We start from the raw sequence: 72,089 nt of genomic DNA, 5'->3' as shown, positions 1-72,089 counted from the left end.
AGAAGTCAAGAACTTAAAATTTCATGTGAGATTTAAAGAAGGGGAGCGGAGAAGCAGTAGGAGACTAACATCGGACAGTATTCAATGAAGGTAAAAATATTTTATTGGAATGTTATGGGGTAAATAGTATTAGTAAGAGGGAATGGTTAGAAGAAAAATTCATTAATTGGGGCGGATATCTATGTATTATTTAGAGAATAAATTGACAGAAAATGAAGTATTGTTCTTTAGTCAACTATGGCAAAATAGATTGAGAGGAGAACTTCATTTAAATCAAATTGGTAGAAGATGGAAAATAGTAATGATATGGGATAATAGGTACTAGAGAGGTAAAATGGTAGCAGAAACCAACAAAAGTTTGACATTGAAGTTTGAAGGCATCAACTAGGATATCACCTGGTTCCTGAGTGCAATATATGTTTCTTATTTGTGATACTATAGTCAAGAGAGAATTATGGCAAGAATTAAGCAATATCAGGGAGTTATGCAACGGACCTTGCATAGACTATGGTTATTTTAATGAGAGGTCAGAAGGGCATGGATAATAGGAGCCATGTATGAACTCACAGACTCGATAAATGAGATGGAGTTCATTGACCCCCACTATTAAGGGAAAATTTTAAATAGAGAAAAGGAGAAAACCACAGATCTACTTCCAGAATTAATAGATTCTTATACTACTATCAATCGAATGAAGCTTTCATACGTATCAGACAGAACCTTTTGCCCAAAATAGGTTTGGATCATAATATGAACTCACAAACTAGATAAACCAGATAGAGTTCATTGACCCCCCACTACATTTATCAGCAAACTAGTCAATAAACATCAAACGACATTTATCCAAGGAAGATAGATAATGGATGTTTCTGGATAGCTAGTCAATGTATGGATTCAAAGCTCAAAGGTGAAGCTCCATGAATCATGTGTATGCTTGATATTGAAAAAGCTTATGACCATGTGAACTGACATTTCCATATTAATATTCTGCAATAATGGGATTTGAAGATAAATGGGTGAAATGGATAAGTTTTTGTATCTAAACTGTCAGGTTCTCTTTCTTTATAGAGGAACTGTTAGTTATTTTCCTTCTGAAAGAGGGTTAAGGCAAGGTGACCCTCCTTCCCCTTTCCTTTTTATCCTACCTATGAAGGGGCTTAATAGTATGGTGAGGGTGGCTATTCAGAGAAGTTGGCTAAAAGGTTTCAAGATGGGCAGTCATGCAGGTGAAGAGTCGCAAATTGCCAAGTCCTTCATGAAAATGATACTTTGTTGTTCTGTGAGGCTAAGGCAGAACAAGTAGGCTTTATCAGGTTAATTTTAGCGGTATTCCAAGTAGTATCAGTACTTTGTGACTCTGTGATAACTGGAGATAAACAACATGTTTTAAGTAAATGAAATAGCTAACATTCAATATGTAGCTAATATATTGAGTTGCAAGATAGAAAATCTCCCAATTACCTATTTAGGAATGCCCTTGGCATATAACTACAAGGAGGTTGAGATATGGGATGGAATTGTGGAGAATACTGTGAAGAAACTAGCCACATAGAAGACTCGGTACCTATCTTTTGGAGGTAGAACAACTCTGATCAACTCTATTTTAGATGCCTTGCCTACTTATGTCATGTCTCTCTTCCCTTTACCGGATAATATGGAAGAAAGATTGGATAAATTTGGGAGGGATTTCTTATGGTTGGGCAACAAGGAAGGTTAAGGTATTCATTTAGTGAAGTGGCAAATTACTCAACTCAGTAAGCAATCAGGTGGACTTGGTATTAAGAATTTGAGGCCACAAAACACATGCTTACTTTCAAAATAGCTATGGAGGTTTTCTAAAGAAGACCATGTTCTCTGGAAGAAAGTTATAATAAGTAAATATGGGTAAACTTATCAATGGACCATCACCTATGGGGTCTCAGTTTGGAGGACTATCAGGAATTTACGATCCAAATTGATTGAGAATATATGCTACAGGGTGGGAGAGGATACTAGGATACAGCTCTGGAAAGATAAATGGATTGGCCAGGAGTCTCTCATGGAAGATTTTCCAGATATATTCTTTTTTTTGTGGTAATCCAGGAGCATCTATTGCTGAAACCTGTCGCTTTAAGGATGGAACATCACTTTTAGGAGGCTTCTAAATGACTGGGAGGTGGACATAGTGGTTGAATTACTGTAAGATTGATTTAGTCCCCCATCTTGAATGCTGAACCTGATACTATAAAATGGAGGCATGAAAGGGATGCGAGGTTTACTGTAGGTACACTCTACAAAAGAAATCTTATGGTAAAACCTGGGAGAATTTTTGGTCCTTAGAAATAAGTCTGGAAGTGTAATATCCCAACCAAGGTGAAGTGTTTCACATGGTTGGTATGTAAAAGAGCCTGCCTAACTCAAGAGAAGCTTAAAAGGAGGGGATTCCAGATTGTCTCTAGGTGCTTCTTCTGCAAGGATAAGGAGGAAACAAACAACCATTTATTTCTTCATTGTAAAGTCACTGTCTAGTTATGGCATATATTTCTCAACCTTGTCCAAGGAGCATGGGTGATGCCAGAATATACTGTAGATCTTTTAAGCTGTTGGATGATGAGAGAAGGTAGCAAGACACAGAAAAAATACTGAAGTATAATCCTTTCATGCATATGGTGGTCCATTTGGAAGGAAAAAAACAACAGTTGCATAGAGAATATTACTAATCCAATGCAGAAAGTTAAAGAAAATTGTATTAATACTCTATATTTTGGTGTAAAGAAAAGGGTATAGGTGAAGTAGAATTGTTGGTAGACATTTTAGGATCTCTGTAATTATGATTACTTACCTTTGTAATTTTTTGGAGGTTGCCAGCACGCCCTTGTTGTTGCCCTTAGTACTGAAGAATACCGCTTAACCTTTCTAAAAAAAGAATATTAAAGCAAAGAAGATTCTTATTTGTGGTATTGGGCCAGATGAATGTAGCAGAATCTTTTGTTGTAAAACTGCATGAGATACCTTACAAATAACACATGAAGGGAAAAATTAGGTCAAGTAGTCAAAAGTTGCCTTGTCTAATAGGCAATATGAGTTGTTCATGATCAATGAAGGAGAATCCCTTCAACTGAAGTTCAATAGATTCACTATCATTACTAATGAATTGAACTCTTTTGGAGAAGTTACTCCTTCTAGCAGAAGGATCGAGAAAATTGATGACATCTTGCCTTATCCTCATGAAAGGAAGGTGAATGCAATTATGAGGCAAAAGATCAGAACAAAATGGGTATAGATTAATTCATGGAAAACATAAAGGACCTATGAAATGAGGAATCAGAAGAATACTCCCTAAGAAGAAAAGTGAGCCTAGTCCTTTAAGATACCCAAAATATAGATATTGGTAAAGAATATATTGGCTTTGTTGACTCAAAAGTTCCAAAGAATAATCAGGAAAGGAGGGTTCCTAAATAAGGGTGGCACCTAAAGACCAAGAGTACCCGATCAAAGCAATTCATATGGGTGTGGAAGTCTTGATCATTTTATCAGATAATTCCCAAAAGGAGAGGCAGAATTGAGAAGGAATGATCATAACAAAGGAAGAAAGGACCAGGTCCTCAAAAACAGGATGACTTCAAGAACATTAAGCGGTCTGCTTTGAAGAGAATTATATCTTATCACTATTTAATACTCCTATAGATTGGTGATTGAGAGGCAACCAAATCATACTTCAAATTTGAAAATTGATGGTTGAACACATTGGGGTTTAATGACCGAGCTAAGGGCTACTGGGAGTCTTTTGACCTCTATGGCAAACCCGACTTCATAGTGGTGGCAAAACTAAGAGCTTTGAAAGGTAAACTAAAAGAGATCAGCAACATCATTCATCATTATTTGAAGCAACAAAAACAATTAGCACTCAGTCAGTTAGCTGAGCTAGAAAGGACCCAAGGGCAGAGAACTTTGGAGGAGAGGGAGATAGGCTCCAGTGTGTATTAACTGTAGAATTTGAGAAGATAGCTAAGCATAAAGAAATGGTCTGGAGATAGATATCAAGGAAAATATGGCATAAAGAAGGGGATTAGAACACATGCTTTTTTTATAAGACAACAAATACCCATAGGAGATCAAACACTACTGACAAACTAAAAGGCCAATGATGTATTAATGACTAAATGAGAAGATGTAAAGAGGGTGATCATAAAATCCTATGAGAAACTTTTCTCTGAAACTGAAGACTGAAGGCCTGAGCTTGAAATGAGAGTTTCCTACGAATAGGATCAATGATGAGGACATCAACTAGTCCTTTTTCTATTTATCCTAGCAATGAAAGGAAAGGAGTGAGCAAACTTATCTAGACAGCAAAAGAAAAAGAATGGGTCAGAGGATTCCAAATAGTGGACACAGTAAAAAATATCTTTGAGATAACACATCTACAGCATGCAGATGACTCTATAGTATTTTCTTAGGCACAAAAGGATCATATATTGATTCTGAGTCATTTTCAACCTTTTTGAAGTTGTGTCAGGACTACACATTAACTGGGGTAAGAGTTTCATTTATCCAATTAACACAGTAACAAATATTGAGGAGTTAGTTGTCAAGTCGGGGAGGAGGGGAGGGGAGAAGAGTGGGTGAATAACCTACAACCCTATATAGGACGGCCACAGAGGGCAAAAGGCAAATCAAAAGACATTTGGAGTGGTGTTATAGAGAAGTGTCAAAGAAAAATGACAAATTGGAAGAGCCAATACCTATCTTCAGGAGGCAGATGGACTTTGGTCAATAGTGTATTGGATGATCTACCTTCCTATATGATGTCAGTGTTCCCTGCTCCAGTAAGTGTGACCATAAGAATAAATGCATTCAAGAGAAAATTCCTATGGCAGGGTAATGAAGACAAGAAGAAGTACCACTTGGTTAAGTGGGAGGAGCAGTTAGTAAACAAGAAAGGAGGAGGTTTAACATCAGGGACCTGGGTTATCAAAACAAGAATTTAATGATGGAATGTCCATGGAAATTTGCCTCCCTAAAAGAACCACCATTAAGGAAGTAATCACAGCAAAATATGGCATGAAGGATAAGTGGATGAGAGAGATGGTGACCAGCCCATACAACAGTATTTGGAGATCCATCAGGAACCTAAGGCATCTGGTCATTAGTAAATCAAGCTGCAAAGTGGGAAATAGTGAAAAAGTGGCCTTTTGGAATGACATTTGGTGTGGGAAAATGTCACTGAAACATGCTTTCCCTGAGCAATACCCTCTGCGTAAATTCCAGGAAGCAACAATGGCAACAGTGGCAAAGCTATGGACAGGGAAAGGATAGATTCATCTCAGGAGAAACCTTAATGACTGGGAAATGACTATTATAGTAGCTTTCCATGAAACAGCTGCACAAGTTACAAACCTAATAGGGAGAAGGATAAATTGGTATGAAAGGTAGACAGCATAGGAGTGTTCACTGCCAGGTCAGCTTATAGATACCTGATTTCAACAGAAAAACAGGAGACGGGATCCACCAACTAAAGTTATAGGAATATGATCAAAACTTATTCTCTGAGGTGGAATCTTCTTTAGGTTTCAGAATCTACCATCCCATTCCTTTGAAATTAAAATCATGTCAATCCTTGATGCTACTTTATGTTGATCTCCTTTGAACCAAGTATACGATGCATCCTCTAATTCCAAATCAACTAACTTCATATCTTCAATAAAATTTGAGAATTCCAACATACCTTTGGTTATACTACTGTAATTCTTCTTCTCAGTAATGTACCTTGCTACATTTAAATCCAAACAAATAGCCCACGATCCTTCCATCATCCCCCTTAAGAATCCCAACTCTTCCCACACCATTTTTCTTTCTTTATAACAATTAGGAGCATAAACTCTGGTAATATGATACATGTAATCTTGAAGCTGACATTCAATTTACAAATGACAAAAGAAGTTCCTATTTCCAGAATTTACCCTTTACATGCCCTCTCATCCCATATTCATAAAATTCCCACTCTTGTCCCACTAGATTCTAAATATGCTTGCTTAACCCATCTGCCTGCCCACACCTGTTTGACCAATTATGTGATATTACCCTCCAATTTTGTTTCTTTAAGGCATACGAAGTCTGTGTTCCATCCCCATATCATGATATTCACCAATCTCCTTTTATCCCTGTCATTTAGTCCCCTAACATTCCAAGACACTAACTTGAACTTCATAAAGAACTAGTTCTTGTGTTTCTCCCTCTACTTCTATTCCTATTATTTTTAAATGTAAATTCAAAACACACAAAACTCATTAATTCTTGCACTCCCTTAGTCTTAGCCTTCTTGACCTCATTGCTCTATTCCAGTCTTCTTGCATATCTTGCATGTCTAGAACTATCCTTGAAAATCAACCCCAAATATTTTTCCCAATTTGATTAAATTTTGCTGCACCCAATTGGAATTTTCTTCCTCCTTTCTTTGAGTGATCAATTGTTAGGTCATTAATGGCACTGCTTCGTCAACCTCCTAGTTAACTATTTTTGTATTAAAAGATTGCTCTATCATATCATTATTATCCTACTCAGCACCACTGATGTCATAATTTATTTCCATTTGTTACTCTTTCTTTTTGCCTATTATTAGCAACCCCAACTCTTCCCTTAATTGTGTTGTCTTCCCCACTATTTTAGAAATTAGAGCTTAACTATGCATAGTCATCTACACTTCCATGTCTTCAAACAAATAATATAAACGTGCTCTGGTTTTCTGAGAGACTTTTTATTCCACCTTGGAAATTATTTTGAATCACTTGACTTGCCAAATATGGGCCTTTGGTCTTTATAGTAGGCCCAATATCCAGGTCCATTCTAACATTCTCACTTAAGTGAGTCACGTGCCCCGCGCATGGTAGACACATGGTAAAAACAAGCTTACTTAAATTATTGGCAATGTTTGTTTGGGATTGAAACATAATAGTAATTGTTACTATTGAATGAAAATTCTTACATAATATAAAAGTGTGAGATATGATATAATGACAATGCTCGTACCTAGAAAAGAAGTTTCAAATTTTCCCTATACTACCCTAAATTGTTCAATTTTCATCTATTACACTTTGGTCCACTCATACCCTTGATGTTAGCAAATACATTGTATTCTGTAGACTCCACATATCCAAAATCTCTAAGAAAAAGGTTCAATTTTACCCCTTAACTTTTGAGTTGGCTTACAATTACCCCCAGGCAGGAGCATCATTAAGGATCAAAAGAGAGAAAACGAGACTTGAATGTCTCCTCCCATTTCAAGATAAATTTTTACCAACGCTTAGTGTCGTAATTATATCTAGATGCAGTCCAATAAGTTTGGCGACATTACTGCATTTCAAAATTTCAGTCTTAGCATTATCAAAGAATTCTTTTAAATTATTTCTTGTTGAAAACCATTCCAGATTCAAGTTGGAAATTTAAATTTCATCAAAGAACATTGAAGAATTTGAGTTGATTTTTGATGATTCAAATCTGAATTTTATTGATTGAAAGTGTTTGGGTGTGATTGAAACTTGTTAAACATAACTAAGGGAACTTGAATCTGAATCTTAATCATGATTGGAGTTGATTTGAGTACTTGGGGTTCGAAAATTTGTTTCACAATTAAAGAACTTGAAGTTCTTGAGGTGGTTTTCAAGATTTCGATTAAAAATTAGTGTTAGAATTGAGTGGAAAACATCGTTATTAATAGAGGACACCACAATCCAAAGTTTTGTAATGTTTAGAGTTGATTTGAACAAGTTCGAACAGATTTAAATCAATTTGGGGAAAAAAAGACAAGCTGGAAATGGATCAAATTATCTAGCCAAAAATTTTCATGGACTTGGACAGATATGAACACAGAACTTCAGCCGAATCAACTGGATGTTTTACTCAAGACTAAGGCATTTTCATCTAGACATTTAAAAAAAGTCTTCAGATTTTTTGTCTGCACTAGGCAATTTCAATATTAGATTTTTGATGTTTCGACTAGACTTTTGGTTCCTATTATCATTTATTCCTTTCAATTGATTTGAATTTCCTAAAAGATAGATTACACTTAGTAATAGTCCTACTAAGTATTTTGTAGTTATTTGTGTCTGTATTGTTTTGCTTCGTATTTTTCTCTTTTACTCAATTGCTTTGTGTATGTATGAAGGATAGTCAAGGTTTAAATCCTATTTGTGAACCTATTTGGAATGATATAGTGAGTTGCATCAAGGCAATTATAGATGAAAGAAATAGATGTTACTTATAAAAAAGAGTTGGGGATTGTGAATCACAATGTTGGGAATCTTTTTCCCAGCATTTGTGGGATCTCTTGGATTATGCCCCAGAGTGTGAAGGAATTATTGAGAGTTGGATGCACCATAAAATACATAAAACTTTGAAGCAAATCTGAAGAACTATACCTTTGTGCATATTCTGGACAATTAGGGGTTAGAAATAACGCTTATTTTGTCTTTCCAATAGTCAAGCATTTGTCATTTATGTCTCGAATAAATTTTATCAAGATTTCTTTGACACTAGGCTATATCAAAAGTGTTACATTTGACTTTAGCATTAAGAATTCCATTTATTGGTTTCGTATACCCTATGCTTTATAAGGGTTTGACTTGATGCTCATGCTAGCCTTTCTTTATTCTACAAGGTCCAAAATTGAGGATAATTTTTTCAGGAGAGAATGATGACTTTTGGTTTAGCACTCAAGAGAGCTTCATGATGGACATCAAGAGCATTAGAGTGCTTCAAGAAGGCGTGGAAACAAAGTTTGTGCAAGAGGGCGTGGAAATAATGTTTCACGCGAGCAAGAGGGCATGGAAACCAAGTCTCGAACTAGCAAAATCATCTATACATTTTACTTTTGTGGTCATTTTCTATAATCGTGGATCAAAATCCTCTAGATTTTAATTTTTGTGGAGACAACTAGAAGTTAAAGAAAAAGACATTCAGAAAATCGTCTTGCCGTTTATTTTCGTGGAACTGCTTATCTCTGCATAGAGTTCTTCCATTTTTGACCTAAATGTATTTAAGGGCCTAGGTTAGGGTATTTAAGAGTTCTATTATTATTTCCTAGACCTAGTATCAATATCATTATTTCAGCTTTTGAAAGAGTAGACTTTGATGAATGATGAGATACTCTCTTAGGGTGTAGAATAGTCTTGTTAGCTTAGATTAGGCTAACTTAGTTCTCTTCTACAACTTCACTTGAATTACACAATAGCTAAGTGATTCAGGTATGAGTTCTCTTCCTCCTTTCAATGGATTGTTTTTGTTAATGGAATGTTACTCTAATTAGTGTCAAGTTCTCATTGCATGTTCTTGGTGTTTTTTTTTGGTTTCCCAAGGTATCCCCACAGCCGGCAGCCATGATACTAATCCTCTATTCCACGGTCAGCGCACTAAGTGGTAGGGAACTAGCCACAGATTTTTCACCATTCACCAAAGGTAGGGAGTATGTTCTTGGTGTTGATTGTTTGCATCTTAATTACTTGATTCATCCTTAACCTATTTTGGGTAGTGATTATTATTCCTACAACTGATCGATGTGTTCCACTAGTTCTTAGTTGGATGCTTGATAATTCTAGCCTAAGTTGCCCGGACACAGGTGAGGGTGTTTGATATGGGTACGGATCTTGAGGTCGGATCCTAGATGATCTAAATTTTATTATTCAGGGTTGAATGGATAGGATATGGGAATTTGGCTAAAAATAATTTAAATATCTAAAAATAGAGTTATAAAACCTAAATGATGAGATATCATGTGGAAAACTTGAGGAGAAAATATTGATCAAGAGGACTTTTCTGGAAGGAGATAAAAGGAAAAGGAGTGATGCAGAAATTTCTATATATAAGGTATTTCATTTTCTTCAATTTCGCCTTAAATATCCCACATCAAAAACGGGATGGGTAATTGGTCTCCTTACATAGACTTGGACAATCCTCCCCTCAAGAGCTAGCTTTTGAGGTTGAGTTACGTCTAAGATTTATTCTTTCATGGTTTGAGAGCCAAGCCCATCCCAAATCGTTGTTCACCAATTTTGGGGCCCCATATTATATTGTCCATATCCAGTTAACGAGGCTTGGGCATGTGGGGGATTGTTAAATATGCCAGCAGAGGGTGCGAACCTTAAAAACAATCCTTGTATTTCAGAACTACGTAGCCAGCGTAGGTTGAGACATCAAACCTTCCAGTTGAGGATTGATGAGGTGATCTACCTGCCAGTAGAGGTTACTATCGTTCTCATTTAGGGAACTTGCCAGTAGAGGATTACTCTTCATCTTGTCTTTACCCGTGGCACGGTACTGACACCCTTCCAATTGGGGTTATAGATTGGACCCCAGCTCAGTTATCATATCAATTCAAATTTAGCGCATGTCGGTTAGATGATTTCCTCCCACAGTTTTAGTTTTAGTCTCAGTCTTCAAAATAGAACTCAGTTCAGTTCTACAGAATTAGGACTGTCAGATACAGTCACTCAGTTATCAGTAATTCAGATTATCAGTGATCTCAGATTGTCATTTTATTCAGTTATCAGATTCAGTTCCAGTATACTCAGTTGCAGTATGCACAGTATGTCAGTAGTTACAGATCCTTCATGTATGCTAATCCAGCTCTTGCATATCATTCAGTTAGTTATTATTCATCCATATGAACCCATGCATTCAGCCTTACCTCATTTAGCATACCACTACATTACCGCATACTGATCGCATACCCGCTTCTTGAGCTATGATATTTCATATCATAGGTTCGGACGTTCAGGTTCCTGACCGCTCTTAGCCAAATTCAGCCAATAATAGCAAATTTAGCAGTGAGTCCTCATCTATCGAGGATATGCTTTTATTTCAGTACTTTAGCTTTGCAGTATTTTAGTAGATGGAGTTTGTTGGGAGATTGTCCCATCAACTCCACTTTTAGATAAATCCAATTAATGGCTTTTCAAACTAGATTTTTATACAATATTTCAGATTCAAATGTTAATATTCATTAATATTATTTTAGATGTTTTGAACCTTATGGCATTTCAGCCTATTATTCCACAATTATTTTAGTATTATTGTTTAATGCTCACAATAGATATCATTCATGGGTTAGCTTATGGTCCTTCGGGGTCAAAAGCACCGTGTGACGACTAGGAGGTAGCCTCGGATCGTTACAAATATTTTATTGCAAATAAACAAAATATTAAGGAATTTTCCATACATAAAATTGGAATTATATAGGCCTTTTTCACAGAAAAAGGGATCTTGTGTTCCAATAGAAGCAAAAGTATTAGGGATTATTCAAGAAATGAAGTTGATTTGCTTTATAAAAGAATTTATCAATGAACTTCTATGAAATAATTTCACGGGATCTTGCCAATTGTCTTGATCATGGAATATCATTAAGTAATAGGAATTTAGGTTATCAAAGGATTTTTTTGCCATTATTTATTGTATGGAGTGAGTCATTCACCCACTTTGGTATCTTATTGAACAAAACTGATGACATTGCTCCTCCATTGATCAAGAATTTTGATTTTTAGAAAGTATCGTGTTCATCCAACAAGAAGGGTTTCAATTTTTGGAAACGAACAACTTGAAGACCTATTGATTCTAACAACTGATTGCAGAGTTGATCATTTATACCTTTTAACTCATAGATGTAGATCACAGACCTAGTAATGCGGATATTTTTGAAACACATACTGAAAAAAGTAATTGCATATGACAAAAATAAAAATATACATTTTGGCACCATCTAGTACTCTGTATGTCTTAGTGGCTCTTGTACTGAACTTAACAGATCCTGGGATTCATTTTAATATTTTTGTCCTCTTTTTGCGTGCGCTCGCGCGCACACACACACACATATATGAAAAATACATATGCAAGCCCCTGAAGTTGTTGATTTTTTTCATGTTGGCACCTTAATTAGGCCATGTTCCTATTGAAAACCTCAACTATATTCAAAATATGTCAATTGAGCACAAATTGCAAAATCCCAGATTAGATTTAGAGTGTGAAAACCACTTGCCATGACATGAAAACTATAATCAATAATAAAAATACACGTCGTTAATGGAGAAAAAATCAAAATTAAAAGAAAGATTTTTTTTCTGTATTTTGTATGTCTCCTTCTACCTTAAGAAGCCTTCATCTCTTTCCACCACTGAAGCACCAAGAGCTCATATCAAATACCAATTTCTTCTTTCTTCCTCTTCTTCCATTATCACCCAGCTTTCTCTTTATATTCATCCTATTTGTATCGTCTCTTTCAATTTTTCTTTCACTTTTGAAACATAATTTTCAAAGAGAAACCATAGATAAAAATGGCCAAAAATTGTAGGACACGAGAAGAACTAAGATAAATGGCTACAGAGGTCAAAAGTATCAATTCAGAGGTCATAGTCATGGCATTCTAGAGAAAAGAACTCAAATTCCCAATATTGAGGTATCATGAAGGAAAAAATCATAGGGGCCTAATTCAATATTGAAGTACAAAGAACTCAAGTTCCCAATATTCAATAGCAACATAGCCTAATTAAGGTGCCAACACAGAAAAAATCAACAAGTTCAGGGGTCTGCCTATGTATTTTGCCTATATATTATTATCGGGTTATCCTCATTTCTTTACCTTCTGCATGTTAGCCTGATACTCGTCGTTTAGAGCTATGATTTGACTTATCTACTGGTGGGTTGAAGTAGATGCTATCATGACGTGGGAAATTAAATTGTGACGGTAATTGTCATGATCCAAAATCCAAGGGTCGTGATGGCACTTATCGTGACGAACCTTGACAAGTAACCTTATCATCCAAATCGATACACAAGGGGGAAAAGACAAAAATAACCCTAAGATAAGGCTTCTAGAACGAAGCTGAACCATACAATTATAACAAATGCGAAAAGAAAACATATGTAATAATACCAAATCCCAAAACCTGGTGTCATAGTATTAGAACATAACTAGTACAACTAGAAGTTAAATACAAAAGGCATCCAAAATAGGATATAACTTTGTTTCTGAAATACAATAAAGACTAGTCTAATAAGAAAAGATAGAAGTAGACTCCGGACGCCTGAAATCAACCACTACCTTGAAAAGCTCCAAATACCACCCAAAATTAAACACTGTGAGGCACATCCAAACCTGAGTCTGCATCAAAAGGGTACCGTAGGAGTGAGTATGATCTACTTTTACTCATTAGGTATCATAGGCCGACCGAGCAAAGTAGAAAATAGAACATACAAAATACACACTAATGACATGTCATCTGCAATCAAAAAATATCCTACAACGGTATCCCACATCGTTTGCACTAACAGTTCTATAATATCCACATATCACAGCAAAACACCAGAAAGGAATAGAAGTATACATTTATACCACATATAAGCAAGGAAAAAAGAACATATACGGGAACATCAAGTACAAGTAACGAAAGCTAGAACAATGGATAGGTAATAAGTCAAATAGATATACAATCACATCACAAGCATAATAAAGTAAATACAATAAGAATGATGATGATGTTGTTGTTGTTTCTTATGATGATGATGATATAATGCACGAGGTTGTCACACAACCTCTAAGACCATCACACAGCCTCTAAGACCGTCGCACAGTCTTCGTATACACCTATGGAGTTAAAGATACAAGACGTAGGACCCATGGGGGTTCGTCAACCTTACAATCTACATATATCCATATCTCCACCCCGGCACATCCCTCGGGGAGGATTTTATAAGATGCCACATTTTCTGTCGAAAAAAAATATTGTCAATGTTTTTCAGTATTTCCAAAATGGTACCAATGTTTCATGAATGTGTATGAGGATGTAATGCTCACAACCAACCACAATGAGTATTTCCAACAATCCACAAGGTGTATTTTCACAACCAACCAATATACCATCACGTGAGCTAAATATCCACTCATTATTTCCAACCATCCATGAAATTCAACATGATTCATATGCCAATAGAGTATGAATACATTACAACACACAATTGGTACCACAACAAACTTTTTCATCAAACAAGATATAATTATCATCATGTATACAAGGCTATCAGTATCACATAGGACCCCACACAGTCACACATAGTACATAATATTCTAAAACCACCACATAGCATCACATATAGGCCCCCACACGGGCACAACGCATTAAGATAGTCATTTTCATTATTAGTCCCATACCCATAACTTGTTTTTGTATCAATATTAACTACCGAGCTCAGTCTGAAAGAAGTTAAGCCATAACCTACCTCGAATACTGACAACCAGAACAAAAGTCTTCAATCCACAATCTTACTCCTCCCAAATGGACCTAAAATCAATTAAAATATAAAAATATAGAATCTATGTGTCAAAAGAAAACACAATACTCATATTGCCTAGTTTCACGTCAGGGTCAAAACGAACCCTCGAAATGAATTTTCAAAAAGAAGAAAAAAATCATAACTTTCTTTCAAAAACATATTCCCCATGTTTTTAGAAGTCTACATCTGAAAATCCAATTGAAAATGAGATTAAAATGAGGTCCAAATCGGAGAAAAATCATTTTCAAACTTTACCGGGTAAAAATCCCCGAAATCCATTTTAAAATCAAGAATACAAGTTGTTTTGAAGATGAAATGGAGAGAAAACTGATAATTATGATGTTAGAAACTCATCTAAGTGAAAAGGGCATAAATTGGGGTTTATATTCGAGAATTACAATTTTTAGGCCTTATGGGCCAAAATCCCTAAATTCTAATACTTCATTCAGTTTAAAACAAGAATTAGATTGAAGAAAATAATTGAAATAGGTGTTATGGATCTTACCCAATCTTAGAAGTGGAAGAAATAGCTCAAAATCACGAAACCCTAAGCGCCAAGTATCAAAAATGGCGAAAAATGGTGAAATCAGGTATATATATAACTAGGATCACGATTGCGGACCAGGTGCCGCGATCATCGTACCTGGCCTGTCAAGTGTATCGCGATCGCGGGTGCACCAGCTGGGGACGTAATGCATTCCAAGTCTCTGTGGGGCCCTTGGGATTCATTCGGAATCCCGTGAATGCAAACGAACTATACTACTCTATCAATTCGACACTCCGGGCTCAATGACAATATCAAATTTTTGAAAAGACATCGTTTTCACAAAGTTGACCCCCCAAACCTAAAATCACAACTTTCCAAATCGAGGGTTGAAATAAGATTTAAAAGCCATAAAACCACACCAACCCTATTACCATCCCAAAATCAACGTTCCAAATGGTGCAGTTTGTTTTGTCATCTGTCGTACAAATCAAAAGATGTTCATTAAAGTCAACTATAAAAGGCTCTCGAAGCCACCAAAAATTACAAGATCACATAAATCATACTGAAATGCATCGGGAATCATTTTCAATCAACCCCACACCCCAAAAATATCACAATGAAACCACGGATAAGGGTAAAATGGTAAATCACACAAAAACATATATTTCACAGATTTCATCAAAATTTAGGTCATTATAGTAATTAAGGGAAAATAGAACGCTTTTGTATTGTTGTTGTACAACTCCTCAAAATAGTAAGCTATCTCCATGAGACGCAAGCATAGGCTAGATTTGAAAGTATAAAAATGATATTGATTACAAGCTAAGAGCTTTTTGGGAAGCTAAAAGGGGGATTATGGTGTTCTTCGGAGAGAATGCAAGTGTAAGACAAAGAAACTAAAGTATGGTTGAATGCAATTAGTATTGTCAGATGCCTTGTTCGGTAGAATCCAATGCTCCTTGTAGGTTGTCCCATGTCCTATGTTATAGTCGGTCGGGTGCTTGGAGTCCACAACTAACTTTGGGATCTTTGGTAAGTCCCTCAAATTTAATTAGCTATTAAGGTCGATATCTTCTCCTCTAATCTCGTGGACGTTGTCAAATGTGTTTTATCTCTTAAAACTGAGTAAAAAAGAGTTGCCATGAGCTAAGGCGAGGCTAGGCATGCAGGCGCATGCCCCATGTGATGCAAGGAAAGTGGGAGCATGGCCCCATAGCCTTAGCCTGAGCCTGGAGACCTTGCGATCAAATGCAAGTCAAACCATAGGCCAAGGGATCAATCATGTGACGTTCATTTGTATTAGATGCGAAGCCCCCTGGATTAGGTCTGAAGATTGTCCATTCAGGAAACCAACTGATATATACAATTAGAGACCACTATAAGGTATTTTTGTCCAATTTTACTGCCGCATTAGATTGTCATTAAAGTTGAACAGTTCTAAAAGCATTGATTAAAGTTAATAAGTGGACACAAAATGGCTGCATCAATACCTTCCAAATTATTATCATACGGTTACCGTTACACAACCTAATGTTCAAGCCTTAAAAATTTACCGATAAGGAGCAATTTACCTCTTTAGTGGACCCACTTGGCTCGAAACCAACATAAGACTGATGAACATGCATTGAATGGTTAAAAGAAATACCAGCCCCATTATAGACAGAGATCTCACCACATAAAAGGACCAAAACATTTTTCAGTTTTGTTCGAAATCAACAGCATAGAGCCGTATAATTAAGATGTCAAGGACACGACAGCTTGTTAAAATATCACTTTACTTATGTTGCCCAGAAGCACAAACAATTAGATCAATTTCACATCTATTACGAAACTGAAGCTTAAAACATGCAATTCATTTTCTTCATCATAATAGTACATATGTTTTCTTTCATTCCTGTCCTATACCTGAAACATCCAATAAAAGTGTACAAATCTAACATTTAGAACTTCCAAAGCGGAAAAAATCAGGGAGTATGATTACACGAAAAAGGAGTATGATTATTACATCCCCGTCTTACTACTACTCAGCATTTCAAACTAATTAGTCTCAGCCAAAAAGCTGAAGCTTATAAATGTCAGTTTTTAGTACAAGCTACCCGCATTATCTGGTTTTTATGTGCTTGCATAAAGCCACACCATCTTTCAAAACTTTGAATTGACACTAAATTGATACTAAGTAACCCGCATTATCTGGTTTTTATGTGCTTGCATAAAGCACACCATCTTGCAAAACTTTGAATGAATACTAAATTGATCTTTCAAGGGGGAACAAAGTGTTCAACTTCTTGATTTAGGACGAGGTGCCTCAAGCAGTAACCACGGTATTCATCTCGGCAAGACAACGGCCATAAGTTTGGTGTTCAGTAGTGCTTTTGAACCCAGGAATGAAGTCTGAGAAAAATCTTAGAACTGCAGCCAGATGGTGTGAGTCATTAGAAGCATAAGCTGCCTCAAGAAACAATGAAGGCTGAACTGTATTCACCTGAATAACATCCACTTTATGTCAGAATCCTCTCATAAAACTTTTGTCATGTTTTCTCGAGTACAATCAACAGAAACTGAAGATAAAACCCAGCTCCTCACATTCTCTCTGATAAAGGAACGCCAGACACCAAGTTATATTGGTACTTTATAAAAGGGTCAAAAATACCCCTGAACTAATCCTAAATGGAGCAAAAATACTCTTCGTTAGTTTTTTGGCTCAAAAATACCCCTACCGCCCCAACAAAATGACATCAAGCACGCAATATGGACAAAAACCTACATAGACAATCCACATCAGCGTCCATGTGGAAAATCCCTCATTGACCGAAAATCCGTTGGCTGAATGGTGGTGTAAAGAAATTGGGGTTATGCAAGTGAATGACCGTCAAACTTGGTGTTAAAGAAACAACGAGGAGAGGCTTCCATATATTTGATATTGGATTATGTATTTCAACTTCTTTGTTTAAAAAATGAAAAAGAAGTTTACATGAGCAAATTAGAGGAAGAGAGTTGGAACCAGACCTTTAAATTTTCCTAATTATACAAGGTTTCAATATAAGATGAACATGTATTGACTATAGACATGTACTACAAAATTAATTACTTGAGCTGGTTTATAAGTTTTGGATACCAAAATGTGTCTTTCTTTGTGGCTCTTCTTAGGATTCTTGCCATAATCAAATTAATTCTTCGTTATTTTTATTCTTCGAATAATTGTTGAAGGTGAAGACTTCAAATATTCAAGATCATAGTATTTTAGTTTCTCTCCCTGTATCATCAAATTTTCTATAACGATTTTCCTTGTGGACGCTGACATGGACTACCCAAGTGGCGATTTTTGTCCACATGGCATGTTTGGTGTCATTCTGTTAGAGAGATGGGTATTTTTGAGCCAACAATTTAACGGAGGGGTATTTTTGAGCCAAAAAATTGACGGATGGTATTTTTGCTCCATTTCGGATAGTTCATGGGTATTTTTTGGCCCTTTTCCGCTAGTACATTATTGTGATGGTGTAATCAAGAGATGTGTTTTAAGTATAGTTGAAGCTGTCAGACAGGCCTAACATCATCCCATATCAAACAATGGAATCCAAGTTAAGGCTTAGAAGAATGAAACCTTCAGATTTTCACATGTAAACTTCACGCACAGATATAAAAGTGCTGAAATCAAGTTTTTTTTCCTTTCCTTTTGTTCTAGCTTCTTTGACAGGTCAGACAGTTTCCAATATACCTAATCCAGGGAAGGTTTAAGCATACCTCAGTTTTCCGGGCATAACGTAAAGCTTCAAGATAATATCCATCTTGAACAAGTAGCAAGACATAGTCATGGTGCAATGCGAGTTCTCTGAGCATATCTAGGCTCAACTTCTTTGTTTGAAAATTCTGCCTGCCTGATGCTAATAGTTGCATGGCAACTTCTTTTGAGGGCTCAATTATCTGAAACACAATGAACACAAGTTTAGGGCTCATATTAGGTGTCTATTTAAAGAACAGCACTCTTGCAGTTGTTGTAGCACTCCCGGTACTTATGAAAATACACGCTACAACAATTTGCTAACCTTAGTCGTGATGAACAATCCAAGTTCTGCATAATTTTCATTCCGTGCTAGCAGTTGTATCATCAATACATAAATATTCGAAGGCACTTTCAACCTTTCCAGGTTAGCACTGGAAGAACGGATACAGGATCAACAAGAGACAGAAAGAACAGTTCATGCATCAAAAGTAGATAACATGTCAGCAAGAAGATAAAGCAACTTCTTTGCCCTTTTACAAGCAGTAAGAACATGGTAAAACTGTAGCAGCTCATATTAATAGGTTTTTGTTAAAGGTGAATCCTATATTATAGAACTTACGATGGAGTTTGAACAGTTTGGTGGAATCTTTTTCTGAATTAAGTGTTTGGATCCAAGTAGGACTGGATATTTTAAAGAAACTAAAACTAATTGAGAGCCATTTAAAGTTTTAGCTACCAATCAACCATCCACATTATTAGTTCATCTAGATCATGCTAACATCATAACAATATTCCTGAATTAAGCACTAGTTCGAGCCCCGGATACGGAAAAAATCCTTGGTAGGGAACAAGGAAGGACCCTAGGTGGCCCGAATCCGGATTAGTCGGGCTCCGATGCAGGTACAATACTGGATGGGAACCGCCCCCCCCCCCAAAAAAAGCATTAGAATAATAGTAAATTTGTAACATAAAACAAAATAAAAAGAAAAGCAAATAGTAACTTCTGTTTTAAACAAACACATAAAAAGGAACAAACTGAAACTTTTTTGAACATCATAATAAGGAAAAGAGAGTAGTTAAAATTTTAAGGGGCTAGGGGAAGGAAGATAACATATTTAAACTTTTTTTTTTCAATTTTTTTGTAACATGTTAGAACTTGTGACCTCCTGTTGAGACAAGTTTGATTGGATTTGGTTAGACTCATGACAAAAACAACCTTGCGTAAGTCTTGTATATTTCTTTCAGGGTCAAAAAATGGATATTCACAGCATTTAAGTACTACTAAATTAGTGAATATAAAATTGAAATGTTTTTCCAAATGTAATAAGATAGCGATGGCATTATGAACTTATTGAGATAGCTCAGAGAGAAATTGTGTACCTGCGTAGGAACTCAACAATGATTGCAACCAAGTAAGAAGCATCCCCAGCCATTTCTTCCTCTACAGAAGCAAACACAAAGCAGCACAGATCATCGGGGGATATTGCTGCAGAAGTTATTAGAGACTCCTGCTGTTCATCAATCCTTAGGGGAGTGCTACCTGGTCCAGGATCTTTAGGTCGTACAACAGAAGGCTGAGCTTCAGAAACAGATAAATCTGTCCCCACCAAGTTGCCTCCATTTTGTTCGCTACTAGATAAATCTACATTTTTAGATTTGCCCCTATTTTCTGCAAAGCTAACATTGTCCTCAGAATCTGACGTAAAGGAAGAGGATTTGACAATAGACTTGTCGTGCATGCCACTACCACTTTCTTGTATTGGTGACTTTTCAAATGTTTCTACTTGACTGATGGATTTGCCAATAGCACCATCAACACTAGAACCACTGGTTGTTGAACTTCTCTCCACTTTTGATCCCGCTTGATGCTTTCCGGTTTTTATTGAAAGAGAGAAAGAGTTGACTAAGACATCTATGGCCCTTGCGACCATGGGCACAGGTCGTCGTTCGAGAATAATCGTCCGAGTCATCGCCAAACACAACAGTTTAGCCTGAAACAGACAATTTCAGATGGTGAAAACATTAACTTAAATGCAAAATATTCAACAAAGATATTTCTGGACAGGCATTCATTCATTGGTAGTTTTGGTACAATAGTAACCAATTAATGCCTCAATGGAATCAACTACAGTTGAAGATGAAACTGTTTCTATCCTAACAAATAAACCAGTGTAAATTGCTCACTCTTTTTTGTAACTCAACATGTTCACGCACAAAACAGGGAAATCAAATTTTTTACATGAGCAAGCAGCAGCTACATTAAAGAAATTAGAACCGGAAGATACAGACCTTGTTTGCTTCTAATTTCCTCCTCTGCAAAAATTCGAGGATTGCTTGCACTTCTGAGCTGCTAGAAGAAATGGCCTGCAAAAGATCAAGATAATTGTAAGAAAGTACCTGCCAAATCGAGATATTTACTAGCAATCAGAATTTTACCTCCAGATCTAAATGGATCTTCCACAAAACTCCATTGGCAATATCACATATAAGGTCTGGAACAAGGAAGACCCACTCATCTCCATATATGACTGTTTCACCATGATTTGAGTCCTTTCCCTCCTGCCCTTCAACATTTTGTCCCATCAATTGAGAAGCTGCAGCATTTGATCTAGAAAAACCTCTAACTAATAATGGAAGTGGAGCAGATACAGGCCCTTGAGAATCTGCAAATATATCATATATAATAACCACCTTCGCATCCACTTGGTGAACAAGCAGTACATTGTCGACTACACTGACAGCTATCTTGTTGGAATAAACTGGAAAAGAACCCTGAAATTACATTTAGGAGTCATCAGAGAAGAAGGATAACTTATTTCAGGCAAATATCAAATAAAAATTGGTATCTACCAGTGCAAAAATGCAAGCAAAGTACCACATGAAATTCTCTAAAGTTTATTTAAGATTACATTAAGATAATGCTATTATTTGCCCACGAGTTGTAGGAGGAAACAGCCTCTTAGTAATACAATCTCAAACAATCAAATGGCAGACCAATTTATGTTTCAAGGACAAGAAGCTCTGCAGATGTATTAGAAATAAAAGTAACCAAACACAAGGCAACATATCAATTAGACAAGAAAGACAAAAAAAGGGAGGAAGAAAATAGAATGTCATATGAATCTCCGATCCGCCATATGAATCTCCGATATGTTTGACAAAAGCTATATCATCCTTCACTTGGTTATAAATGACATTCGCATACACTTGATCACCCAAATATCGTTCATTTCTAAGAACTAATTCAGCATCACTAGTAAAACTCAAAGCAAGAGACAGAAATTTATACAACTTTGTGAAGAACTTTCAAGAAGTTCTCTTTGGAAAAAAAATTCCAGCCAGTTCAATTTAGGTGGCATTTGTTTTGAAAAACTAAAGAACTGTTTTTCAGTCGTTGCAAAAGGGTAGGTATTAGGTGGAGTCAAATTTAAACCACAATAAAGGATTACATTGCATCAGATAATGGAACCTGGTTGAGTAGGATGAATCAGTTCAGTAAAGGCAGAAACTGCCTCAATATCGAAAACCAAATGATTTAAAGACAAAATTGAACTAGAATCAAAAGGGAAGGATTGGAGGGGAGGTTAAGATGGGACACTTCCATGCGAGTCACTCCTAAAGATTGGAGAATGCCGGAAAACTAGGGGTGTGCATCGGTTGGTTCAGTTCGATTTATGTATTATCGATTTTCAATTTTTAAATATGCTAAACTAATAATCAAATCAATAAGATATTTTTTATCGATTTTTAGTCTTTTAACGGTTCGATTTTTGGTCTAACCGATAAGACAATTCTCATAAAATAGAAATAGTAACAACTAACATTAAAAGAAACAGAATCTTAGCTGCAGCCAAGATCCTACATGATGTGTTTTAATTTACAAGAATCTTCAAGCTTGAACTTAATGTTAGTTCAGGAAATTGAATAGGTTAAAAAAAATTTATAAAACCATTTAAGAACCATTAAGTCAATAACCCAATGATAATAAATCAATAGCATTTTTATCGGTTCGATTTATTGGACGGTTCGATTTTTACACACTCCTACTGGAAACTGAAGCAGATCAGCTTAACAGGGAGAGAGAGGTGGAGCAATGCTTTGGGCAGACTCTAAATTCAAAGATCCTTATCCTTCGGCTTCTAATGCCCTTTGATTTCACCTGTTTCAGCCTGTACTTTCTAAGTTGCTACGCCACAAAATAAGAAACGACCCAAAACCCATAAATGATTTGACAAACAACCTCATAAGTATATTGCAGATGTTAATGGGTCCCTGTTATGTCCGAGAGACCCAAAACAATGTGGGTTCTCCCGTGAGTGAAACCACCAAAACAAAATGTGCAGAAGGAAAGAGGGGTAGAAGGACATCTATGTGGTCTTAGATAGTGAGGGAGAATTTTCAATAAGGTGGAGGTGAGTAATGGAAGCGGTTTGGAAAAGGATTAACTGGTTGAGTTCACGCTAATCTTGGAGAAGAAAATCGTAGAAAAAAGTACAAGTGGAGGAGAATATCCAGCTTGGCAATATTTGAAGGTGGAAAGAGATTGTCTAAATGGGTGAGGACAAATACCTCAGCTTCGGGGAATTAGGGTGTTACTTTCGAAGGGAGGGAGGATAGGGTCATACAACTTCTACTTAACATTGAATATGATTCAAAAGGAAGCAGTTGGAGAAGGGAGGGGGACGGTGAGGGTAGAGACAGTGCAAGAGTTGGCTAGAAAACATGACAGGAAAGGAAATATTGTGGTGTGTAAGAAGAGTTTTAGGGACAAAGGGAGGAAATTTAAGATAGGGAACAAACTTTTCTGTTCCAAACGCGAGAGGATCGTTCAATCCAATAGAGTGAGAATCAAGTAAAATAGTAGTTGATGGATATTAAGATCATTAAATGAAACGTGAGGGGGATAAATGACCGAAACCAAAAAGGCCATCATCAAGGTGAAGTTGAGGAATGCTAAGTTACTCAGATTTGGCAATTTTGGCGTTGTACCTGTGTCAACACAACACTAACATGGGTAAGGGTGTGGGATCGGTGTTGGATCTGGTCTAACAAGATCAGGTGTGTCGACCAATAATTTGGCGAAAAAATTGAAATTTTGATTTCTCAAAGTAAAGATTTGAATAGATTGGAAACAAAATACCTTCAATTCCGATGCTATATAGTAATTTATAATAATATATTTGAAGGTATTTTGTCTCCTTTGAAGCCTTTTTTCTGGGTCGATCTTCTTGTTCAGGTTGGTTGTTGCAGCTTTATGAAATTTATGAGCTCTAGAAGTTCTATTTAGGAATAGAGAAGCCAAGAATTGGTGATGTCATGGTGGACTACTAAACTTTGTGTGTTGTGATGTCGTATTGTATTGAGAAAATTCTATGGAAAACTTCCTTGGGAAGAAGATAGAAAGACGAGGAGAGAATTCTACGTTATTATTATATATAGATTGAATGATTGATTGGAAAAAATTATTTAGAAAAAAATAAAGAGTTTTTTTATAATAAAGGGTGAGGATTAGTTTTAATATTCTAATTCTTTTGTGAAGGCTTTACTGATCACAATATTAAGTCTGTAACGTCTTGACATTTACTGATCACAATAATATTTCTTTATTATTGGCTTTTTAATGATGAATTAAGAGAGGCCTTATAATTCATTTGGTCATTTTCTATGTTGGCTTTTTTAATATGATCAACATTTTTATTTCCTTTTTTTCTTAATGTTTTGCAAGTTTAAACCACTTTTGTAGTAAAATCCTAACTAAATGGATTAATAAAAGACTCCACATCAACATGTCTATATCCATATTATATATAGATATATAGATTTATACAGATACGAATTTAATTATTTTTTAAAAAAAGAAAAGAATTTATTTAAGGAAATGGTATATATAACATTGATCATGAAATTAAAGGAAAAACATTCAATGTAAACTGAAAAATTCAGAAAGTTTTAGAAACAGAATTAATAGAATTAATGATGAAAGGAATTAAATTTGGCTATCTTTAATAGTCTATAAAATATTTAGTGTGATTGATTGATAATATTTTATAAATTTATAAATGAGGAAAAATTTTAAAAAAAAAACACAAAAAAAGATAAATAGCATTCCTTGATTCTTAGGCATGCCACATTGGTAGGCCCAAGTTTCTCCTTTATATATATATATATATACCTTTAGTGCTTTACTAGTTGCCACATTGATTATTTATTATTGAGGATAAATATTTTATTTATCTAATAAAATGAGATAAACATTACATATATTAATTAGCGTTTATAAAATGACGATAAATATTATAATTATCTAATTATAAAGTAAAGATTAATATATATGCTTTGAAGGCCCACATTTTTTCATTGAAACTAATTTTAGCGTAGGTATGCTGAACACATTAATACTCCCATTCTTTTTAGTTGTCATAAATACTAAAAATAGTTATTCTTGTCAATTTTAAAAATCAAGAGAGCATTAATTATTCTTTTCCAACTTTGCCCTTTGCATTAATTATTTTGAAATTAAGAGGTGCGTAAAGTTACATTCAAGTTTTCCACAATGTCTCATATTTATGCATAGTTCTATAGCTATATTTATAGATTTTTAGTTTTTTTTCTTTTGTAGAGTCCCCGCACCCGTGTCTGTATCTAGATCCATATCCCCAACAACAACAACAACAACAACAAACCCAGTGTATTCCCACCTGGTGGGGTCTGGGGGGTAGGATGTACGCAGTCCATACCTCTACCTCTGAAGAAGTAGAAAGGCTGTTTCCGATAGACCCCCGGCTCGAGACACGCGGTACCACACAAACACATAGTAAAGCACAGCACAAGGTTACAAGATTACATAACATAAATACGGCACCCATAAGTAATATAAAACAGAGGAAAGCACACAGCTTCATAATAAAACATGGGACACAGACTCCTAACAAGAATAAACCCCCACCAAGTAGTTCCCTATACTAGCGACTCAGACTGGCCCGAGTCCACTGCCCTGATTCGCGTCCTCCAGACCTTCCTATCTAGGGTCATGTCCTCGGTGAGCTGTAACTGCTCCATGTCTCGCCTAATCACCTCACCCCAGTACTTCTTCGGCCTACCCCTACCCCGCTTAAAACCATCCAACGCTAGCCTCTCACACCTACGGACCGGGGCATCCACGCCCCTCCTCTTCACGTGTCCGAACCATCTCAATCGGGCTTCCCGAATCTTAAAAATTAGATCACGAAGGATCCGACATGCGGATCCGCACCCGTGTCGGGCACCCGTAGCCTAGTCCGAGCAAGTTAGGAGGAATGTGGAGCAAACATCTTGTACATTCGAGAAACTAAAAATGGAAGAGATGACATATTCTATGGAATCTAAGATCTAGAGAAAAGATTGGCAAGTGAAGAGTCCAAATCTACTCTAATCATTTTATGACTAAATACATTAACAACCTCTTAAACTTGGCAACAAATTTCATTTAGACACACGAACTATGGCTTGTTCCAATTGAACACATGATAAAGTGTTTTGTTGAGCCATAAGCTAGAGTTTTATTTACTAAGCTACCACTATGAAGTTTGATGATTAACAAACATTACTGACATATGCAACCAGATATTAAACATGCTTCAAATAGGGAATGGTAGTGTTTATATGATAAATAACTACTGAAGAACCAGATTCTTAACATGTCTACTACAAGAGCTGCTTACAAGAGTACACAGCGAGAAGTAAAGGAACCAACTCCTTCATAGTAGACTAGAAGACGATTGTTGATCAAGGAAAAGCATATTCCAAGTCCATTGGAGGATTCATTGAGGAATTAGGATTACGGATAATCCAATGGAGCAAGGAACAATAAAGAATACGGAAACATTACCATATTTGCACATATATGAGAAACTTTGAAAATAGAGGAAGGTCGACGTGTGACGATGCAAACCAAGTCAAACTTGGGTTAAGTTTCCAGATTCTTGAACTAAACCATGCTGAGTTGATAGAACAAGAAACAATCATTTCATCCCTATCTAAAGCAATTTCATTGATGTTGTTTAAGAGAAGCATAGAGAAAAGATTCAACTATAAATAGAGAATAAGAATGTGGTCTTACCACAGAGCTTCTCTAGCTTGAGAGAGAGACAATTGGCAACGACAAAAGAACCTGTTCTAACCCAGATTTATCATAACCATTATTGTTGTCTAGTTCAATTCCTTGTGCTTAAATTTGTATCCTTTACATTCCTAGTGAATTTGTAATTGGTGTTTGATTTATATGGCTTCCTTGGCTGGGTAGAGTTTTGAAAAAAGTAGCTACAACTAGAGAGAATTGCAGACAGAAAAGGTACTATGAGGTAGTCCCTTGGTTATAGAGTTGTAAAATAGTGGCTCAAATTTAGTGGTAATTCGAGAAAGAAATCCTACGAAGTAGGTCGTGGTTTTTTTGACTTCTAGGCAAGGAGTTTTTCCGTGTAAAAATCCTTGTGGTGATTATTTTGTTCCGCATTTACTTCTTGAATAGTTGCTTAGAACTTGGTTTTTCAATAAATAGGTGGCAACATAAAATAGAGCAGTATCTTTCAAAAGCAACACCTTGAAAAGTCTAGAGATGGATGCACCATCGGGAGTTCAAAAAGAATCCACCATAAGGCCACCATTACAAGCTAGGGGATATTATACAAGAAAGTTCAAAAATCCCCATGACCACCGAAGATAAAGGAAAGAAACTTTTTCCAAGGCGTGAAATCACAATAAGGAATATATAAAGGCACTCCAAAAGAATATTAAAGCAAAGAGCGTCATTTTCACACTTCTATATGACACTCCCAGGCACATTCTCCTAGGTAATGCATTAGGGACCCTTCTGGCCCTGGGCTATCCAGCTCCGGCGGACTTCCTTCACCGGAGATCATCCATCCCACCTTTTTTCTCCTTCATAACCCTATATTTTCTTTCTTAGATGACCCAACAGAATCTACTTCCGATTAGGGAGGAAGTCGTACGACTTGACGAGGTCACATTCTTCCTCGGAAATCTGGTGTTTGAATGGGTTTAGAGTGCAAGGCTATACATGCGTAGGATGAAGCTAAGCAGAGCCGCCTTAGCTTGGTTGTGCAAAAGATTTAAAGGGGCTTCTGACATTGAAGGAAAATCCATTAAAACCTGGAGATGCGGAAACAGAACTACCTACATTTATTGCTCTCCTACGTGCAACAAGTTTGGGAGGTTCTTATCTGTTATTACAGTTAATGGACAAGAAAGATCAGAGATTATTCTACCGGAAAACACATTCAATGAAGGGTGGACCTACCTCATGATAAAACTGGTCTTTCATCATTGATGCTATGCAGGTACAAGAATTAAATGTTATTGAAGTGGAGACAAGCACAAGAGGATGTGATGCATAGAAGCAGGTGGATTTCTAATGCTTCCTTTCCCCCATTGCAGAAGAACAACATTGTGAAGGAAGACCCACTGAGTAGAAGCCTCGTGGGCAGCTTTCCTGACAGCGACGAGATCCCAACTTGAAATGATGTAAGGAAATGGATGCAACAGACGTGGAAAGGCATCTTCAACATTCAGGTCCTTGACCTGAATGGAATTCAATTTCTTTTTGAATTTCATACAAGAAGAGACGCTGAGAATGTCCTCTCAGGGAGATGGCAAAGGAACAATCACCAATTAGAACTAGACTGGTGGTCTCCTATGACAGGAGTTGTCCCTTTACAGAAAGAAATCGATTGGTTCTGGGTCCGCATCTTAAGGCTCCCTTTGCAACTGTGGTCGGAAGAGGTGAGGAAGGAATCAGAGACCAGTGCGATGGGTGGTTGGAGACCAAAAAAGAGACACAACTTCGCAACCATCTGAGATGGGCTCGTATACGAGTTAGAGGTCCTCTTAAAGAGATTCTGTTAGTAGTTCGGGTTAGCAACAACAAATTCATATTTATGCTACTAGTATAGTGTGAAGCTCCGGCGAGGTACAAGAAAATCAATAGAGATGAGCGCGTGCCACGAGGGTCAAGACAGTTGGATCCACAAGGTGAGATCAGATTGATGGTGACTTCTCAAAACCTTTTCCCATTGGTCACTGAGTTGTGTACTATGGATAATGCACCGCAGAAGCTATTCAAATCTAAAGGGAAAGAAAATCACGTGCCTTTGTTGGAGAGCCACGTGGACACATAAGGAAAAAGGGACCAGATTTAATTAAAGAAAAGTTGGGCCCATCAGGTCACTTGAGTTGTACTGAATATATTGGGCCGATGGAAGCCCAAATACATCAAAAAGACCCAAATTTATTTGAAGCGGAACCTTTTATTGACAATATCTTCGTACTTGATATGCCGATACCAAAGGGACCTTCTTTATCTGGAGAAGAGATGGGGATGATGATGCGATCTAATTCAACAACACTTGGGGATATGGAGATCACTGAGGTGAGAATGGGGCCTAGCTAAAGGGGAACAACAATTGCATGACCTAAATTCTGAAGAACAGGAGGACGGGGGGATTGATTTCACTTCTGAAAGGGCGATAGTTCCTCAAAGGGAACAGGAAATCGGGCAGATGATGAATTTTTGAAGAACCATTACCCCTTCAAATTAACGATTCTCTGTCGAATTAAGCTATTGAAGACAAAGTTTCTCTATGGTCCAAGCAAATGTTCTAAAACTTAGCCGCTTGTAGAGCTGCTTCTGAAGGTTGTGACAAAGTTGCCTTCGATCTGCTACTGAGAATTGACCAGAACAGGGGAGCTATAAAGCAAAGGAATATGATTGGTGCATCTAACAGTGTTAAGAGATTAATCTTGAAAGAAGTCAAGAACTTAAGATTTCATGTGAGATTTAAAGAAGGGGAGCGGAGAAAGCAGAGAGAGAATAACATCGGCCAGTATTCAATGAAGGTGAAAATATTTTATTGGAATGTTAGGGGGTAAATAGTATTAGTAAGAGGGAGATGGTTAGAAGAACAATTCATTAATAGGGGCGAATATCTATGTGTTATTTAGAGACTAAATTGACAGAAAATGAAGTATAGGTCTTTAGTCAGCTATGGCAAAATAGATTGATGGAAGAACTTCATTTAAATCAAATTGGTAGAAGACGGGAAATAGTAATGATATGGGATAAGAGGTACCAGAGAGGTAAAATGGTAGCAGCAGCCAACTAAAATTTGACATTGAAGTTTGAAGGCATCAACCAGGATATCACCTGCTTCCTCATTGCAATATATGCTTCTGGTTTGTGATGCTATTGTCAGGAGAGAATTATGGCAAGAATTAAGCAATATCAGGGAGTTAAGCAACGGACCTTGCGTAGCCTGTGGTGATTTTAATGAGAGGTCAGAAGGGCATGAATAACGGGAGCCATGTATGAACTCACAGACTGGATAAACGAGATGGAGTTCATTGACCCCCCACTAATAGGGGGAAATTTTACATGGAGAAAAGGACACAACCACAGATCTGCTTCCGGAATTGATAGATTCTTATACTACAGTCAATCGAATGAAGCTTTCACATGTATCAGACAGAACCTTTTGCCCAGAATAGGTTCGGATAACAATATGAATTCACAAACTGGACAAACAAGATGGAGCTCATTGACCCCCACTATTAGGGGGAAATTTTACATGAAAAAGAGTTGAAAACCATAGATCTGCTTCCAGAATTGATAGATTCTTATACTCCCCTTAATTGAATGAAGCTTTCACACAGATCAGACAGAACCTTTTGCCCAGAATAGGTTCGGATCACAATTCTATTATGCTTGAATGTGGGGAGCTGAATTTGAAAAGATCCTAGATCAAATTTGAGCAATGGTGAGCGAGGGTTGATGGATTTGCTCACAAGATCAAGGAGTGGTGGTTATAATTCAATATAAATGGTAGAGGATCGTTTGTTTTTTAGCCATAAAACAGAGATTACTGAAACAGAAACTAAAGGAATGGAGACTAGTATACAAAAACAACTGAAAACAAAGGAAAGAGGAAATTTTGTATCAACTATAAACTCAGGAGCTGAGGCGTTTAACAGAGGAAGAGCTTTTAAAAAAGGTCCATTTATCTATGGAGTTTGAAGTAGCTGCTAGAAAAGAGGTGATAGCCTGGAGACAAAGGTCTAGGATACAATGGCTCAAGCAGGGCTCACAAAAGGTTCAATTCTATTGATGGTTTGATGGTCGAGGAAAATTCTGTCATAGAACTAGAAGAGATAAAGAGAGAAATCATCAGCTTTTATTAGAAATTGAACAAAGAAACTGAAACATGGATACCTGAATTCAAATTGAATAGAGCTGACCACATCAATGAGGATGAAAGAACCTGGCTAGAAAGACAGTTTGAAGAAGCGGAGGTACTGAATTGTATTAAGTCATGTGCCAGTGAAAAGACTCCAGCCCAGATGGTTTTCCTATGAGTTTTTTCCAGAATTTTTAGGAGGTGTTGAAGGTTGATTTTATGAATGTTGTCAATCAATTCTATGAGAGACATGAATTTGAGAGGATCCTTAATGCCATTTATGTGGCTCTTATCCCTAAGAAACAAGGGGCAACTGTACTTAGAGACTTTAGGCCAATAAGTCTCATAGGTGGGGTTTCTAAAGACTTCGCCAAGCTCCTGTCAGGAAGGTTAAAGAGGGTAATCAGCAAACAAGTCAACAAACATCAAACGACATTCATCCAAGGAAGACAGATAAAGGAAGACAGATAATGGATGTTGCTGGATAGCTAATCAATGTGTGGATTCAAAGCTCAAAGGTGAAGCTCCAAGGATCATGTGTACGCTTGATATTGAAAAAGCTTATGATCATGTGAACTGACATTTCCTTATTGATATTCTGCAACAATGGGATTTGAAGATAAATAGGTGAAATGGATAAGCTTTTGTATCAAAACTGTCAGGTTCTCTTTTTTGTTTAATGGAGGACCTGTTGGTTATTTTCCTTCTAAAAGAGGGTTAAGGCAAGGTGACCCTCTTTCCCCTTTCCTTTTCATCCTAGCTATGGAGGGGCTTAATAGCATGGTGAGGGTGGCTATTCAGAGAAGTTGGTTAAAAGGTTTCAAGATGGGCAGTCATGCAGGTGAAGAGTCGCAAATTGCCAGCTCCTTCATGCAAATGATACTTTGTTGTTATGTGAGGCTAAGGTAGAACAAGTAGGCTTTATCAGGTTAATTTTAGCGGTATTCCAAGCAGTATCATGACTTTGTGACTCTGTGATAACTGGAGATAAGCAACATGTTTCAAGTAAAGGAAATAGCTAACATTCAATGTCTAGCTAATATATTGAGTTGCAAGATAGAAAATCTCCCAATTACCTATTTAGGAATGCCCTTGGGATATAACCACAAGGAGGTTGAGCTATGGGATGGAATTGTGGAGAAGACTGAGAAGAAACTAGCCACCTAGAAGACTCGGTACCTATCTTTAGGAGGTAGAACAACTCTGATCAATTCTGTTTTGGATGCCTTGCCTACTTATGTCATGTCTCTCTTCCCCTTACCGGCTAATGTGGAAGAAAGATTGGATAAATTGGGGAGGGATTTCTTATGGTTGGGCAACAAGGAAGGTAAAGGTATTCATTTAGTGAAGTGGCAGACTACACAACTCAGTAAGCAATCAGGTGGACTTGGTATTAAGAATTTGAGGCCACAAAACACATGCTTACTATCAAAATAGCTATGGAGGTTTGCTAAAGAAGATCATGTTCTCCGGAAGGAAGTTATAATAAGTAAATATGGGTAAACTGATCAATGGACCAGCACCTATGGGGTCTCAGTTTGGAGGACTATCAGGAATTTACGGTCCAAATTGATTGAGAATATATGCTACAGGGTGGGAGAGAGCACTAGGATACAGCTCTGGAAAGATAAGTGGATTTGCCAGGAGTCTCTCATGGAAGCTTTTCCAGATCTATTCTCTTTTTTGTGGTAATCCACGAGCATCTATTGCTGAAACTTGTCGCTTTAAGGGTGGAACATCACTTTTAGGAGGCTTCTAAATGATTGGGAGGTGGACAGAGTGACTGAATTACTGTAAGACTGAGTTAATCCCCCGGCTTGAATGCTGAACCTGATACTATAAAATGGAGGCATGAAAGGGATGGGAGGTTTACTGTAGGTAGACTCTACAAAAAAAATCTTATGGTACAACCTGGGAGAATTTTTGGTCCCTGGAAACAAGTCTGGAACTGTAATATCCCAACCAAGGTGAAGTGTTTCACATGGTTAGTCTGTAGAAGAGCCTGCCTAACTCAAGAGAAGCTGAAAAGGAGGGGATTCCAGATTTTCTCTAGGTGCTTCTTCGTCAAGGAGAAGGAGGAAACAAACAACCATTTATTTCTTCATTGCAAAGTCACTGTCCAATTGTGGCATATGTTTCTCAACCTTGTCCAAGGACCATAGGTGATGCCAGAATATACTGCAGATCTTTTAAGCTGCTGGATGAGGAGAGAAGGTAGCAAGACGTAGAAAAAATGGAGTATAATCCCTTCATACATATGGTGGTCCATTTGGAAGGAAAGAAACAACAGCTGCATGGAGAATATTACTAATCCAATGCAGAAAGTTAAGGAAAACTGCATTAACACTCTGAATTTTGGTGTAAAGAAAAGGGTATAGGTGAAGTAGAATTTTTGGAAGACTTTTTAGGCTCTCTGTAATTATGATTACTTACCCTTGTAATTTTTTGGAGGTTGCCAGCACGCCCTTATTGCTGCCCTTGTTGTTGAAGAATACCACTTAACCTTTCTCAAAAAAAAAAAAAAAAAAAAATATTAAAGCAAAGAAGATTCTTATTTGTGGCATTGGGCCAGATGAATGTAGTAGAATCTTCTCTTGTAAAACTGCATGAGATACCTTACAAATAACACATGAAGGAAAAAATCAGGCCAAGAAGTCAAAAGTTGCCTTGTTGAATAGGCAATATGAGTTGTTCATGATGAATGAAGGAGAATCCCTTCAACTGAAGTTCAATAGATTCACTATCATTACTAATGAATTGAACTCTTTTGGAGAAGTTACTCCTTCTAGTAGAAGGACTGAGAAAGTCCTTGACATCTTGCCTTATCCTCGTGAAAGCAAGGTGAATGCAATTATGAGGCAAAAGATCAGAACAAAATGGCTATGGATGAATTCATGGAAAACTTAAAAGACCTATGAAATGAGGAATCAGAAGAATACTCCCCAAGAAGAGAAGTGAGCCTGGTCCTTCAAGCTACCCAAAATATAGATCTTGGTAAAGACATTGGCTTTGTTGACTCAAAGGTTCCAAAGAATAATCAGGAAAGGAGGGTTCCTAAGTAAGGGTGGCACCTAAAGACCAAGAGTACCCGATCGAAGCAATTCATATGGGTGTGGAAGTCTTGATCATTTCACCAGGGAATGCCCAAAAAGAGAGGCTGAATGTAGCAGGAATGATCTTGACAAAGAAGGCACCAGATCCTCAAAAATAGGATGACTTCAAGAACATTAAACAGTCTGCTTTGCAGAGAATTATCTCTGATCACTATTCAATACTCCTACAGTGTGGTGATTGAGAAGCAACCAAATCATGCTTCAAATTTGAAAATTGGTGGTTGAACACATTGGGGTTTAATGACCGAGCTAAGGGCTAGTGGGAGTCTTTTGACCTCTATGGCAAACCTGACTTCATAGTGGTGGCAAAACTAAGAGCTTTGAAAGGTAAACAGAAAGAGTGGAGCAAGACCATTCATGGTTATTTGAAGCAACAAAAACAATTAGTGCTCAGTCAGTTAGATGCTCTAGAAAGGACCCAAGTGCAGAGAACTTTGGAGGAGGGGGGGATAGGCTCCAGAGTGGTATTAACTGCAGAATTTGAGAAGATAGCTAAGCATGAAGAAACAGCCTGGAGACAGATATCAAGGACAGTATGGCTCAAAGAAGGGGATAAGAACACAAGCTTTTTCCATAAGACAACAAATGCCCACAGGGGATCAAACACTACTGACAAACTAAAAGGCCAGGGATGTGTTAGTGACTGAACGAGAAGATGTAAAGAAGGAGATCATAAAGTCCTATAAGAAACTTTTCTCTGAAACTGAAGACTGGAGGCCTGACCTTGAAATGAGAGTTTCCTACGAATAGGATCAATGATGAGGACACCAACCTGCTGATGGCCCATTTTGAAGCACAGAAAATTCTAGAGAGCAACAAGGCATGAACAGAGGACAAAGCTCCAGGCTCTGATGGCTTCTCCATGGCCTTTATCAGTCAATGTTGGGGAGCACCATCAATCCTGAGGTAGTGGCAGCAATCAAATACTTTTACGAGGAGGTTTTTTTTAGAATAAGTATAAATGCTACATTTGTGGCTTTGATTCCAGAGAAGGTAGGGGTTATGGAGCTAAACGAGTTTAGGCCTGTAATTCTAGTGGGGAGAGAGTACAAAATTATTGCTAAGCTACTAACAGAAAGATTGAAAAGAGTGATGCATAAAATTGTGGACAGACAACATATGGCATTCATCAAAAATAAGATCATGGATGCAATAGCAATAACAAATAAATGTGCTGACTCCAGATAGAAGTGATAACCAGCCAGGAATCTTATGCAAACATGATATCCAGAAGGTATACGATCACCTGAACCGGAATTTCCAATTGAACGTGCTACAAAAGATAGGGTTGGGCACAAGATGGCCCGGGTGGATTAAACAATGCATAAGTACAGTAAAGTTCTCATTGTTGATTAACAGAAGTCCATGTGGTTTCTTTCCATCTTACCCTGAGACAAGGGACTCCACTATCCCCTTTCTATTTATCCTAGCAATGGAAGGAAAGGAGTGAGCAACCTTATCCAGACAGCAAAAGGAAAAGGACGGGTCAGGGATTCCAAATAGGGGACATAGCAAAAAATATCTTTGAGATAACACATCTGCAACATGCAGATGACTCTATAGTATTTTGTGAGGCAGCAGAGGATCATATGTTGATTCTGAGTCATTTTCAACCTTTTTGAAGCTGTGTCAGGACTACACATTAACTGGGGTAAGAGTTTCATTTATCCAATTAACACAGTAACAAATATTGAGGAGTTAGTTGTCAAGTCGGGGAGGAGGGGAGGGGAGAAGAGTGGGTGAATAACCTACAACCCTATATAGGACGGCCACAGAGGGCAAAAGGCAAATCAAAAGACATTTGGAGTGGTGTTATAGAGAAGTGTCAAAGAAAAATGACAAATTGGAAGAGCCAATACCTATCTTCAGGAGGCAGATGGACTTTGGTCAATAGTGTATTGGATGATCTACCTTCCTATATGATGTCAGTGTTCCCTGCTCCAGTAAGTGTGACCATAAGAATAAATGCATTCAAGAGAAAATTCCTATGGCAGGGTAATGAAGACAAGAAGAAGTACCACTTGGTTAAGTGGGAGGAGCAGTTAGTAAACAAGAAAGGAGGAGGTTTAACATCAGGGACCTGGGTTATCAAAACAAGAATTTGATGATGGAATGTCCATGGAAATTTGCCTCCCTAAAAGAACCACCATTAAGGAAGTAATCACAGCAAAATATGGCATGAAGGATAAGTGGATGAGAGAGATGGTGACCAGCCCATACAACAGTATTTGGAGATCCATCAGGAACCTAAGGCATCTGGTCATTAGTAAATCAAGCTGCAAAGTGGGAAATGGTGATAAAGTGGCCTTTTGGAATGACATTTGGTGTGGGAAAATGTCACTGAAACATGCTTTCCCTGAGCAATACCCTCTGCGTAAATTCCAGGAAGCAACAATGGCAACAGTGGCAAAGCTATGGACAGGGAAAGGATAGATTCATCTCAGGAGAAACCTTAATTAATGACTGGGAAATGACTATTATAGCAGTTTTCCATGAAACAGCTGCACAAGTTACAAACCTAACAGGGGAGAAGGATAAATTGGTGCGGAAGGTAGACAGCATGGGAGTGTTCACTGTCAGGTCAGCTTATAGAGACCTGATTTCAACAGAAGCACAGGAGACAGGGTGGCCTAGGAGGATGATCTGGAAGACAAAATTTTCCTATAAGGTGTAGTTTTTCAACTGGCTCTTGGCAAAGCAAGGAGCTCTGACTCATGAAAACCTTAACAAGAGAGTTTAATCTATGCATTAGATGTTACCTATGTGAAGAACAAGTTGAACTGTCAATCATCTTTTTTTACCCAGCAAATGAACAGATCAGTTGGGTTAAACCAGGCAGCACTACAGAAATTTTAAGATGCTGGAATAGAGATGGCAATGCAGCAAAAAACGAGAAGAGATGGAAGATGGTCTCAGCTTGCATATGGTGGACATGGAAGGAAAGGAATCAGAGATGTTTTGAAGGCAAACACACCAATATTCAAAGTTTAAGATAAATTGTCTAGGCCTTTTTTATTTTGGTGCAAAAAGTAGTGATAGGAAGTATTGAAGAAGTTCTAAATGCTACTGATTGGCTGTAACTAAAAGATCCTACAATTAGGTAAGTAACACTTTTGTGAAGGGGGACTACACTCTTGGTGTAGTATACATGTGCATATATAGAAGAAAAGTTTACCATTTCCGAAAAACAAAAAATACTTCAAAGTAGTTCCAAAATCTCAAGAGTTAGAAATGCTATAATGTAGTTGCGTACAGCTTAAACACTTTTTAGAAATATGAATGTACCCTTGGAGTTGGTAAGAGCTTACCTGCTGTATCACAGCATCCCGATAAAATCTGTAACAATGGAGCTGCATTGCTATTTTATCAAGTTGCAGGCAGTAAATTCTACCATAACTGCGAATCAACAGGGAAACATGTCACAACTTAGAAGAAAAATCTATATAACAGAAAACTAGGTGAAAGACCTCACTTAAGAAAAGAGAACGGGATAAGCACTTACACTGTGATGATATAAATGTCTTCTGCGGCAAGGACAGGCTTTCTATTTGCCTCAGATTTTGCCATTGCCATGTCAAACCTTGGCAATCGGACTATTCCTACGGATGAAATCTATAAAATAGAATTAAAACTAACGTCAAGCTATCAAAATTGAAAGGGTTTAGTGATGAATGCCTCGCACCTATCGAATCCTGAACACAAAGGATTGAGATTATTTTTATCATACAAGGCATAATAGGAGAAAATGATAAGCCCAATAAATGACAAACTCATTTCCAAACACTTTTTATCAGCTAGAGGGCTAATCATAAAATCCGAATAACGAGAAACGATGATCCTTAAAGGTGAAGACAGACATGGATATAACTTCCTCGGAGAACAGATAAAGTTTTCCTACTGGCTACCAGTGAAGATTATACACTTCAGCTCTGACGCTTAACCCTGAACTGCCAATCATGAAAAACCTTAAAAACTAGGATGGTAAACTATTCTACCCCACAACAGTTTTGATCTTCCTACAGATTATTAACCAACCAAAGCAATAAATTATCTGTTTAAGTTACTGTCTAGAGCGTCATTTTAGCCATTGCAGCACTGTATTTATCACGTATGCTGATATACTGCAAAAATGATGTAATGCATTTTCATACCAACAAGGTAGAGATAAAATGAAAGACACGAAAGACCAGAAATAAACCTGATATCCTGTAAGGCTCTTGCACTGCATTCCGGAGGCAAGAAGCACCAATCTACTTTCATGTGTATAGACATACCAGCTCACATTCAGTTTCTTAGTTTCTGCCAACTGAAGTGATCTTATTCCAGAACTGCACAAGAATAACTCCAGTCCACTGCAGTTGAGGATCTAGATCAGAGATGCATGCCAATAATTTTGAAATGGTTAAAACAAGCGTATCTTTTTCTTTGAACTTGGTAACTTTGTATTATATCACACAGTACATGGGTTGCACTGAAACCTTATACAGGAATACTCCTAAATTTACTGCTCTATATCTAAATTGAGTGTAGAACATCAATTATCGAGACAGTATCATTAGGGTATAGTTGATTACAGCAAAAACATAAAAGCAAAATGCAGTTGTGTTTAACCTTCTGCACACTATTCTCTATGCTCTCAAAACATCTAGAATTCTTTTCTTTCCATATAACCCATGTACCTCTGTCCTTTGCATGTACACCTGCTTCCTCCCAGCACATTAAAGTCTTAGATACTTTCCAAGGCATTGTCCAGGAAATGCCTTTACGACTTGAGAAAATTCTCAAAGTTGTTGAGTGTACTTGCAATGTAGAAATAGATGGTTAACAGTCTCTAAAGTTTCTCCACAGAGGAAACATCTAGTGCACAAGGTTATCCCTTTCTTCATGACATTATCTTGTGTAAGAACTGCTTGCTTCCTTTGCCAGTAACTAGACAAAGCAAGACACTTTGTGAGGTATCCTACTTTTCCATATTTGCTTCCATGGCCATCTTGGACCTGTTGATTTGTTTGGTTCATCATCTTGAAGGCTTTGTTGACTTTGGTAAAGAATGGATCTTCAGCCTAACTCAACCTCAAAAGCTCTCATGAGGAGAGGATTGCTCAAGTCCATATAAGGAGACCAATTACCCATCCCTTTTCAGGATTAAAAGTGAGCTTCATTTTCAAATATGTAACAACATGATTATTGAAAATATAATTGACAATTGTCTCCGCATGTAGTTTTATTTTGACAAAATATCCTTACTATCGTCAAATTGGTTGCAACTTTAATCTCAACATGTCCTTAATCTGAACCATGGGAACATTGAACCATAGGCTCTGATACCATGTAAAAAATGGATCTTGGGCCAAACTCAACCTCAAAAGCTAACTCATGAGGGGACTAACCCATCCCTTTTCCGATTTGAATTTCCTAAAAGCTAGATTACACTTAGTAATAGTCCTACTAAGCATTTTGTAGTTATTTGTGTCTATATTGTTTTGCTTCGTGCTTTTCTCTTTTATTTTCATTGTGTTTTTCTTGATTCCTAGTCCATTAGTTTGATTGTCCTTTCTTGAACATAACTTCCACTCCCACCGATACTTAAATGCCTACTTGGAGTTATTTGAGAATGTTTGTTGTTTAATAGAATTTTGGATAGCCTTGTGCGAAAAAAGGCTAGAGTGATGAATGCAATTTAGCAAGGTCACAAATGGCATCGACCTAATATTGTGAATCTGAGGGTTAAGTGTCAATTGTGAGGATACACTAAAGAGGGTCAGTGAGGAACTCTTATTGCCAATTGTTTGTTCATTTTGCAATATAAACTATGGAGGACGGTCAAGGTTCAACTCCTATTTGTGAACCTATTTGGAATGATATAATGAGTTGCATCAAGGCAATTATAGATGAAAGAAATAGATGTTACTTATAAAAAAAAAGTTGAGGATTGTGAATCACAATGTTGGGAATCTTTTTCCCAGCATTTGTGGGATCTCTTGGATTATGCCCCAGAGTGCGAAGGAATTATTGGAGAGTTGGTTGCACCATAAAACACGCAAAGCTTTGAAGCAAATATGAAGAACTATAACTTTGTGCATATTCTGGACAATTAGGGGCTAGAAATAACGCTTGTTTTGTCTTTCCAATAGTCAAGTATTTGTCATTTGTGTCTCGAATAAGTTCTATCAAGATTTCTTTGACACTAGGCTATATCACAAGTGTTACATTTGATTGTAGCATTAAGAATTCCATTTTTTGGTTTCGTATACCCTATGCTTTACAAGGGTTTCACTTGATGCTTATGCTAGGCCTTTCTTTATTCTACAAGGTCCAAAATTGAGGACAATTTTTTCAAGAGAGAATGATGACTTTTGGTTTAGCACTCAAGAGGGCTTCATGATGGACATCAAGAGCATTAGAGTGCTTCAAGAAGGCGTGGAAACAAAGTTTGTGCAAGAGGGCGTGGAAACAAAGTTTGTGCAAGAGGGCATGGAAACAATGTTTCAAGCAAGCAAGAGGGCATGGAAACCAAGTTTCGAGCTAGCAAAATCATCTACACGTTTTACTTTTGTGGTCATTTTCTAGAATCATGGATCAAAAACCTATAGATGTTAATTTTTGTGGAGACAACTAGAAGTTAAAGAAAAAGGCATTCAGAAAACCGTCTTGCCGTTTATTTTCGTGGAGCTGCTTATCTCTGCATAGAGTTCTTCCATTTTTGACCTAAATGTATTTAAGGGCCTAGGTTAGGGTATTTAAGAGTTCTATTATTATTTCCTAGACCTAGTATCAATATCATTATTTCAGCTTTTGAAAGAGTAGACTTTGATGAATGATGAGATACTCTCTTAGGGTGTAGAATAGTCTTGTTAGCTTAGATTAGGCTAACTTAGTTCTCTTCTACAACTTCACTTGAATTACACAATAGCTAAGTGATTCAGGTATGAGTTCTCTTCCTCCTTTCAATGGATTGTTTTTGTTAATGGAATGTTACTCTAATTAGTGTCAAGTTCTCATTGCATGTTCTTGGTGTTTTTTTTTTTTTGGTTTCCAAGGTATCCCCAAAGCCGACAGTCGTAAGACTGATCCTTCGTTCCACGGTCAGCGCACTAAGCGGTAGGGAACTGACCACAGAATTTTCTCCATACACCAGAAGTGAGGAGCATGTTCTTGGTGTTGATTGTTTACATCTTAATTACTTGATTCATCCTTAACCTATTTTGGGTAGTGATTATTGTTCCTGCAACTGATCGATATGTTCCACTAGTTTTTAGTTGGATGCTTGATAATTCTAGCCTAAGTTGCCCGGACACAGGTGAGGGTGTTTGATATAGGTACGGATCTTGAGGTCGGATCCTACATGATCTAAATTTTAAGATTCAGGGATGAATGGATAGGAAGCAGGAATTCGGCTAAAAATAATTTAAATATCTAAAAATAGAGTTATAAAACCTAAATGATGAGATATAATGTGGAAAACTTAAGAAGAAAATATTGATCAAGAGGACTTTTCTGAAAGGAGATAAAAGGAAAAGGAGTGATGCAGAAATTTCTATATATAAGGTATTCCATTTTCTTCAATTTCGCCTTAAATATCCCACATCAAAAAAGGGATGGGTAATTGGTCTCCTTACATGGACGTGGAAAATCCTCCCCTCAAGAGCTAGCTTTTGAGGTTGAGTTACGTCTAAGATCCATTCTTTAGATGGTATGAGAGCCAGGCCCATCCCAAATCGTTGTTCACCAATTTTGGGGCCCCATATAATATTGTCCACGCTTTAGTTAACGAGGCCTGGGCTTGCGGAAGGGTGTTAAATATCCCACATCGGAAAAGGGATGGGTAATTGATCTCCTTATATGAACTTGGTCAATCCTCCCCTCATGAGCTAGTTTTTGAGGTTGAGTTAGGCCCAAGATCCATTCTTTATCATGGTATAAGAGTCGGGCCTATCCAAATTCTTTGTTCACCGATGTTGGGCCCTCATTGTTCACGCTCCAGTTAACAAGGTATAGGCGTGCGGGGGAGTGTTAAGAATCCCACATCGAAAGAAGAATGGGTACTTGGTCTCCTTACATGGACTTGGGCAATCCTCCCCTCATGAGCTAACTTTTGCGGTTGAGTTAGCCCAAGATCCATTTTTTACTGGGTCTCAGAGCCTCTGCGATCTTGGTAGAGAATCAAAAAGTCTTCGTTGCTGGCGGGTGGCTATTACACATATATGTCGCCCGTCTGGCCAATGATCATGTTAGCAAAAGTTGGCCAACGTGCTTCTTTCCGACAACTATTTTCTCTTAGATTTGCGTAGCACCGTGCATCTTTCCAATGACTACTTTCTCATATCTGATTTGTGTGGCAACGTGCATCTCTCCAAACTACATCTCATATTTAATTTGTGTAGTACTATACATTTTTTCAGACTACTTTCTCAAATCAGAGTTGCATAGCATCCTGCGTCTTTTCGATGACTCCTCAAATCTTATTTGTGTAGTTTCGTGTGTCTTTTTAGAGACTCCTTGGATCTAATTTTATTGGGTCGTATCATTATTCCGACCCTACCCATATAATTTCTGTTTTCTAGTAGGACAGTCCCATCATCCCAATCCTACTCATATAATTTTTGTCAGTCAGGTTGTGTCATCATTCCGACCCTATCAATACAATTTCTCTTTTCCAGTAGGGTCGTGTCATCATTCCGACCCTACCCATATGATTTCTCTTTTCTAGTAGGGTCGTGCCATCATTCTGACCTACCCATATAATTTTTCACATATTTTGACCACTTTTCAAGTTTCAGATCTAATTATATATCCTAATTATATATCCTGGGCGTGAGCATGTTCCGGCCAGTTTTTTGGTGACTTTGTTGTTCAAGATCTACTCATTCCTTCATTTCGAGATGACCCATATATTCTATACTAGCTTCCAACAATTTCTCTGCGTCAGATCAATTTTTCAACGATGTTTACTACTTTTCGGATCACTTTTTCACTTTATTCTTTTCAATTGAGGTCTCCCAGACATCCAGAGCAGTCCTTATGAGTTTTCTGCAGATATCTTCATCAAGTGGTACATATGCCTTCTATGCACCAACTTGAGGAGGAGTGTTACAATGTGAATAGGAATAGGAATAGCATATCAAATCCTACAAGAAAAAGGATTACAATGTAGTGTCCTATAAGGAAAGGGATTGGAATGTAGTGTCCATAAATAGGGCCTCAATGTAATAATGTTGTTACAATAATTCAATCTATTTTTCTCCAATATTTCACACAGCTTTTGTTTGGATTACAAAAATCATAGAATTTGTCCAAAATTTCTCCATCGAGTTTGGTCGAAGTACCCAAAATTGGTTGACCAGATTGGGTGCGGATCCTACACCAACACCCACGTTGTGTCGACACAGATGAATTTCTACAGCACACAAAGCCCCATTTGGCCATGAGAAATATTCACTTTTATTCGAAAAATTATTTCACTTAATTCAAAAAATGTTGTTCGGTCATAAAAATTCCAAATACAACTTGATGTTGTATTTGGACAAGTGAAAACCCTCAACTTGTTTTCACTTTTTTCCATCTCGCTAATTTACCTTTTGTCTTTCCAAAAGTCTAAAGTCTTTTAAAAAAGATATGGCCAAACAACTCCCAACTCCAACTCCAAAACTTTTGGTTTTGATGGCCAAATGCCTACTAAATTACCGGTGGTGAATGGGGCCAAGATAAGGTTTTGGACAGATTCTTGGGTCAGAGATGGAAGCTTAATGATCAAATTTCAGATACATTCAGTTGCTCTATGAAGAAAGATGATTATACAGACTTCTATTCAAGTTCTGGGTAGTAGTTAACTTTCGGAAAATAACCGATGAACGGGAAATGGAAGACTTCGTCAGTTACTTCAACAGTGGGAATTAATAAATTGATCAAAATAAAGTAGACAGTTTGGTTTGGGTCAACAGCAGGGATAAGAGGGTTTTAGCAAGGAATTGCTACAGCTTGTTACTGCAGCAGGGTGGCTATGGTGTGCTAAAATGGCCTTGGGAGATGATTTGGAAGACTAAAGCCTCGGTTAAGGCAGCCTCCTTTGGATTGGATTGCAACCAAGGAGGCATGTTAACTCAAAACTATCTGCAGTGAAGAGGTTTTTCATCCAGCAACAGATGTTATCTTCTCTTCTTTTTTTGAAAGCCGATACAGATAAGAAACTTAAGAGATAAGTATTTGAGTTATATACCTGGTCTTCACAAAGACAATATCACATGTCGGCGAATCTGTCCAAAAGAATCCAAGAATCCTTTCTGACTCAGACCTGCACTTCTGAGTAAAAGTATCCCCACTCTCTCTGTTCTGGATTTGAACCTCATGAGGGGATCGTTGTACAGCCAAAAGTTTTAAATTTAAGGAATATCGAATGGACAAAATTGGACCTTCGCCTATTAAATCAGAGGATGGTGTCACATTTGGATTGAATGGAGTTGTTTTCCAACAGAACACCTGCAAAAGGAGTGACCACTATTTAGTTCACCATAAGAGGCAGTTCCTGCAGTATCATTTGTCAAAATGTCAATTTACACCATGTGTGATTGGGTATATAAATTGAGTTCGTCTTTCTTGCCTAGAATTTTACCTGATCAGATGTGGGTACAATAAGCTGTTTCGTACCATCATCATAGAAAACATTTCTTGCTCCTGGGATTTTGCATCTTAAAGGTGGATACTGCATAAACACATGTGAGAGAGCACCAGAACTACCAAAACCAGAAGACTGAGAAGAAGATGCTTGTGCTGACATGTTTCACTTCCCCCTACTTAGAACTATTCACCGACCTGAGGAACACCTAAGCTATGAGAAAATGCAAATGATTAAACAAATATAACAGTGCAACGAGCTAAATGCTAACACTTTGCAATTAAATAAACAACATTATCCTTCAAAAACTAAAACGTCAAACCTTTTTACGCAGGATTCAATTTTCAACTGCTTTTCGCTCTAACTTGAATATATATATACTATTCAAACCTTTCTTCTTATCTGTTAAATAAACAGGAAACTTACACAAGTGAAGGGGTGACATGACACATATTTAGGGACCTTTTCTTTATCAAACATGGCGGTGAGTTAATCATACCACATTCTGCATGCAGTTTCTTAATTCAAGGAATTCTTTTAAACACATATCACGTTCTACTTCTGGAACCTTTGCTGCAACACAACTGCCGTAGACTTTTGCCTGTATTTTATGAAGTAAGAGCCATAGAAATAAGTTGTTAAAAGATGTTGATGTTTTCAGTATTTCTCAATCTCCGACAAAAGGTTATGGAAATAACTGAAATCCAACAAATGGGATGGTGGTTCTCTTTATAAGTAATATTTCATCTCCTCCTACATTCAGAATTTCAGATACACATTTAAGCAAATTCCTCATTCTGAAAATAGAGTTGGTTCAAACCAATGGACATGTAACAAAGTACAGAGGGAGAGACCACCCACCAAATATCTTTTTATATGTTTATAAGTATCCCACCCACTCATTACAAAATCAAAATATACATGATAATATAAAACCAAAGCACATAAAAATAATTCAATTCTATGTCCAATTGATCAACCAAACATTATGATTACGAAGTTAATTTCTTTAGCTATATTTTTTAACAAAGAAAAAAAGACAACAAATGGAAAGAATGAAGGGTTACAAACCTGAGTTGAACAAGTCAACAATACTTGCTTGAAAATGGAAGTAGAGGAAGCAGCAACAGTTGCATTCTTCTCTTTCATTATCTCATGCCTACAATTTCTTTAGCTATATTTTTTAACAAAGAAAAAAAGACAACAAATGGAAAGAATGAAGGGTTACAAACCTGAGTTGAACAAGTCAACAATACTTGCTTGAAAATGGAAGTAGAGGAAGCAGCAACAGTTGCATTCTTCTCTTTCATTATCTCATGCCTACAATTACCCTCTCCGATCGGCAACCAAACATCTACCACTAATCTTTTGTTTTAGCGGATCACACTTACCTAACAGTCTTAGATTTGTCGCTTCAGCTCCCTTATTTAGGCCCGATATCAAGTTGGACTTATAATTTGGCCCAATAGGTCATCTTACGCTTATGCAAAATTTTCGGCTAGCTGGCTTTTGTCTTTTTGCTCCATATGAAGTCTTTCTCTTTTTTTCTTCTTTTCAAATTTATATACTAGAATTTTTACCTATTTGCTTCTTTACCTCAAATAACTTTAAACAACTTTTTATATTTTTTTATCTTTTAACTTCTAAATTTTTCTTCTTTTCTTTTATTTTTATTTTTATTTTCTCTATTTTTTTTACTTTTTGTAATCTTATTTTTTTCTCTTCTTCTCCTTTGAACTTCTATTTTTTTTCTTTCTTTTACTTTCTTTTCTCAATCTTTATTTTATTATTTTTTTCCTTTATTTTTTTCAACTTTTTTTTTCCTTTTCTCCTCGTAACTTTTATTTTTTCTTTTGTTTTAAAATGTCTTTTCTTCATTTTTCTTTTCCTCGATATTTATTATTTTTCTTTTTTTAATTTTCTTTACTTAGATTCCTTCCAAAATAAGTTACGCCTAGTGTTTGGGATGGTGAAAGGCGATAAGAGGCGACAAGGTGTGGTAAAGTAATCACTTTTTAAAAGTGTGCCACAATTAATACAAAATAATTAAAATAATTAATTGCATAATTTAAAAAGTGTGCCACAATTAATACAAAATAATTAAAATAATTAATTGCATATATAAACTATCAAAATTTCAATATCACTAATATATTAGAAATATTTTAAGTCAAAAATTTAATATAAATAGTAGATAGATACTAAAAGTTACAGTAGTGTAATGCAATGTGCAGAAAAAAAAAGAAAAAGAGTAAGAAATAACAGAAGAAAAACAGAGGAAGAAGAGAAAAAAATAAGAAATCGGTATCAGACAATCAGTTGAGTCGCCGGAGTAAGAAGAAAAAAAGATAAATCATGTCGTCGGAGTACTTATCAGTTGTCGGAGTCGCCTCTGCCGGTCGTTGGAATCACAGTTACACTTGTGACTTGCCTTAGGTCGCAACCGCAGTCGCCAAGCAAGTAAGACAATCGAACAAAAATAGGAAAATAAGTCCTACAATTATCTTTTTTATCAAAATCCTAATTTTCTTAGAAAAAATAAAAAAGTGACGCCATTGTCGCCTCGCCATGTCGCCAACCTTGTCTAGGCATCACCTTTTGTATGTCATAGTGCCACGAAGGCCGGTGGCAACTATGCCTCGCTTCGCTATTGGCGTCGTGGTAAGCTTTATTGATAACACTGGTTACGCCTCATGGGAAAATGTTGAAACTATCACACTGTGTTTGGTTTATGAAATGTTCTAAGAATCTTGCCTTAGAGACAGGACTTAGCCCAAAAACTTTTGAACAACGAGTTACGTTCCATGGGCAAAAGTTGACAGTACCACTTTGTGTTTTGATTTATAAGATGTTCTATAACTATTGTCTTAGAGTCAAGACTTAGCCAAATACTTTTAAACAACAACTTACATTTCGTGGGCAAAAATTGATACTGCAACATTGTGTTTTGATTTATGAGATACTTTATAACTCTTGCCTTAGAGGTAAGATTTAGCCCAAGGACCATCAAACAACAGGTTATGCCTCACAGGCAAGAGTTGGCATTACCATATTATGTATTAATTTATGAGATATTCTATAACTCTTGCCTTAGAGGCAGAACTTAGACCAAGGGCTTTCAAACAACAAGTTATGCCCCGTAGGCAAGAACTGACACCAAAATATTGTGTTTTGGTTTTCGAAATGCTCCATAACTCTTGTGTTAAAGACAAGACTTAGCCCAAGGTCTGTTAAACAAGTTATATCTTATGAGCAAGAGTTGATACTGCCACATTCTGTCTTAATTTATGAGATATTTTATAAATCAAGGACTTTCAAACAACAAGTTACGTCTCATAGGTAAGAGTTGACATTATCACATTATGCCTTCATTTATGAAATATTATATAACGCTTGCCTTAGAGGCAAGACTTAGCCCAAAGACTTTCAAACAACAAGTTGCGTCTTATGGGCAAGAGTTAACACTATTGTATTGAATCTTGATTTATGAGACGTTCTGGAACTTTTGTCTTAGAGGTAAGAATTAACCTAAGGACTTTCAAACAACAAGTTACATCCATGTACAAGAGTTGACACTACCACATTGTGTGTTGATTTATAAGATGTTCTATAAATCGTGCCTTAGAGGCAAAACATAGCTCGAAAACTTTCAAACAACAAGTTACACCCCATGGCAAGATTTGGCACTACCACATTGTGTCTTGATTTATGATATGTTCTTTTTCTTGTCTTAGAGGTAAGAATTATCCCCAAGGATTTCCAAACAACAAGTTACACCCTTAAATTTACTTCGATGTCAAAAAAGAAAGATCATCTTAGTGGATTATTCAACTTTCTGTTCATTAGCAAAATATAATAGAAGTTGAGTAAAAAGAAAAAAAGAGAAGAAAAAAAGAAATAATGATTAAGAAAGAAGAAAAATAAATGTAAAGAAAAAAAAAAGAGAAGAACAAAAAACAAAAAAAAAATAAAGATTAAGAATACAAAAATAAAAAGAAAAAAACAAAAATAAGGTTTGAGAAAAAAAAAAGGAAAATGAGAAATGATAAACCCAAAAATAAAACATAAATAAAGGTTGAGACAAATGAATTAAAAAGGGAAAATAAAAATAAATAATGCTTGAGGAAAAAAAAAAGAAACAAAAAATAAAGATTGAGACAAATGACTTAAACCAAACAAAAAAGGAAAATAAAAAGAAAAGAAAAAATAAAAATCAAGGAAAGATACAAAAAAGAAATGAAAAAAGAAAAACAAAAATAGATGTTGAGAGAAAAATGAGCATGGAAAGTGTAAAAATATTGAGGTGTAGCAGGGGAAAAAATGTATTTATTGTATATATGAAATGGAAATAAGACTGTTCTTTAAAAACTTTTCTTATATGAGACAAAAATACAAAAAGTCGCCCATTATGGAGGTCATCCCATGTAATTTCCTAGAAATCTTTACTATCAATATCATAAGAGGTCGTTTGGTTGGAAATAAGTTATTTTGGGATTGGTTGTCCACCCTCAGAATGGTATAAAAATAACACTATAATTTCGGGATAACTAATCTCGAGATAAGTTATCCTACACATTGTATTGCAACCAAACGTGTGATAAGTTTATCCTAAAGTTAATCTCCTGATTAGTTATCCATTATCCCCTTGTACCAAACGAGCCCTAAATAACAAATTGGAACTAGATTATGTAGTTTTAAAAAACAAGAAATTTTTTTTCTCAAAGCATGTTTTACATATATATACTAATTATCATACATACACACAATATATATACATATACTCGAGATATATGATACATACACACAACATATAGAGATATATCACTTGTAATTTATGTATATGTTGATGTGTATGCAATGAAATTTTTTTTATAGTTAAGCAAGAAAATCCATTGCTAATCCTATTTAGTGATAAAATATCAAAAAAAAATTGTTAATTATACGCTATTTAAAGATTAAGTTCATAGCTAATTTTAGTTATTTTTGTAGTGATGCACATGACATATAACGATTTATTGCATTATTGTTTTTTCTTCCACTGATAAACTATCTCCGATAATCAATTGTACGCCACCAATCACCACTCAAGTTCACTCAAAAATACCAATAGACAAATAAATAACATCAATAGTTCCTCCATCGCTCAATTGTAGTATCTCATCTCATTGTCCCTTTTTTTCATTGTCGAATTTCACTGATCTCCCTCTCTTCTCCGCCAATAGACCACTATAGAAGCAACTCTGAATCATTATAAAATTTTGATGTTATGTAATATCCGTTTCATAGTTTACTTTCAGATTTAGTCCCATTTTATCATATTTTAAAAAGAAAATTCTTGTAGGATTTTGCCCTAAATAAAAAAGAGAAGAGAGAATTTGCTTCGAAAACGAAGGGATTAAAGAGTAACTTGGCCCATCGAAATGGAAGGGAGAGAAATTAAGAATAATAAAAATTATATTTACAAAAATTAAAATCTAAAATCAAGGAATTTTTATGTTTTGTTGCCACAACCCAAAATCTACAAGCCATGAGGGAACTTAAACCTAAGCCTATAAGCAAATACCAATCTAATTTTAATTTATTGTTAATAATTGAGTGAATAATAAGCAGGAATGTCATAATAATCTGTAAATTCAATATAATAATCATACATTGCGGGAATAAGAAACAAACCCCCGAAATTCTAGAAGTCACAAGTACAAGAGCCTTTAAAAAGTTTACACGGGTGAAGTATAAATACCATCGTCTGCACAAAAGACAGAAAGTAAATAGATAGAAGAAGATTGGCAGAACGAATATTTTGGACAACTCACCACATAATTTTCAAAAGTCTACAACAGACGAAATCAGTCCCATATGCTCCATAACACTCGAAATGAAACCTATACCCCAAAAGAAAGCATAAAGTGTAGTATGAGTATAAAAACAATATACAACCACCATAATTGACTCTCCAGGGAGTAAAGGTTAAGTTACTGAAATTTTACGTTATTTTGAATATATAAATCACAAATATTAACCAATACATGGCAAGTAAATCAAGTGCCATAGATAAAATCTAATAAATCATAGCTATGAAGATAGCTTATTCCACCAATCAGTCAAATAAATTGATTAAGATGAAATGGCCATGAATGCAACCGACACACACACTCTTTTAATAGGGAGTTGTGATTCATGAGAGATTTGTGAGGTTCGTACATCAATTTGAAACAACTTTTCATCAGCCATGCAACTCTATATTTAGAATAATTTTCATTTGACATGCATCAATCCACCCAGATAAATTTCCCATTAGGTAACAAGAAAAAAATTATTTTCTCACAAAATGAAGATTAATAATTTCATAAACTAGCCAAATCGAAATGGAATCTCTTCAATCATCATAAAATAAATAATAAAAGCACCTATACGGTGTGTCACCTATACTATAAGTGAGCCCATGAAATACAAGTATAATAATATATAGGTATGGATATGCCTCAATTGAAGCAGACTTCCCTAACTCGCCCCAACACAACAGAAGAGGACTCTTTTTCATCGTATAACAATTCAAAAACAGAAAATAAGTCATTGGTACAGTTTCACCATGGTCAGCTAAACTAACGACTACACAACTACCTCAAGTCATGAAATTAATCACCAAGACTCATTCAGAACTCCTTGATCATAAACTAAAATGCAACCTAGTTCTAAAACACATTTCGAGTCTGTTGAAATAACCAAATCACAAATTGGATATCATCTTAACCAAATGTTTACTATGGCCAACTCAAAATTTCTAAATAAACTAGAAATCAACCAATGATCCAATTAACTTATGAGCCCCCAAGGACCCATGTAAAATTTTGAATATGACAACCACTCTCCAAATCCCGTAGAACTATCAAAACTCACATACAAACTATTAACTCAAATGTTAGTTTTGGTGTAACTTTTCAAATTTCAAGCTTCTAAGAGTATAATTTCTTCTCCAAAACAAATCCAACAACCTTGAGAGTTATGCCACTCATTCTTGCATGTAAAAAATAACAAGATAAGCTTATGGGGAAGGCCAACATAGAGGAAAAAAATTAAAATACAAAACAATCATGCGGGTTATTACATTAAGTAACAATGAAAAACATGGACTCAGAATTGTATTTATACATATGGATGAAGCTATAGAGAATAAAAGAATAGTTGTCAATTGATGAAGACAAAATAACCAAGTTTTTAGGAAAACCACGACGCAAAAGTCCTAGTACAAAATGAATTCCCCAATAAATTCTGGTTTATGAGAAAAATATATTGCATCAAGGAATTCACACTTAACAAGAAAATATTATCATATTTGTACATATTAAAGGATCTTTGAAATAGGAGAAATAAATAGAAAATGCGTGAAGAAAAACCTAGGTAAACTTGGGTTTGAATCTTGCAAATCTTTGTCTAATCCTTATTGAATCGGAAAAAAAATTTCACCTAATCCTATATATAGCATCACTATTGTACTATTAAATCTTTCATTTAAAGAGAGATAATCATACCAAAAAAACATCAAGTATGCCTTATTTTGAGAGAGAAACAAGTGGCGTCGCTGAAGAGAATGTGTGCCTATCAATTATATGCATAACACTTTTCAATCTACCAGCTGAATCATTGTATTACATCTTTTACTTTTGCTATGATTTTATTAGGTGTTTGATATTTATTGTATTATTATAAGGTTATCATATATTAGGTAAAAAAATTTGAAGGAGCTTAAGAAAGGATTTAGAAGTACACATACCAAAAAAGGTTGTTTGCTACAAAATAAATGAGCAGAGCACTAAAGTGTCAAAGAGATAAAGAAGTAAAGTGGTCTACACCATTAGTTGCAAGGCTACCCCTTCCTTTTCTATAAAAGCTTATTAAATCAAGAAAGGAGGTAACACGCTCCAAGTTCTTTGATCCACTAAAGTAGGTAAACATTAGCATACTTCTTGTTGACATGTTGCATGGCATTCTCTAGTATGCAAGCTATTTGAGAGGTGTAGTAACCAATAAAAGGAGATTAACAGAAAATGCTACGAAAGTGCTCACTGAAAAATGCACCCCGAATTTAAATACTCTACCAAACAAATGAAAGACCCCAAAAGTTTTAACATTGAAATCTCTATGGGGCAGCGGGTAGTCGCTAAGTCACTTTACGAATTGGGAGATAGCATTAATTTGATGCCCTTGTTACTATTTAAAAAGATAGGTTGGGTAGTACTTGACCCACTTTAGTTATGTTGCAACTAGCTACAAAGTCCTAAACTAAGCTTGAAGGTATTATGAAAGATGTATTCTGTATAGATTGGTTAATTGTTCTTCTCGTGGATTTCATAATCCTTGATTTTGAGATTGATCTGGAAGTTTCATTTATTTTGGGACGTCCATTTTTAGCTAAGAAGAAATCGATTATTGATGTGGTTAGCAAGCTTATGATACAAATATATGATAAAGTAGAAGCGTTCAATAATTAAAATCCACTTAGAAATCCACTTGTCTATGCAAACATCTCTATCGTGCAAGTCATAGAAGGTTATGCAGAATCAACATTTAGAATAGCAGAAGACAGAATAAAATAAAACTCATAAGCAAGGGGCTACTTTGCAACTCTTTATAGAATATTATGGAAGTGTGTGCTCGACAAACGCATCTACAAATTCCCAATGAGGAGTTGAAGTTAAAAATATTCATATATTCCCTTACAAGAGAGGCTAAAGCATTATACCAAAATATACTACGTAATTCCATCCACACATGGGTTATGCTAGTTTAAACATTTTTATATGAGTGGAGCTCGACGAGAGAAAAAGTAAAACTCGTAAATAATATTCTCTACTTTGGACAAATTGAAGATGAACTATTATTAAAGGCATGATATAGGTTTAAGCAATTATTTCTATCTCTAGAGCAAGGTATTCAAGAGGGAGTTATTTTGATACATTCTATGGTGACCTTGACTAAGAGAACAAATCTATAGCTAACTTATTACAGGAGAATGTTTGGAGGATACCATATTAGCGACATCAACTAAATTGTTAGACAAACTTACAAAACATGAAAGCTTATGGAACTTCAAATTTAGAAAATTAATAAAAAATATGCAAGGAGGTAGAGATGAGTAGAAAGAGTGCAACTGTAATAGAGATTTCTGCAAGATAAGCCACTTCAGTAAAGCTAGGTAATAACACCAAACTAGTTGTACCGTAATGCTAAATCAAGCGATGAGAGAAACCAACCCAACTTTGTTTTTTAATTATCTTGATTTTTTTTCAATTATTTTGGTTGTTATTTTGTTTTTGTAGTAATATAAACAACAAAGTGAACTATGAGAAGGATGTGATAAGGAGCACTAATGTCAGAAACTAAGCTTGGGGTACCGTACGAGAAATGAGTATTTGGGATGAAGTTTGAGTATTCCTATTCTGCAAGTGTTTTTGTTTCGACCTTTAGCCATTCTTGAATCTATTATACCCAAAATTCATTACACACTGCGGACAATATATGTTTTAAGTGTAAGGTGAAGAGATTCTTGGTCAGATGTTTTTATGTTCTAGTGTGTCGTACTATTAGTTAACTTTATAAGTACAACCCTCAAGTTTTATTTTTAGTTCTTTTTCGAGACCTTTGAATTGTACGCAGTTTTTTTAGGATATTTTTCATTTTAATATTTTTGTAAGGAGTACAAAGAGAAGTGAAACACCTTGCATTTAGAACCTAAGAAAGTTTCTTGATTTTGAGCTCACTTGACATCAAACGACTTGTGGGTACTAGTCGTATGATGAGGCACGGTTTAGGGTCCCCCTGTCATATATTAGTCAGTATATTTTGATTGATTTTTATCCAAGATACGATTAGGAATCTTGCTAGTTATATGATAGGGTATGAGGTGCATGTTTCTAAGTTATATGATGCCCTAAGTTGAGTCTAGTGGATTCTGACCAAGGTATGGTTCTAAGGGTACTTCTCATATATTAGGATATGAGTTAGTCTATAGTGGTCATATGTTTGTCAGTATTAAGGTCTAAGATAATACCTAGGGTACGAGATAGGGTACCACTCATACCATAGGGTACAATTTAGGGGGTGTAGTCGTACCCTCCTGCGGTCAAGTTATTAGTTTTTAAGTTGGGGGTATTCCAGACATTTCTCACCCCAAAGCCCTTAAGTCCCAATGTCTTATAACCTATTATAGCCTCTCATAACTCACATTGGAAGATTTAAACCCACTTAAAATCCTCTCTAAACTCTTTCAAGAAGATTGGCTAGGTTTTCTTCAAGTGTTCATTTAAAGGCTTCAAGATAAAAAATTCCTTCCATCAATCTTAGTGAATAAGGCATGTGACTCTTCCTTCATTGTTAGTTCATAAATATCATGTGTTTTAAAGTGTGATTATGATTCTTAAAAGGTGGTTTTGAAAATTAAAATTGAGGGTTTTGTTGCATATGGTTGAGTATTGTTTACTCTTGTTTTAACTTGTGCTTATACATGTTTTTTATGATGGTTTGCACATGTGGATGCTTGGTGATTATGGTTTATCAATTGGGTCATGGGTAACTCTAAACTTAATGGTTTTTATTTTGGTTTTGGTCTTGGTAAAGGTATGCCCTCAACGTGTTTGTAAAAATGTCCAAGAGAATAAACTAGTCATATGTTAAATGGTGTTTTAAACTAAGGCATTGGCCTAATGAATATGAATGGATTGTAAATGGTTTTGTGAAAGCCTTGTTGGCCATGTAATGATTTAAATGGTAACCTTGGTGGTTTAAATTGGTTAACAAGGTTTTGAGTTCCTAAACATTAAATTGATGTAAGTCTTTACTAGGCAATGAGTTTGAGTCCCTACACTTTGAAATGAGCTAGTGTCCTTGTTAGACAATGGGTTCAAGTCCCAAAGTCAAATAAATGAATGGTTGATCAATAATGAAAATGGCATGTTGCACGCTTGCTAATGAGGTTGGTATGACGATACCAGCGGAATGCCTTGGGTAAGTAATTGGATTAATGGTTTTGTAGATGTGTGTATTGAATATTTTAATTAAGCTTTAAAGAGAGTTGAGTAGCTAGTTGTGAAGATATAGATCTCGAGGGATCAATACTGGAAACCATGTTTGCCGGCATGGGGTCAAAACGACTTGAGGTTCGATTCCACTTGCTTACTATGACCGGGAGGTTCGAATGGTCAAAATGGCTTGAGGTTTGAGTCCTCTTGCTTAATGTGACCGAGAGGTTCAAATTTTCCTAAATATATAATGTGGGAGGTTCGAGTCCCCCATGTTGACACCCAATTTTGACCTCCCGATACTACATTTAGGCTGTTATTTTAACAAAATTATTAATTTTTAAACATTAGTATTTTTTGCATATTTTTCTTGCATCAAACAGATTTCTCGCATATCGCATTCACAATTTAGAAAAAATGCATAAATTATTTTATCATCTTGTAGCATCATTTTTATAATTTTTTGAAAGTAAATATGACATCTTACATAATTTTATTAATTAAATTATTTTTTCACGTAATTATGCACACTCACATTTTTGCAAATACATTGCCTAGTTTTTCATTATTTAATACATTTTTTTTTCATATTATTATTTATTATTACAATTTATTATTTAATTATTATTATTGTTACTATTTATTATTATCTATTATTTTATTATTTAATATTATTATTTATTTAATTATTATTATTATTATTATTATGTATTAATTATTATCTTTATTTATTATTTATCATTGTTATTATTTAATTATTATTACTATTATTATTTATTATTATTATTATTATTATTATTATTTCTACTAAAATTTAAATAACAGCCTAAAATTAACGTCACTTTGCCTAATGTTTTTATCTTTTAGCCTCAATTTTATTCGATTCCTCACAATTTTAGCCTATTCTTATTCAAATCATTTTAATTCTAGCCAATTTATATCAAATTCAGCCACAAATACTTCAAATTAAATTGTTGAGCCCCTATTTTAATCTCAGTCGTTGATCACAACTAATCCAACGGCTGAGATGATCTCAACCTTTCTTTACTATTTAAAACCAAACATAAACCCTAAACCTAATACCAAAACCAAAATCAGCCATAGCTTCCTTCTCTCTCTCAAAAATCTCTTACCATTGCCCTCTCTCTCTCTCTCTCCGTCATCGACCAGCCCCTTTCGCCATTTCCCCCGCCTCTTCGATGAATAACTCCAGTAGCCCCCTCTCACGCGTCCCGCTGTCTATTCATCATCGCACCTCCGTCCACCCTTTAACCACGAAAATAGCCGATCCAGCGCCGTCTTCAGCCACCATCGAACGCCGTTGCACCTCCTCTCAAACTACCGATACCAGCTGCTCCCTACCAGCTCTGGAACCCCTTTTTATGCCACTGCTGCACAACCATGATCTCGCTGTTTGGGCGTCACCAAAAGTGATGACTGGTGAGGCGGCACAACAACTAGTGTAGCGATGAATTTCCTTCGCAATGTCTGGTGAGACACCGATTAATGACTTATTCGAAAATAGATTGATTACAGGTTGATGCATATGAAGCTATCGCCAGCTGAAGAACAGGAAAACTGTGGCTAAAGAGAGTAATACCCTTAGCTTGCATTGTTGTACCTAGCCGTTAAATCTGTTAAGTAACTGTAGTTTCTATTTATGGTTAAGTTCTTTTTTTATTTTGGGTCCCTAAGTTAATTTAAATACACATTAGGAATCCAAAATTGTTCAAGGGTCCCTTTCTAGTCCAAGGAACATTCCTGCAGAGGAAGTACAATTTCAGCCTTATCCCTTAAAGATTAGGATGATTCAGCTAGGGTTGAAATACTATAAATTGTAATGAGTCATTTCCATTTTTACTATCATATATGAAAAATATCTTAGCCGTAATTAGTTCTTAGCTTAGTTCTCAGTCTAGCTTAGTTCCATTTCTGCAATTTACCTGGCTATTATTCCACTAGAACACTGTCCCATTACCTCTTGTTAATTGTTCTGCAATATTTGGTATCAGAGAACTTTCTTGAGCTCTGTGGGATAGCAATGTCTACAGATATGGATGAAATTAAGTCAATGTTTGAAAGGATGACGGTGGATATTGACAACTTTAATGTTAGACAGAATCAATTGGAGGCTCAACATAAAAAAGGCTTTGGTTGAGTTGAAGGAATCTATAGAAGAAACTAGAAGGTTTAATTAGGGTAAGAGTACTGAAGGGCAAGATGGAGGTGGTGAGGTTCATACCCCTTCACGGAATCCCATGGCTTGGTTACCTCCTTCTACTGGAAGATCTCCAATGCCCTCTTGTTCTCCGGCTAGAGTTCACGCGGGGGTGGTATCTATGCCTCAATATACAGCAACCAAGGGACCAGTTCCATAGCCGGCCCAAGTTGGACAAATATCAGGAGGAACATCTGGAGTTGACAGAAATAATGGTCCACCAATTCAAGCTCAGTATCACTTCGGAGGTCCAACAATGTCTAGGATGACCAAGCTGGAGTTGGCTTTGCAAGGTAGAGAAATTTTTTTCCTTGGATGAGGTAGATTATAATTTAAGAGTTAAAGTAGCATCTATCCATTTTAATGATATGACCATTGAGTGGTATTTGGCTTATATGAGGAGTAGGGCTCATCTACCTCCTCCTTCATGAGAAGAATATGTTTATACCTTGATGGATAGATTTGGGGCTGAGTACTAAGACCCCATGGCTGAGTTGAAATTAGTAAAGCAAACTGGATCAGTAGAAGAGTATCAGAAGGAGTTTGACACAATTATGACTAGGTTGACTCTACCTCCTGAGTATGCTATTAGTGCCTATATCACTGGGTTGAAACCAGAGATTGGGTTTGCTGTCAAGAATCATAGACCTCATTCCCTTCCCCAAGCCTATCAATTATCCAGGAACACAGAATTGCAAGTTAATGCTCAACTCAAATTGACCAGGTCTACAATGTATAGTGGGGGTACTAGTCAGAGTAAGGGGTCATCTCTTGGGACTAGCCCACAGAAAAGATTATCAATCACCAAAAAGGGATAACATTTAGGATCTCAATAAAAGCAATACTAAGAGTCTTACTCCAGCTGAGATGAGTGAGAAGAGACAAAAGCGACTTTGCTTTTTTTGTGAGAAAAAGTTTCCCCCTAGTTATAAGTGCAGTACCTCTAAGCAAATTTATTTGTTGGAAATGGATGATGGAGAGGTAGAGGAAGAAGAAGCACAGTTTGAAGAACCAGGTGTGACTGAGATAGAGGTAAAAAGAGTGGAGGAGAAATGTGAAATATCAATTCATGCCTTAAATGGACTTCCTGGATTTCACACACTAAGAGTGAAAGGGTACAATGAGAAGAAACCTCTCAATATCTTAGTTGACTCAGGAAGTACTCACAATTTTATAGATAATGAAGTTGCTAGACAGTTGGGGTTGGAAGTGATATCAGTGAAACCTCAGTCTATCAATGTTGCTGATGGAGGAAACAGGCAAACCAATGAGATGTGCAAGGAACTACTTTTGTTGACAGCTTCCTACTTCTTTCCTTGAGGTCTTGTGATATGATTTTGGGAATGAAGTGGTTGTTTTTATTAGGTGATCTTTAGCTCAATTTCTAGAAACTTACACTATCCTTTATGTATCAAGACAAGAAGGTATAGTTACAAGGAGACAAGGAAAGCACCAAGATAGTGGATGCAAGGGAGTTGGACAAGATGACTCACAATAGTGGTCATTTGTTCATAATCAAAGTTTTACCGGCAGAATCAGCGGATATCCACCCTGAAATTGTGACCTTGATCGAGGAATTTCACATGTTGTTTGGACACCCTCAACAACTCCCTCCATCCAGGGCCACATTTAATCATAGGATTCCACTACAAAGGGGCAACAATTCAATAAATACTAAACCCTACAAGTATTCATCAAAACAGAAGGACATAATTGAAAAGTTGGTACAAGAGATGTTGGATCAAGGCATAGTACAGCCTAGTTGTAGCCCTTATGCCTCACCAGTGGTGCTAGTAGGTAAAAAGGATGGCTCTTAGAGGTTGTGTATGGATTATAGAACCCTAAATAAGATCACTATCAAGGATAAGTTCCTTATCCCCATTGTTGAGGAACTGTTGGATGAGTTAAGAGGTTCCAAAGTGTATACTAAGCTTGACTTGAGGTCGGGCTACCATCAGATAAGGACTCGAGAAGACGTGCAAAAGACTACTTTCAGGATATATTCCGGTCACTATGAGTACTTAGTGATGCCTTTTGGCCTCACTAATGCCCCCTCAAGCTTCCAAGGTCTCATGAATTATGTTTTCGAAGTATACCTCAGGAAATTCGTCCTAGTTTTCTTTGATGACATTCTTGTTTACAGTAGAAACATGGAAGAGTATTTACAGCACCTGAGAATTATGATTGACCTGCTCATCAAACATCAATTTTTTGTTAGGAAGGGAAAATGTTCTTTTGGTGCTACCAGGGTGGAATACTTAGTGCATTTCATCTCTGCAGAAGGTGTAACCATTGACCCTAAGAAGATTGAAGCTGTACAAAAGTGGCCTGCTCTTAAATCTGTTAAGGAACTAAGAGGATTTTTGGGTCTAGCTGGCTATTACAGGAGGTTCATTAGGAGGTATGGTTGGTTAAGCAAGCCTCTTACTGAACTTCTAAAAAAAGAAGGGTTCATTTGGAGTGATAAGGCTACACAGACTTTCAATCAACTTAAGGAAGCTTTAACTCATGCACCTGTACTCAGCTTGCCTAGTAGTACACTCCAATTTATGGTAGAAACTGATGTATGTGACATTGGTATGGGTGCAGTATTGATGCAGGAAGGGCATCCTCTAGCATACCTGAGCAAGGGGTTATCATCAAAACATCAGGTTCTATCTGTTTATGACAAAAAACTCTTAGTTCTGGTTTTGGCAATAACCAAATGGTCACAATACTTATTGGGAAGATAGTTTGTTGTAAGGACAGATCAAAAGGTTCTTAAGTTTTTACTTGATCAAAAGCTTCATATGGGTACTCAGATGAAGTGGATAGCAAAGCTTATGCAGTTTGACTTTTAGATTGAATACAAGAAAGGAAGAGAGAATAAAGCTGCCGATTCCCTCTCAAGAGTGCCAGCTGCTTACTTGTTTCTATTATCAGTAATCCCTGTGGGAACCAATCTCTTCCAAAGGATCAAGGCAAGTTGGGATGAGGATGAAGAACTCAAGGAACTAATCCAAAAATTAATAGACCAGGATGAAGATCAGAAGGGGTTCACCTACTATAACTAACAACTCAGGAAATATGAAAGGTTAGTGACAGGGATGGATGAGCAACTCAGGCATGACATTATGCAGTTGTGGCATGATGCTCCTAGTGGTGGTCATTCTGGAATGGAAAATACTTACAGAAGGCTGTCATAATGTTCTATTGGAAAAAGATAAGAGAGAATGTTAACAATTATGTCAGGAGTTGTTCCATATGCCAAAGGAGTAAATATGATGCTGCAGCATCACCTGGCTTTTTACAACCCTTGGCAATCCCTACTTCTGCTTGGTCCAACATTAGTATGGACTTCATTGATGGGTTGCCAAAGTCTAAGGGTAAGACTACCATCATGGTAGTGGTAGATAGATTGACCAAAAGTGGCCACTTCATAGCCCTCAGTCATCCCTACACAATTGTGACTATAGCTTAAGTTTTCCTTGATCAAATTTTTAAACTACATGGCATACCTGAGAATATAGTCAGTGATAGGGACCCCATTTTCCTTGGCAGGTTTTGGCAAGAGTTGTTCTCAGTACATGGAGTAACCTTGAGTACTTCAACTGTGTACCACCCTCAATCTGATGGCCAAACAGAGGTTCTCAACAGAACCTTAGAGACATATTTAAGATATTTTTGTCCTGATAATCAATCGAATTGGTCCATCTACTTACCTATGGCAGAGTGGTGGTACAACACCATATTTCATTCAGTTATCCAGACCACCCCTTATGAGGCCCTATATGGTCAACCACCACCACTTCATCTTCCTTATATCGCAGGAGAAGTTATAGATGAAGAGGTGGATAGGAGCTTAATTACCAAGGAACTCAAATCTCAGATCCTCTAATATCATTTGGGAAGGGCACAACAAAGGATGCAGTCCTTAGCTAACAAAGGAAGAAGTGATAGACAACTGGAAGTAGGAGATTGGGTGTACCTCAAAATACAACCATACAGACAAGCCACCCTCTCTAATCAGGCTTTCACTAAACTATCAGCCAAGTTTTATGGACCTTACCAGATCATTCAAAGTGTGGGGTCAGTGGCCTACAAACTTCTCTGCCCCCTTAAGTGTCAATCCACCCCACCTTTCCTGTTTCTCAGCTAAAACCTTGTAATAGGGTCCCTAGCCACTTCACTCACCCCCCAAATGTTGATCCAACCAGTCCTTACTATGAGGAACTGGAAAATATACTAGAAAAAGGAATGATAAAGAGGGGAAACAAGGCCATCCCTCAACTTTTGATTCACTGGAAGAACATGACCAAAAAGCATGCCATATGGGAAGATTATTAAGTGATGAAGATCATATTTCCGTCATTCTTCCTTGAGGACAAGAAAGTTTTGAAGGAAGGAGAAATGATGCAGATGAAGCTGTCACCGGCTGAAGAATAGGAAAATCATGGCTGAAGAGAGTAGTACCCTTAGCTTGCGTTGTTGTACCTAGCCGTTAAATCTGTTAAGTAACTGTAGTTTCTATTTATGGTTAAGTTCTTTTTTTATTTTGGTTCCTTAAGTTAATTTAAATACATATTAGGAATCCACGATTGTTCAAGGGTCCCTTTCTAGTCCAAGGAACATTCCTGCAGAGGAAGTACAATTTCAACCTTATCCCTTAAGGATTAGGATGAGTCAGCTAGGGTTGAAATACTATAAATTGTAATGAGTCATTTCTATTTTTACTATCATATATGAAAAATATCTTAGCCTTAATTAGTTCTTAGCTCAGTTCTCAGTCTAGCTTAGTTCCATTTCTGCAATTTACCTGGCTATTATTCTACTGAAACACTGTCCTATTACCTTTTGTTAATTGTTCTGCAACATAGGTTTTATCTTATCTTTGCTATTATTAATATCATATTACTTTTGTGATTTGAAATTCACTAAGCTTAAGTTGATTTTTGTCGTTTAGGTGGTTAGATCGTCACTTCAACTTCTTGTTTTGACTTTGATTGACTGTTATGTTGTTGGCATTGCGATTTTCATATGCTCTTGATTTTTATAATCGTGTACAACACTGTGAACTTGAAAGTATGAGAAGTTCCCGAGCTTGATTATTTAAAGTTGTATGATTTATATCAACAGGATATTTATATATCTTTTGACAAGTTGAAAATTATTTTGTGCATAATTAAGGGCCCGTGATTTTACATGATTAATTATTTTTTGTTACATGACTGGCTGCATTCCTTTACAATTTTCTCTATGTGTCTATTTATGTTAAATTATCTATTTTGGGTTTATTTACTGATTTTTCTTCTTCATTTGGTACAAAACAGATTTTTCTTTACTCGTCTATTTCTGATTATTTGATAACATTTTTCAATTGATTCACTATATTAATTTCCTTTATTTGTTTATATATGATCATTTGATATTGTAATTAATTCACTATGTTAGGAAATATGACATTCTTATTTTGTGGATTGATTTTTCTTTTCGTTTAAATCGTTGTTGACTGATTTCCTTTTTCTAATAGTACTAAGATAATTTTTTTTTACTTAGGATAATTATGGTAAACTTTGATCTATCCTAATTTCACTGTCTTAATTTATTCTATCTAAAAGTTATGATTGAATAATTGATTCTTCCTCCCATTTTTATCACTTTGATTGATTTAGGCTAATTGATTTATGCTCATTATTGGAGGCTAAAATATGGTTCTTTCCGTTTATTTTATTTTTTGACTTCACACAATTTTTTTACTATAAAAAGGATACCCTCTCCTATTTTGGAGGGGAGAGAACTTACATTCTACAATATCTACTCTCTCTATACTTTCACTACTCTCTGTGATAAACAAGAAACTTACAACTCACATGATCACAAGAAAGCTTTGAGGGGTCGTTTGGTAGTGTGTGATAAGAAAATTAATGCATGTATTAGTTTTATGTATTAGTAATACCTTGTTTGGTATACATTTTCAGTCTATGTATAACTAATATTTGCATTAGTTGTACACTCTATTGTGTATTATACTATGCATAACTAATACCATCATTTTCTATGTATTAATAATACAAAGCTTTCAATACATGCATTAGTTTATTAAATGATAAATTTACCCCTCAACTTCTTTTCAATTCCTTTCCGTTCTTATCCCCAAACTATATCCATTTCACTGATAATTGAATCTTGCAAATGATTCAATATAATAATACTTGATCAAGAAAGTAAATGCGGTGATTATTTTTCTACTTACTTACTACCACAGTAAGACTGTGATGCTACTGGATCACTTTTTAAATTAGCAGCAAGTTAAAAATAGCTTTGCCAAAACGTACAAATGCAGAAAAGTTAGAAGAAACATAGAGCTGGATCTTTTTTTTTTTTTGAGAAATTGGTAACATTGAACAGCTTTGCCAAAATGCACAGATGCAGAAAAGTTGAAAGAAACATAGAGCTGGATTTGTCTTTTTTTTTTTTTTAGAAATCGGTAACATTGGAGCAGATCCAAAATTTAATCCATAAAGACTGGCAGATTTCAAATATTGAATCTTTTATGCAAAAATTTTGCCGGTTCAGGATTTTCGAATAAAACTTTGCCGGCGAAAAGTTCGCTGGTTTCCGATCTCTTTCTCTGCTTGTTATTTCCAAATAAGTGAAAGTGTGTTCTTAACACAAGATTGGAAAAAGAATATAGAACTTTAAATAAAGGGTATTTTAGTAAATAAATATTATTTGATAAAAATTATATTTTTTATTTTATTCCTAATACATCAAACCGAACAACGTATAAAAAATATTGCATGCATAACTAATATAAGTATAACTAATACGTGCATTACTAATACAAGTATTATCAATACACTCTATTCATCATTATTCTTATACACTCTACCAAACGATCCCTAAGTGAACAAGGAACAATCCGACTTTATTACATTTTGTATTTACTTATTGGAGCATTAATTCCTACCCTGTGCTGCTTGGGTTTTCTTATTATTATTACTTCTTGTTATCGTCAATCAGTAAGTCTCTATCGACGTAACTTTCTTTATTGATAATCCTAGCAAACATGTTTACAAGGATTATTCGGTGTTTGCTTGCTATGTTTGTGTTATATTATATTCTTGCTTGTATTGCTATTACGTGTTGTCTCACATATATAAATAGACAGTTTCAAAGATTTGAAGAGTCGTCGGGATATTGGGGAAGGGGTTGTTCATTCATTTTTTCCTTACTTAGTTATTTATTTAATTCATTGTATTGTAATAACTTTTGTAAATCTCGATATAATAAATTCGGGACTGCTTGGGGGGCAGGGTCGTATGTGCTCTATGAAATCATGTAGGCAAACATAAATAAGGTTCATGTTTATGTCCTTTTCTATTCTTACATGAATCACTTAGTTAAATCTTAAAGTTGGATAACAATAAATTTCTTTTTGGCGCCTAAAAAGAGTTAGTAACTATCGCCTTATTAATTTAAGTTTGAATGTGTCAACTTAATTTATAACATGTTTGTTTACTTCTAACATGCTTAATAAAGTTTTGAAATATTATGATATTTTAAACATTTTAAATCACAATTTTCAACAATTATATTTTAATTCGAATAACAACTTTTAGCACTTTACATAATATCTTCAGCACGGTAGAATCAATTTTCAGCATATTAACTAATTTTCAGCATTTTTTAGCATATTTATGCACTTTTTCAGCAATTAAAAATTAATTTTTTTAACATCTTAATGTCAATTTTCAGTCTTTAGTATGAATTTCCAGCAACTTAGATTAAGTTTTTGCATGTCTAAATCAGTTTTTAACAACATAGATTAATATCCAACATGTTTAAATTAAATTTTCAGCAACTTTAAATTAATTTTCAAGCATGTTTAAATTAATTTTAAACAATTTTAAATACAATTTCGACATGTTAAGTTGAATTACTAGTATGAATAATAGTTTCTCGTATGTTAAGCATAAATTTTCAGCATATTCATATATGGATAAATGTTAGAAAATAAGTTTTCAATATGTAAGCATAACAATTTGAATGTTAGGATAGCATACATATTTTCCTACACACTTGACCATTTTAAGCATGAAATTCAAGTATGTTTTTTGCATGTTCACATTTATCCATTTTAGCATGTTTAATTTACTTTCTTTCACTAACATATTCATTTTTGACATGCCCTTACCAATTTTTACATCACATTACTTGACATGAACCATAGTTATCTTTTGTCATGCTAACAATTGTTTAACACATAGATACCATGCCTATAGGTTAACGACAATAAATAATTTACTTTTCTTTGCATGCTACAGTAATTAACGTTCATTAATCAAGAGGCAAGCTTGGGATAGTTATGTGCTACTTGCAGTCCAATGTGTTATGCGCTTTGAGTCCTAGGCAACATAGCTCTACTTTTGTCTAGAACACAAATCCAAAATAGTAAAGTCCAATGCCTCTTGGACGATATGTGGGACGATAAGAATAACTAGAAGACGTTAGTTTTATCCTTGTCATAGAACGCCTTTAGACATCTAGCCTAGATGGAGTGGGAGGGGTAGTCATTCGAAAATGATGATTCCAACAGATATTGACAGAAAGGCTAAATGACATTATTACTTGTCTAAGAGTTCGACCCTTAGGTCGGATGATGATTAACAAGTTCGGGTTCTGATCCGAATAAAATTAAAATATTTCTTTATATGGATTTGGTCGATTTCTTTTTACCTTACATATTCATTTGTTTGGGTTAGTTAATTGTAGAAGCGGTCCCCTTTTGTTGTAAATTATTTCATTTCTTTCTCCTTGCTTATCCTATTTACATGTTTTATTTATTTTATCACTTAGATAATCAACAATTAGAAATAACAACATAACATATGTTTTGTGTATTAATTGCTTTATCACTTAATTAGCTTTCAAATTAATAATAAAATAAGAGACCTTATTCGATTACATAGAATCCCCATGTAAAGTATGAATTCGGCCAGGAACCACCTTTGTGGACCTCAAAAGGTGCCTGACACCTTTCTTTTGAGGTATTTTGAACCCTTACTCGAACTCTGGTGAACTAAGACTAAATAACAAAAAATAGGTTCATAGTATACTAGTCTGGTGCCCTAACGCACCTTAATATGTTAGGTGGTGACTCTTTACATTCACATCTTTTAAACACATCAAAAGAGTTTATTAAGTCGAATTCCGTTCTCCACGAGGAAAATAAGGTGTGACACCCCATATTATGCTATGTGATCGGGTGCTTAAGTCACCTTAGTATATGAGTGGGAGGTTCAAGTCTTCCAAGCGTATATGTAAGATCATTCTCTGGTCCGTGAGACTACATGAATCAGGGCCAGACTAGGAGGTGAGAACTGAAGCCCATATATCCCGTGGGTATTATTAATATGATAGCTATGCTACACTACCCAGGATAAGATTTCAAGAATGCATACTAAGCCTTATTCCTTTCCCGACACTATATATATATGTATATACTTATGGTTGAACTTGATTTCTTGACTTGTTTTTGTATAATGACAATATTTTGTCCTTATCCTTGAGTTACATGCTAGCGCTCCAACCGCTAAACGTCTCCAAATACTGTATCCCCACACGGCCAGGTGTCCAAGCGGTTCGTGTGTTGACATTAAAGTGGTGATATTTTATACTTTGGAAGGCATTTATTTCGTGATCTTTCTATCTTATATCATAGACTTATTTTAGACTTGGTTTTTGGCTATTGTCGGGGGTATGTCCCAACATCCTACTAACTTTAGATTTGTAGAGGCTTTGTGGATTACTGTGTACTTGGGTGTGTTAAATTAGTATGTTGTCTTAATAGATTGATTTAGACACTTCAAAAGTTATGAGTATTAGTTTTATTTTCCGCTATCTTGTTATATGTTCGGAATTCATTTGACTCAAGGTATATGTTGGTTGGTTGTTTGGGTATCGGGGTGGTCTCTGGTCCTAGTTGGACTTGAGATACCTATTACAACAAGGCCCTGTTTGGGTCGTATCAAGTTGGTATTAGAGCCTAGGTTCATGGTCAGTTGGGTGTCCACAAAGTCGTGTCTACTATAGTCTCTTTTATGGGTGTGTAGCGCGACACACTTATAAAAAAGAGGCTATGAGGTATTTAGGAATTTTTTCCTTTCTTGTTGTTCATATCGAGCTATAGAGTCTATGTTCTTAGGTTCTTCTGATTTTTGTTTGCCCACATTTTAGATGATGCCTCCAAGAATATCTAAATCTGATGTTCAGGCGAACTCTTCGATTCTGACTGAGCAAAATATGAATGAAGCTCGTCTAACTTCTGGGATCCAAACTTGGTCTGGGGTCGCTGCTTATGATTGCCCTTATGAAGTTCCATTGGTCCCTACTGATCTTTCTCCAGGTGGTGACACTCTTGTTCAGTCACCTTAAGGAGATATTTTAAATGCAGAGTTCCATCGTTCTATTCAGCCGTTGACCTAGATAGTGGTCTCCTTGTCACACTAGTCTGGTCTTATGAGAGGGTAGAGTGATTTAAAGATGTGGGAGAGGCAAAACAAGAGCTCCAAACATTCATAGCAAGGTATGGGTCGACACCATAAAAGTAGTCATGAGGGGAAATGAGCTAAGGAAGAGAGTTGGGAAAACCTTGTTCTTGCCCTTCGGCTAGAGCCCCTTACCCTTGGACATACGGTGGACGTCACCTTTCGAGAAGTAATGGTCCCAGGATGCGGGGTGACCAATATCTGTCTAGCGAGGTCTAGTTAGCTCTGCCCTATCCTTCTTACTGGTTTTGTGGTCGGTGTCATCGTGGGTTTTGTCCTGAAAGGAAAAATAGATTCTTCAATTGTGGTCAGGTTGGTCACATGAAGAGGAACTGTCCTTTTAGGATTACTTCTGGGGCTAACAAGGTCCCATTGCCACTTCATCAACCCTAGCACCAATGAGTGTTTTCTCTAATACCGATACTGATCGGAATCATCTAGACACTCTTTCTAATCGTCGGGAGTCCGAAGCCTCTCCTGATGTTGCCATGTTATTTGAGAGGAGGCAACACGCTCCAAGTTATTTGATCCACTAAAGTAGGTAAACATTAGCATACTTTTTGTTGACATGTTGCTTGGCATTCTCTAGTATGCAAGCTATTTGAGAGCTGTAGTAACCAAAAAAAGGAGATTGACAGAAAATGCTACGAAAGTGCTCACTGAAAAATGCTTCCTTTGGATTTAAATACTTTACCAGAAAAATAAAAGACCCCTAAAGTTTCAACATTGAAATCTCTATGGGGCAGCGGGTAATCGCTAAGGCAATTTACGAATTGGGAGCTAGCATCAATTTGATGCCCTTGTCACTATTTAAAATGATAGGTTGGGTAGTCCTTGACCCACTTTAGTTATGTTGCAACTAGATACAAAGTCCTAAACTAAGCTTGAAGGTATTATGAAGGATCTTCCCGTGGATTTCATAACCCTTGATTTTGGGATTGATCTAGAAGTTTCATTTATTTTTGGACGTCCACTTTTAGCTAAGAGGAAAACGATTATTGATGTGGTTAGCAAGCTTATGATACAAATATATGATAAAGTAGAAGCGTTCAATAATTATAGTCCACTTAAAAATCTACTTGTCTATGCAAACATCTCTGTCGTGCAAGTCATAGAAGGTTATGCAGAATCAACACTTACAATAGCAGAAGCCTGAATAAAATAGAAATCATAAGCAAGGGACTACTTTGCAATCCTTTATAGAATATTATGGAAGTGTGTGCTCGACAAACGCATTTGCAAATTCCCAATGAGGAGTTGAAGTTAAAAATATTCATATATTCCTTTACGAGAGAGGCTAAAGCATGGTACCAAAATACACTACATAATTCCATCCACATATGGGTTATGCTAGTTTACACATTTTTATATGAGTGGAGCTCGACGAGAGAAAAATTAAAGCTCGTAAATAATATTCTCTACTTTGGACAAATTGAAGATGAACTATTACTGGAGGCATGATATAGGTTTAAGCAATTATTTCTATCCCTAGAGCATGGTATTTAAGAGGGAATTGTTTTGATACATTCAAGAGGGAATTTTTTTTATACATTCTATGGTGAACTTGACTAAGAGAACAAATCTATAGCTAAATTACTACAGGAGAATGTTTGGAGGATACCATATTAGCGACATCAACTAAATTGTTAGACAAACTTACAAAACATGAAAGCTTATGGAACTTCAAATTTAGAAAACTAATGAAAAATATGCAAGGAGGTGGAGATGAGTGGAAAGAATGCAATTGCAATAGAGATTTCTCCAAGATAAGCCACTTTAGTAAAGCTAGGTGATAACCCCAAACTAGTTGTACCATAATTATAAATCAAGCGATGAGAGAAACCAACCCAACTTTGTTTTTTAATCATCTTGATTTTTTCAATTATTTTGGTTGTTATTTTGTTTTTGTAGTAATATAAGCAACAAAGTAAACTGTGAGAAGGATATAATAAGAAGCACTAATGTCAGAAACTAAGTTTGGGGAGCCACACAAGAAGTGAGTATTTGGGATGAAGTTTGAGTATTCGTACACCACAAGTGTTTTTGCTTCGACCTTTAGCCATTCTCGAATCTATTATACCCAAAGTTCATTACACACTGGGGACAATATATGTTTTAAGTGTGGGGTGGAGAGATTCTTGGTCAGATGCTTTTATGTTCTAGTGTGTCGTACTATTAGTTAACTTTATAAGTACAACCCTCAAGTTTTACCTTTTGTTTTTTCTCGAAACCTTTGAATTGTACACAGTTTTTTTTAGGATATTTTTTAAATATTTTTGTAAGGAGTGCAGGAAGAAGTGAAACACCTTTGCTTTAGAACCTAAGAAAGTTTCCTGATTTTGAGCTCACTTGACATCAAACGACTTGTGGGTACTAGTCGTATGATGAGGTACGGTTTAGGGTCCCCCTATCATATATTAGTCAGTATAGTTTGATTGGTTTTTATCCAAGATATGATTAGAAATCTTACTAGTCGTATGATAGGGTACGAGGTACATGTTGCTAAGTCATATAATGCCCTAAGTTGAGCCTAGTGGATTCTGACCAAGGTATGGTTCTAGGGGTACTTCTCATATGTTAGGACATGAGTTAGTCCACAGTAGTCATATGTTTGTCAGTATTGAGGTCCAAGATAATGCCTAGTCTATAAGAGATAGGGTACCACTCGTACCATAGGGTATAGTTTAGGGGGTATGGTCGTACCCTCCTACGGTCAAGTTATCAGTTTTTAAGCTGAGGGTATTCTGGACATTTCTCACCCCAAAGCCCTTAAGTCCCAATGTCTTATAACCCATTTAAGCCTCTCATAACTCACATTTGAAGATCTAAACCCACTCAAAATCCTCTCTAAACTCTCTCAAGAAGATTGGCCAGGTTTTATTTAAGTGTTTATTTAGAGGCTTCAGGACCAAAAATTCCTTCCATGAGTCTTCGTGAATAAGGCATGTGACTCTTCCTTCATTGTTAGTTCATAAATATCATATGTTTTAAAGTGTGTTATGATTCTTAAATGGTGGTTTTGAAAATCAAAATTGATGGTTTTGTTGCATATGGTTGAGTATTGTTTACTCTTAATTTAACTTGTACTTATACATATTTTTTATGATGGTTTGCACATGTGGATGCTTGGTAATTGTGGTTTATCAATTAGGTCATGGGTAACTCTAAACTTAATGGTTTTGGTCTTGGTAAAGGTATGCCCTCAATGTGTTTGTAAAAATGTCCAAGAGAATAAACTAATTTATGTTAAATGGTGTTTTGAACGAAGGCATTAGACTAATAGATATGAATGGATTGTAAATGGTTTTGTGAAGGCCTTGTTGGCTATGTAATGATTTAAATGGTAACCTTGGTGGTTTAAATTAGTTAATAGGGGTTTGAGTCCCTAAACATTAAATTGATTTAAGTCTTTACTAGGTAATAAGTTTGAGTCCCTACACTTTGAAATGAACTAGTGTCCTTGTTAGACAATGGGTTCAAGTCCCAAAGTCAAATAAATGAATGGTTGATTTATAATGGAAATGGCATGTTGCACGCTTTCTAGTGAGGTTGGTATGACGATACCAGCAGTATGCCTTGGGTAAGTAATTGGATTAATGGTTTTGTAGATGTGTGTATTGAATATTTTATTTAGGCTTTAAAGAAGGTTGTGTAGCTGGTTATGAAGATATAGATCTTAAGGGATCAATACTGAAAACCATGTTTGCCGGTATGGAGGTCAAAATGGCTTGAGGTTTGATTCTACTTACTTAATATGACCGGGAGGTTCGAATGGTCAAAACAGCTTGAGGTTTGAGAATTTTCCTAAATATACAATGTGGGAGATTCGAGTCCCCCATATCATGCTATATGATTAGGTGCTTAAGTCCTCTAGTATA

At 36.1% G+C, this 72,089-nt stretch overlaps 1 protein-coding gene across 5 annotated transcripts; it reads right to left on the bottom strand.

The window, feature by feature from the left end:
* Positions 1–16,611: 16,611 nt before the first annotated feature.
* LOC107863686 (regulator of MON1-CCZ1 complex) lies at positions 16,612–45,017 on the bottom strand. Of its 5 annotated transcripts, none has more exons than XM_016709740.2 (12): positions 44,876–45,017; positions 44,447–44,662; positions 44,054–44,313; positions 38,036–38,189; positions 37,340–37,449; positions 37,146–37,233; positions 20,937–21,272; positions 20,790–20,864; positions 19,881–20,491; positions 18,823–18,931; positions 18,521–18,700; positions 16,612–17,261 (listed from the first exon to the last, which is right to left on the bottom strand). In XM_016709740.2, the coding sequence occupies exons 2-12, from the start codon at positions 44,609–44,611 to the stop codon at positions 17,085–17,087; spliced, it is 2,265 nt and encodes a 754-aa protein (XP_016565226.2). In that variant the 5' UTR covers positions 44,612–44,662; positions 44,876–45,017; the 3' UTR covers positions 16,612–17,084. The 5 variants fall into 5 exon arrangements, with proteins under 5 accessions (XP_016565226.2, XP_016565230.2, XP_016565228.2 ...); XM_016709744.2 differs by having other exon boundaries at positions 44,447–44,646; XM_016709742.2 differs by lacking the exon at positions 44,876–45,017 and adding an exon at positions 44,772–44,859.
* Between the last annotated feature and the right edge of the window lie 27,072 nt (positions 45,018–72,089).

This window comes from Capsicum annuum, chromosome 3, assembly GCF_002878395.1.
Source record: "Capsicum annuum cultivar UCD-10X-F1 chromosome 3, UCD10Xv1.1, whole genome shotgun sequence".
Classification (NCBI taxonomy): Eukaryota; Viridiplantae; Streptophyta; class Magnoliopsida; order Solanales; family Solanaceae; genus Capsicum; species Capsicum annuum.
The sequence above is the reverse complement of the archived record's forward strand: the minus strand, read 5'-3'. Positions and strand labels throughout refer to the sequence as shown.

Excerpts from the sequence above, each read along its gene's own strand:
- LOC107863686 (XM_016709740.2), bottom strand. The coding sequence starts at position 44,611 with ATGTCAGCACAAGCATCTTCTTCTCAGTCTTCTGGTTTTGGTAGTTCT. Across the intron at positions 21,273-37,145 it reads GGGATGCTGTGATACAGCAG|GGTTCTTTTCCAGTTTATTC; the intron begins GTAAGCTCTTAC and ends ATGTAATTTCAG. Across the intron at positions 20,492-20,789 it reads GGAAATTAGAAGCAAACAAG|GCTAAACTGTTGTGTTTGGC; the intron begins GTCTGTATCTTC and ends TGTCTGTTTCAG.